This window comes from Adiantum capillus-veneris, chromosome 26, assembly GCF_014529385.1.
Source record: "Adiantum capillus-veneris isolate H3 chromosome 26, ASM1452938v2, whole genome shotgun sequence".
NCBI lineage: Eukaryota > Viridiplantae > Streptophyta > Polypodiopsida > Polypodiales > Pteridaceae > Adiantum > Adiantum capillus-veneris.
The window spans coordinates 35,360,072-35,432,160 of record NC_140956.1 but is presented as its reverse complement, the minus strand read 5'-3'; the positions used below and the strand labels follow the sequence as shown (position 1 = coordinate 35,432,160).

At 41.7% G+C, this 72,089-nt stretch overlaps 2 protein-coding genes across 5 annotated transcripts; both read right to left on the bottom strand.

The window, feature by feature from the left end:
• Positions 1 to 23,151: 23,151 nt before the first annotated feature.
• Positions 23,152 to 26,579, bottom strand: LOC147423254 (putative disease resistance protein At1g15890). 2 transcript variants are annotated; one of them, XM_086502337.1, is made up of 6 exons: positions 26,508 to 26,579; positions 25,215 to 25,851; positions 24,980 to 25,042; positions 24,864 to 24,877; positions 24,703 to 24,719; positions 24,452 to 24,536 (listed from the first exon to the last, which is right to left on the bottom strand). In XM_086502337.1, the coding sequence occupies exons 1-6, from the start codon at positions 26,577 to 26,579 to the stop codon at positions 24,452 to 24,454; spliced, it is 888 nt and encodes a 295-aa protein (XP_086358463.1). The 2 variants fall into 2 exon arrangements, 1 of the variants encoding a protein (XP_086358463.1); XR_015186701.1 differs by lacking the exons at positions 25,215 to 25,851; positions 26,508 to 26,579 and adding exons at positions 23,152 to 24,310; positions 25,132 to 25,206 and having other exon boundaries at positions 24,456 to 24,536; positions 24,642 to 24,877.
• LOC147423253 (uncharacterized) lies at positions 25,752 to 48,434 on the bottom strand. 3 transcript variants are annotated; one of them, XM_086502335.1, is made up of 3 exons: positions 48,045 to 48,434; positions 47,814 to 47,957; positions 25,752 to 26,058 (listed from the first exon to the last, which is right to left on the bottom strand). In XM_086502335.1, exons 1-3 carry the CDS (start codon positions 48,210 to 48,212, stop codon positions 26,026 to 26,028), a joined length of 345 nt encoding a protein of 114 aa, XP_086358461.1. In that variant the 5' UTR covers positions 48,213 to 48,434; the 3' UTR covers positions 25,752 to 26,025. The 3 variants fall into 3 exon arrangements, with proteins under 3 accessions (XP_086358461.1, XP_086358460.1, XP_086358462.1); XM_086502334.1 differs by lacking the exon at positions 25,752 to 26,058 and adding an exon at positions 47,049 to 47,365; XM_086502336.1 differs by lacking the exon at positions 25,752 to 26,058 and adding an exon at positions 47,049 to 47,145.
• Between the last annotated feature and the right edge of the window lie 23,655 nt (positions 48,435 to 72,089).

Sequence of the window (72,089 nt, the reverse complement as noted above, 5' to 3'; positions counted from 1 at the left end):
ATGTGCATTGATCCGCAAAAAATCATAAGCTCTTCTAATTTCCCTCAGTTAATCAGCATTTGACATGGCTTTGTGTAGCTCGATAATAATTTTTCTCACTTGTAGTCTACTCGCTTCAAAATGCTACATATCCTGCTCGACCTCGATCGAGGGACAGGGGTAAGGGTGTTGAGCTTCAACCATCCTGCTATCAATTACTTTTCCTTCGTAGCTTGCAAATTTTCATCTCCCTTATATTTGATGGATGTCCATATTACAACCTCTACGCAAATTGTCCGCGCACGTGGACGGGTTGTAGGCTCATCCATCCCTTATTTCGGTATATGTTGCTCCCTATCGAAGACCGCTTGTCGCAAATGCCTCACCCGGCATGCAACAACTAGAGCACGTAGAGCGTCTGTGCGCGGCAGGCTCATCCCTAAATATTTCATGCAAGCTTCTCTTATTTTTTGTGTAACTCCATCCCAACAAAAATCCAAAAAAACTAGTTTTATTTATGTGTATATTTTTTCACTATTGTGATTTTTCCTTCCTACATCTATTCTCTTTTACTCTCATAAATTAGAACACCAAAAATATTCATCTTTTTATGGTAGACTTATAATGAGAGAGATTTATTTTGACCCCTTTATATTTTTTCCACCTATATTATTTATATTTGACATGTACATATTTTTTTAGACCCCTCAATATTTGATTTTCTTAGTTGTACTATTCACTTATATCATGATCTCAACAATATCTTCAACTATAGACCTACCAAATAAGGTCAAGGGTATGTGGAATGCATGCATGCACCATGGGGAGCTCACCCTTGGAGGTATTCAAAAGAATCATCCAAAGAAGGACCTCACAAGGACCTTGTGCAGTGGAAAAAACAGTCGGTTTTGCTGAATTTTTAAAGATCACATGCTCCCCGAATTTGAAAAGGTGATACAAACAAAAGTTGTAGCTTGTGGGCTGAACTTTCACCTCAAATTTTTTCATATTTTTTTGAGCTACGAGCTGTGAGCTATGATTTTATTGGTGGACCCCAGTTTGCCCATGTTATGCAGCCACACTCCCTCTTCCACTTTACCATTTTCCTCTTTCACACACACCTCATCTATGCACATGCTATGCACAGTTTGCCCATGCTATGCACCCTACTCATCTTCTTCTCAACCTTGAAGAATAAGAGAAACCTTGGTGAACTCATGTCTCCTACACACACTTCCATTCCAAAATTGACCACCTAGTCTCATTTTTTCTCTTCCATATTACCCAAATTTATCAAAAAAACCACAAAATTCAGCCTCTTCTCTTGAAAGACAGCATCATGGTGATTGATTACTCATGTTCACTTACCTTGGCTCCCAAGGAAGGTCAAGAGAGAAGAAAAAACGCACCGTCAAAGCTAGTCGACCGTCAACAAGCATCAAAATTGACCCTACTCAAGACACTTGGAGCATCGACATTGTAAGAAATCCATGTCTATTACCTATTAAGAGTTTTTTCTTCCTTATTTGTATCCTACATGGATACTCCCATTGTAAATATCCAATTCCATTTGTAAATCAATAAAAATACTAACTCTACTAATTTACTAACACTAACTTAGTATGAAAAGTCCTATCACCTCCACTTCTCTCCTCTCTCTCTTCTTCATCTATCCCCACCAACTTCTTGATAATTCCAAGCAAAAGAAATTAGATAAGTGCTGAAAATCTAACCCAACCATGGTTAGAGGAGTAACCCTAGCCCTCAAAATTGCTATAAAAGGAAGGTGTAGCTAGCACAAAAAAGGGGGAGCCATAAGCAAGAGCACTATGCTATAGCTTGAGAAGCCAAGCTCAACCTCTCTAGAAGGAGCTCTTGAGTGGAAGCTCATTGTCGTATGCTTGTGCATGTGTTGTAATAGGGGTGATTAGCACGGGAACTCTATGCCATTGTAAGAGAGAGGGCGATCATTCAATTGAGAGTGGAAAATCTATCATTCCTCCTACTAGTGTAAGCCCAACATTTACTGAATCAAGGAGGGTGGATTTGGACTAAGCTTGGATACTTTGTCTCTCTTCCAACGTGAAGTAATGGACAACAATGATGTGTAAGTGTCTTGGTGATATTTTTAGTTCTTGATAGCTTGTGTCTAGGTGTTGTCATCAATTTAGCCATAAATCCCACATATTGTAAGAGGGCGACAGGGTGGAGAGGACTCCCCTGGCCTTAAGACAGTGATTGGGGTGGCTTTTCTTGTGATGTGTCGTGGTGAAATTTACTCAAGCTATGTTGAACAAATACTAATCTCACTTTGATTGTTCGTGGACAGATTTGTAAGAAGGTATTACTGCAACAAGCATCCCCTCCCCCTTCTCTCTCTTTCTTACATATATAATTGTGTTTGCTTGATCATTGCCGATACATTTCAAAGCAGCCCAAGGACTCTCTCTCTCTCTCTCTCTCTCTCTCTCTCTCTCTCTCTCTCTCTCTCTCTCTCTCTCTCTCTCTCTCTCTCTCTCTCTCTCTCTCTCTACGCGTCCTAGTTGGCATCCAAAACTAGGTGGTGCCCCAAATTTGTGTAGGGTTAGGTTGCGGGTTTGTGTGTGTGTTTGTTGTTTTTTCCAACTCCAACTCAATTGAGCAGCACGGGAGCCTAGAAGGGTGCTTAGAGGCCACTCTTCTTGTTGCCCGCCCCGGACCGCCTCAAATTGGTGCCCCCACGGAGGACGGCTTGTGTATTTTTATGAAGGCTCAACCTTTAGCATAATCAAGTAGCTTGCATGAATCACGAGAATTTGTATGATCCCTCCATTCCCATTGCAAGGCAAAAGGTACACATAATTGTTAGTACTAAGTTGCAATTTCAACGTGTAATTCGTAGAATTTTAGGTTCTCTTAGGTTGGCAGAGATAAATGCATAAGTAAATCCTTTTATTTTGCCTCTCATTAGCTACGACCTTAGTTTGGACGTCTATATTTTTGTTTTGTTTTAAGAATTAGGTCATGCATAGACCATGGATAATGGCCCAAGAATAGAGGTTTTTCCCTTTCATTTCACTCCACACATTAGAATAAACATTGCAATTAGTAGAAAAAACCATTTTCAACAACGTATGGTGTTCATGTTTGGTGCCCAAAGAGTAGGAGAAATTCTCGCATCACCAAACCCTGTCATCCTGCCTCTTATTGATTATCATAGGTCATTTGATGTGAATATTTTTATTTTGTTGTAGAATAGACTGCAATTTAGAAAACATTATTGTGTAAATTTTTTTAAGAAATAAAAACAAAAACGTGTTGTCACTTTGAAACCGATTCAATGGAGGCCCAACGCCAAATGTCCGGATATCCTCTTTTCTTTGGAGAGCTTGGAGAGGATGCAGAATTATTTTTAGCAAATTTCAAGATGTCTTGTCATATCAAGAGGATAGTAACTGATCAAGAACGTGTAAAGATATTTGAGGTGGTCCTTAGGAGAGATGCTAGCACTTGGTTTGACTCTTTGCCTGAGGAAGTTAAAGGGAATTACACAGAAGTTGTGAATCATTTCAAGAGATAGTTCTTTGATCCCCAAAACACTCAAAAGCTATGGCAAGACATTGTTTCTCATAAGCAAAAAGACTTAGATGACTACTACTTGTACAACCAAGAGTTTCTACGTCTTTGGGCTGTATGGGTCAGAAATGTTGCTAACCCTGGTGATGGTGCAGAGTTCCTAAAGAAGGAGAGGTTCATAGCCGCACTCTTTCCTGACCTTAAGATAAAGGTTGAGGCCGGTGCACCTGCTACCTTTGAAGCAGTTGAAACTAGGGCTGCTGAGAAATATAGGAAACTCAAGTGCTTAAGGGGGGAGGTTCCAATAGAAGGTCTTAGACCCAAAGGTAAGTCACAAGCATCAACATCTAGGGAACTTCCTGAGGTAACGGCGGAAGTGATTGAGAAGTTAAATGAATCTTTAAGCAGCTTGTCAATTCACCTTGCACAAGCTGTAGGTCCAAAGGGACAAGCAAAGAAGTCTGAAGAGCGGTATTCACGACCTAGGAGAGTCTTGAAATGTTGGAATTCCAGTGAGTCTGGACATGGGATGTATAATTGTCCTTGGCCCCGTGGGGAGCCAGGGAGACCTAACTTGAATTACTCAGTGATGAATGCAAGAGAAGGAACTAGTCAGTAACCACGGCTTCTACAAAGGCCAAATGGAGCAAGACCACCTCCACAAGGAGTGGAAGGAGTTCCACCTTTGCCAGACCCAAATGTGCATGTAGTAGAGGTGACAAACTCAAATGAGGTTGACATGGAAGCAAATGGCATTAAGCGTGGCCGAGGAAAAGGTAAAGAGAAAGAAGGAGTCACATCACAAAGTGATCATGGACGAGAAAAGAAGGCAAAGGAGACCAAGGAAACTAAGAGGACTCGACGTCGTATCAATCTCCAAGACTTCCCTCTTGGACATGGTATGGCTCCATACAACCTATTGGAAGACATGAGAGGTAAGGGTCCTGATATCTCATGGCCTCAGTTTCTTGCATTAGGCCTACAAGTTAGGAGGGATTTAACGAAGTCAGTTAGCACTAGGAGAAAGATAAAAGAGATTGTGCCTGTTGTAAAAATTGCACATGCTGAAATGAATGAGGATATTACACATGTGCTAGATTGTTACATCAAAGGAAGATTGGTTAGGAAAGGTCTAGTGGATGGGGGTGCACAAATTTGCATCATGACAGAGGGACTCATGCAAAAACTAGGCATGCACATCCATGAGACACCTGAAATTAAAGTCAAGATGGCAAACAATAGCAAAGCTAGGTGTGTAGGCATTTGTAAAAATGTTTTTGTAGATGCCTTTGGCATTAAGAAGGCGGTGGATTTCTATGTCATGTCTACCAAAGGAAATGGTTACCCATTTATCCTAGGGAGACCATGGCTAATGAAAATGCGAGCTTTGCAGGGTTGGGAGAGTGGAAAGCTAATTTGCAGGAATGAAAATCATAAGAAGGTTGTCTTTGACATGAAGGAGCAACGCCAAGAGGAGTTCCATGAAGAATCATCTCAAAGTGAGACGGAGGATGGCTGGACCGATAGCACTTCAGAAGGAGAAAGTAGCGGCAGCATTACTGAAGAGGAGTCTTCCATCGAAGTCATGGGGGTAACGTTTAATCCAAACAACCAAGAGACCTCTTGCCCAGGTTTGGAAGAGGTAGGTTCCCAAGAGAACCAAAATGTCCAAGATGAAGGAATGTTAGAAGGTATGTTGTCTACAACACTTACAAAGGACGAAAGAGAGGAGTTCAAATGTGTGCTAAGGAAATTTCCTAGGCTTTTTGCTAAATACTACACCGATGTGCGTGGAGTAGATGCTGTTCAACACAAAATTGAGTTGAAGCCAGAGGCCACACCTAAGGCTCAAAAGCTACGAAGGCTAGGAGTCATCAAGGAGCAAGCTTTACTCAAGGAGGTAAGAAAGCTTCTAGCAGCAGGTTTCATTTATCCAGTGGAGAATTCAGAGTGGGTCTCTCCCGTTGTTGTCACTCCTAAGAAAAATGGCAAGTGGAGGGTGTGTGTGGATTACCGTCCACTCAATGAGGCAACAAAAAGAGATCACTTTCCCCTCCCATTTCAAGATGAGATACTAAATGAGGTAGCTCGTCATGAGAAGTACACTGTGTGTGATGGCTACTCGGGTTACTTTCAAATAGGATCGCATTGGAAGATCAGTTAAAAACAACCTTCATCACTCCTTGGGGTTGTTATGCTTTTAGAGTCATGCGATTTGGTCTGACAAATGCTCCTGCAACTTTCCAACGCTTCATTAACATGGTGTTTCAAGCATTCTTTGGAAAGTCCATTAGGGTTTTTATTGATGATTTTTGCATTTATAGTTCAAAATCATTGCATCTACAAAGGGTAGAAGAAGGTTTAAAGAAGCTCTACGACATGGGAGGTCAACTCAACCCCGACAAGTGTCACATAGGTGAGAATGAAGTGATCTTGCTTGGTCATAAGGTTTCCTATAAAGGTATTGAGGTGGATCCAGCAAAGACAAAAGATCTCATTGAGCTACCATCACCAAAGAGTCTTAAGGAGGTCATCTCATTCATTCAAAAGGTGAAGTAAATGTGACGCTTTATTCACTTAGCTTCGGAGTTGCTTCATCCTTTTCAAAAGTTGACACAACAAGTAGAATTTGCATGGTCTTATGAGCTTGAAGAGTACTTTTGTAACATTAAATTCATTTTGTCAGAGCTACCAACACTCATGCCTCCTTGTTGTGAGTACACATTCTTTGTTAGCTCTAGTGTTGGGAAGGAAACAATTGGTGCAGTTTTATTACAACAAGATCCCCACAGTACCAGGATGCAACCCATCTACTTTGCTAGTAGGGTCATGAATGCTTTGGAGAGAGGCTACACGGAGGCAGAACTCATGATGCTTTCTCTCATGTTTGCGGTGAGAAAGTTTAGATCCTACTTGCTACCAAAACCTTTTGTAATTCTTACTGCAGAAAATTTGTTTCCTTGGGTGTCATCTCAAATGAATCTTAGCACTAGGATCTCAAAGTGGATTATGGAATTACAAGAGTTTCAATACACTTTCAAGGTAGAAGATAGTGTGCGTGCACAATTGGCAGGGATCCTTACTTATAGGGTACATGAGAAGGAGATTAAGGTGCCTGAAGTGAAGACCCTACCATTGCCACCACCTAAAAGTATTCCTAATTCTTTTACCTTGTTCTTTGATGGAGCTTTTTGATGAGCCACAGGAAAAGCAGGGGGAGGGCTAGTATTGCTCAACCCAAGTGGAGAGGTGGTCATGAAAGAGAAGGTCAATCTACCAGGTTCAACTAGCAACAATGAAGCAGAATATGACACACTACTTCATGGTTTAAAGATATGCATTGGCCAAGGTATACAACGTCTCATGGTAAAAGGGGATGCACTTCTCATCGTGAAGCAAATTTTAGGCATTTGGGCATGCAAGAATGAAAGCCTAAGGACAAAAGTTCATGCCATTCGTAGACTATTTAATCAATTTGAAGAAGTGCAACTATATCATATTCCTAGGAAACAGAATGAAGATGCCGATTTACTTGCACAACAAGCAGTTATATGTGTTGAGAAAGAAGTGCAGGTCATCATGGTGGCAGCAATTGTCAAGCAACCGAGATACCAGGGATTGGAGTCATTGACTCCCATTATTAGCTACATTTTGGAGGGTGAGTTTCCACAAGACTTCACGAAGGCTCAAAAGAGGAGACTCATGAAAAAGGCAAGCGCGTATCTCTTTCTAGAAGGATCCCTTTATCAAAGAGGGAAGTATCAAGTGTGCAGAAGAGTACCAAATATTGAGGAAATCCCAGCCATTCTAAAAGGTTTGCATGAGGAAGCGTGTGGTGGTCATTTTGCATAGGAACTCACTCCAAAAAAGATTTTGCTTGCAAGATATGTTTGGCCAAGCTTGCACATTGATGTTCAACATTGGTGTAAAAGCTGTCACAACTGTCAGATTAATGGAAACAAGCGTCTGTTATATGGTCCACGTCAGTTAGTCCTTGCAAATGGTCCATTTGAAAAATGGGGCATTGATGCTATGGGTCCATTGCCTAGGACTAAAAATGGGAAGTCGTATATCTTGGTGGCCATAGACTATATGACGAGGTGGGTAGAAGCACAAAGTGTGGCAAAGGTAAATGAGAGGACAGTGAGCAAATTTGTCTACACTTACATTTGTTGTAGATGTGGCACACCTTTGGAGATTGTTTCTGATAATGGTCCAGGGTTTAGAAAGGGCTTGCTCACAGAGGTCTGTGAAGAACTTCACATTCTACATCGTCATAGTACACCCTACTATCCCCAATCCAATGGTCTGGTAGAAAACGCTAATGGTGTCATTGCAGGCATCATTAGAAAGATGGTGAGAAACAAGACAAAGTTGTGGGATGACTTCTTGGATGGTGCCTTGTGGGCGTATCGAACCACATATAGGAAGCCACGGAGTTTACACCATTTCACTTGGTTTATGGTCAAGAGGCTTTACTACCAATTGAGCTCAACATCCCAACAATACGACTTCATGGCAAAGCAGCACAAGATAATCAAGAAGCATGGATGGATCGACTTCTTACCTTAGCTGAGCTTGAGTGGAAAAGAGAAGCAACATACGAGTGCTACAAGAGGAAAGTTACGCAGGCGAAGGAGAAGCTCAACAAGAAACTAAAGGACAAAGGCATCAATGAAGGAGATCTTGTGCTAAGGTATGACAATCAACTCGATAATCGTTTTGATGCCAAATTTGAAACTAGATGGCAAGGTCCATACATAGTTAAGAAGGCTTTCAATTCAAGTTACTATCAACTTATGGACTTGAATGGGAAAGAGCACTCCAGGAAGGTAAACGGGTATCGCTTGAAGCCTTATTTGAGTCGCCTTCTACCAAAAGATCTACCAAAGATCTGTCAAAAGGCAGCTCTCTCATGTAAGTATTGTTACATGAAGCATAAGTGTAACTCCAGCCAAAATTCTGAGGGGCCAAACAATGAAGATCTCGTCAAGGACTCTAAAGCACTCTCTTTGGAAAAGATGCTCTATGATGATACATGAATATACCATCATCCTGGGGGAGGGCTAATGATAGCTGTTTTTCGGCTCTCCGTAATTGCCATAGTGAGTTAACCCCCCCTACCAAAATCATCCAAACATTGTAGCTATCCCTACCATTTCACTTTATATAGGTGTGTGTGAGTTAGGGGACTTTTCCCATATCTTCTTAAAAACCCTCAGCTAGCTAATCACTGGGCTAGTTGAGCCAAAAATATAAAAAAATATAAAAAATATAAGTATATTATGGCCCATTTGTGTGTAAATATTTCGTTGTATATAGGGCCTAAATAAAGGATTTTCATAATTATTTTAGTATTTATTTAAATATTTCTACCTATGGTGTGTTATTTATGCTATGTACATTGACTCACCATTACTATATTTTTTCTTACCATCTTGCATACTCTTTATTCCATATAAAAATAATTTCATGCAAGCTTCTCTTATTTTTTGTGTAACTCCATCCCAACAAAAATCCAAAAAAACTAGTTTTATTTATGTGTATATTTTTTCACTATTGTGATTTTTCCTTCCTACATCTATTCTCTTTTACTCTCATAAATTAGAACACCAAAAATATTCATCTTTTTATGGTAGACTTATAATGAGAGATTTATTTTGACCCCTTTATATTTTTTCCACCTATATTATTTATATTTGACATGTACATATTTTTTTAGACCCCTCAATATTTGATTTTCTTAGTTGTACTATTCACTTATATCATGATCTCAACAATATCTTCAACTATAGACCTACCAAATAAGGTCAAGGGTATGTGGAATGCATGCATGCACCATGGGGAGCTCACTCTTGGAGGTATTCAAAAGAATCATCCAAAGAAGGACCTCACAAAGACCTTGTGCAGTGGAAAAAGCAGTCGGTTTTGCTAAATTTTTAAAGATCACATGCTCCCCGAATTTGAAAAGGTGATACAAACAAAAGTTGTAGCTCGTGGGCTGAACTTTCACCTCAAATTTTTTCATATTTTTTTGAGCTACGAGCTGTGAGCTATGATTTTATTGGTGGACCCCAGTTTGCCCATGCTATGCAGCCACACTCCCTCTTCCACTTTACCATTTTCCTCTTTCACACACACCTCATCTATGCACATGCTATGCACAGTTTGCTCATGCTATGCACCCTACTCATCTTCTTCTCAACCTTGAAGAATAAGAGAAACCATGGTGAACTCATGTCTCCTACACACACTTCCATTCCAAAATTGACCACCTAGTCTCATTTTTTCTCTTCCATATTACCCAAATTTATCAAAAAAACCACAAAATTCAGCCTCTTCTGTTGAAAGACAGCATCATGGTGATTGATTACTCATGTTCACTTACCTTGGCTCCCAAGGAAGGTCACGAGTGGAGAAAAAACGCACCGTCAAAGCTAGTGGACCGTCAACAAGCGTCAAAATTGACCCTACTCAAGACACTTGGAGCATCGACATTGTAAGAAATCCATGTTTCTTACCTATTAAGAGTTTTTTCTTCCTTATTTGTATCCTACATGGATACTCCCATTGTAAATATCCAATTCCATTTGTAAATCAATAAAAATACTAACTCTACTAATTTACTAACACTAACTTAGTATGAAAAGTCCTATCACCTCCACTTCTCTCCTCTCTCTCTTCTTCATCTATCCCCACGAACTTCTTGATAATTCTAAGCAAAAGAAATTAGATAAGTGCTGAAAATCTAACCCAACCATGGTTAGAGGAGTAACCCTAGCCCTCAAAATTTCTATAAAAGGAAGGTGTAGCTAGCACAAAAAAGGGGGAGCCATAAGCAAGAGCACTATGCTATAGCTTGAGAAGCCAAGCTCAACCTCTCTAGAAGGAGCTCTTGAGTGGAAGCTCATTGTCGTATGCTTGTGCATGTGTTGTAATAGGGGTGATTAGCACGGGAACTCTATGCCATTGTAAGAGAGAGGGCGATCATTCAATTGAGAGTAGAAAATCTATCATTCCTCCTACTAGTGTAAGCCCAACATTTGCTGAATCAAGGAGAGTGGATTTGGACTAAGCTTGGATACTTTGTCTCTCTTCCAACGTGAAGTAATGGACAACAATGATGTGTAAGTGTCTTGGTGATATTTTTAGTTCTTGATAGCTTGTGTCTGGGTGTTGTCATCAATTTAGCCATAAATCCCACATATTGTAAGAGGGCGACATGGTGGAGAGGACTCCCCTGGCCTTAAGACAGTGATTGGGGTGGCTTTTCTTGTGATGTGTCGTGGTGAAATTTACTCAAGCTATGTTGAACAAATACTAATCTCACTTTGATTGTTCGTGGACAGATTTGTAAGAAGGTATTAATGCAACAAGCATCCCCTCCCCCTTCTCTCTCTTTCTTACATATATAATTGTGTTTGCTTGATCATTGCCGATACATTTCAAAGCAGCCCGAGCACTCTCTCTCTCTCTCTCTCTCTCTCTCTCTCTCTCTCTCTCTCTCTCTCTCTCTCTCTCTCTCTACGCGTCCTAGTTCGCATCCAAAACTAGGTGGTGCCCCAAATTTGTGTAGGGTTAGGTTGCGGGTTTGTGTGTGTGTTTGTTGTTTTTTCCAACCCCAACCCAATTGAGCAGCACGGGAGCCTAGAAGGGTGCTTAGAGGCCACTCTTCTTGTTGCCCGTCCCGGACCGCCTCACTGGTTTGCATTCAAAACGTGGCTGGCACCAGTCGGGGAATTAGTTGGTGGTCAACTTGATGCTGGGCTCACATCAGCAAGCTGCAGGAGGTGCCACCCGCATAAAATTATGTCCTGAAGATGATCACAAGACAGGTGCTGGTGTAGAGAAAAAAACTAGTATAGAGATGTTATTGAGTCTGTTCTGCTACCCAAGGGTACAACTATAAGCAGAATCCTGATCGGTGCCTTGGTTGGAGCTGTTCCAGAATCAAGAATGGAAGAGGAAAATGTTTTATATTTATTTTCGCGTCTAATGTTGCGCCCACCTAAGGAGCCAAACACCATGCACCTTACTCCTGCTACTGTAGCTCGGATGAGGAGCAAAAGGCATTTTTGCAAGCCATGGCGTTAGCAACTTCTAACACAGAGTCTGTAGCTGCAGCTCCAGCGCTCAGGAACTAGATGGAACAATTGTTTGATGTGTGTCGGCGTATCAAGAAGTTACTTGAGCAAGAAGCTACGACCTCATCAGTTGGCACTAACCTCACTCTCAAGGTATCAGGGAAAGGATTTGAGATGATCATTTATTCAAGGGACGGATTTGGTAAATTGTTATAGTGACTCAAAAAATTTAGATCCCAAAAAAGTTAGAATTCATTCTTGAAGCCATAATTACGGGTTTAAACTTACTAAATTAGAAAACCCCCCCCCCCCCCCCCCCCAAAAAAAAAAAAAACAATGCATCAAAACTTTTGAGATGAAAAGTGAAGGGTACATCCATCAAGTATGTTCTACACATTGGAGAAATATTCTGAGATTCTGGACTCTAAAGGCAAATCTTTCAAGATTCTGGAGTCTATTAAAAAAAGGCTTGACACTATTTTGTGTGTTGCATGTTTCAAAGCTATACTATATGATCACAAGACAGGTGTTATAGAGAAAAAAATCTCAATTCACTTGAGAGTCTATTGAGGCACCATTAGCAATGCATCCCATCTCCCAAACTGCTTCATTTTGTCTTTGAATCGTCTTGTGCTCAAAGAGCTTGCTTTTATGTGTCTTTTGGACTTTAAATTTTATTGCTTTCCAAGCAATTGTAGGAGGTCGATGCAAGGTGTTTGACGCATCTTTATCATGTACTCCACAATCCCCACCATGCCCATAGCCTAAAATGGAGAGCCCATGACTCAAGAAGTAGGAGCACATATGACGTTTGTGTCTTAACTCGGAGAAAGTTTCTAAGAACGCACATTTGGACATTCTAAAACTCTTCCCATGTAAACTCGGTTGAGTGAGGAAGTTGATTGGAAAAAGCATTTTGAAAGAGGTAATTAACCAAGAATAGCATGTGACTGTAAAATGAAAGCAAAACTACACAAAACAACATACGTCTTCACAATTTAGGTATTTACAATATTCCCATACAGCCTCAATGCAAGCCTTGAAAACAAAGATCTTGCATGAGCACAACCAATTCTCCACAAAGTACCTTGTTAACATCTCAAAAAGACTCAATGGATATATGTTTGAGCTCAAAATTGAAAGACTTGTAATTATCTCCATTCAATGTAGAGTGTGTGACACGTTTTATTAGGTATTGCACGTCTTATTTCACCTTAATTATTAAGTATATCTCTCTCTCTCATGTCGCCCTTAGCATCCATGGATTTTAAAGCCAAGCTAGTAATCCTCATACACTAGCTCTTTAAATGCACTCGCACTTTAAGTTCTCTTTAAGGCAACTCTTGCCACACTTGCTCACAAATAAATATAAAAAGTACATACATAGTTTACATTAATTTTTCTAGTGAAGATTTGTTGGATATGAAAAAAGCGTTTAGGAGGTATGCGTTTCTTAAATTAAGAGTTTAGCTAACATGGTTGTTGGTAATAACATTATGATTAATTGATATCTACATAACTAATTGGAATTTATCGAATGTGGACGATTCAAATTCTAGAAGGAAAAGATAGATGCAACATGAAGAACGTGCAACAATGTTGTCTCTTAGATTGCAAACAAATGGGAAGAAAGGGCCTCTTTCTAAATATGAACTTTTGTGGTTGCATTTTAAGACATGTCACATTGTGTAAGATGCCAATGTTGGAAAGATAGTTGATGATACAAGACTTGGACCGTTGAAAAATTCTCATTCTTGGGAATTCTCAAAGCATAAAATTTATTGAGGAGAGTTTCATTTGAGATGATTTCCCTTGTGATGTACGATTTCTATACCATGACTCATTCCATTGTCTATCCCTCCTTCACTTTAGCAATGCAACTAGTCCAACATGCTTTGTGAAAGAGAGGACTTTGTACATTGATAAAGAGGATTTGTATACATGTAACATGAAATGATAATTTCATCTTTTAATTATGTAGCATTGCTTCATGCATGGGAGTAATTTGGCATGCAGTAAGCTCACTTGAGCACACAAAAGTAGAAAATCTCTAATCGTGTGACATAAAGCTCTAAACTAGAAGCTTGCAATTTTATTATCCCCAAGGGACACTTGTCAAGCTCCTCCTCATGTTGCCCTCATGGTGTTCCTAAAGCCTATTGTTTGGCCTTCCAAGGGGTCCAATGATAATTTAGTGGATTTAAATACTTGTTTTTGCATTTATCAAGTCCTCTCTCTCAAAGGGGAAAGGGGGACACTTGTCGCAAGACTACCCTTGTTTCTTATAATGCCTCTTGCTTGTGATTGGCTAGGCTTGGAGGGGTCCAATGAGCTTCAAGCATGAGCTACAAGGGGGGGTCGACCAAGGAAGCTAGGGGCATTCTTGGGGAGTATACTCTCCCACACACACTCTCATTGTGGGAAGTGCAAAGTGCAAGAGCTCCATCTCCTTCTCCAAGCTAGTAGAGAAGTTGAGAGCCTACACCAACACTCTTGGCTATGGAATGCAAATCCAACCAAGACCTATGCTTCAATGCTTAAGCTTGACATCTTCTCCATCTTCATTATTATGCTATTATGTATGCTACCAAGAAGAGTGATGATAAGTGAGGAACTTATTCTTTCTCCTATGAAATGTTTCTTCTTCCTCTTCCCTACCCTCATTCCCCGCTGGCTCTCTCCACCATCAAAGGTGTTTGGGGCCTTGGGACTAAGACTTGGGATAGTTAATGATTTTTACAAAGTTTATGTTATGCTCGTGATGCATGAATCTTTCCATCTTCATTGCATCACCTAGGTCACAAGGAACACAAAGATTGTATTGTACCAAGTCTCTCTTAATGGGAGAATCTATAATACAAATGCCTATTGGAGGGGGGACCGGCTCCAAATAAATCCGGTCCTCAACTGTTGTCATGTTCTCTAAACTCTCTCTCTTGAAAAAGTATTGTTTATGTCAAGTTAATTAAGAACTATGTTTATGTTGCTACCATCAATTAAGTTCACCCTCTATGCTCACAAAGTATTCTCGCAAAAGTGCTTTCTTTCTAATTCCGCTAATCCCAAAGTTAATAGGCCATTTCCATTACATTCAAAGTTCATTATCTAGGAGTATTTGAACGTGATGTGTTCATAATTTACGAATGGGAATTTTTGGACGTAGTGTCGTCTTCAATTCAATTTTCTATGAGGCAAAGGTGCTCAAGATGGCATTCTCCTAAGGTACAAAGTTGAGAGTAGTATAACCCTTGTAGTAGACATCACTGGTGGGGTATCCATGGTAGCTTCTTCATCGACTTGGGCTCACTATTTATGTCCACTATGAGCTGCAGAGAGGGTGTTAGAATTTGGGCATCTCAAGTGAATTGACCAATGTGATTCCTTTTTTTTTGGATTTTAGGAATTTATGTTACTTATTTGTCAAAGTTTGGGTAGGGCAATTTACTGAGGTGGCTATATATGTGACCCCTTGCCCCCATTGTACATTGTATCAGTTATTCATTGCTAAAGTTAATTGGTTTAGGAGGACTCTCTCTCTCTCTCTCTCTCTCTCTCGTGCTCACTCTCCTTGGTCTCTATGCTTCCACATTGTTGACTTTGATAGATATCGAGACTCTTCCTCAATGAGCCTAAGAAAATAGAGACACTCAAGAAAAGAGAAATATACAAAGAGATAAGTGGAAAGATTCTTCAAAAGAGTGTTCTACGTGGGAGCGAGTAAGCATTGCCCGAAAAAGATATCCCAACTTTACTGTTGGAATTAGGGTTGCAGAGAAACGCACACAGCTTGGAGAAGACGAAGGAAGCTCAAGGCACACAATGGAGAGTGTGTTACTTAGTGTGCAATGGAAAGATAGATAGCCCTAGAGTGATGGGCGTATATACAATGCTCGGGGAAAAAACCTCCTAAAGAGGGAAAAAATGCCCCGGCGGTCCTAGTGTGTTCACACACATCACTACCACATGTATATGGTAACAAATCCCCCCTGGAGTGATGCGGTGAACAAGAGCTGGCACATGAGTAAAGGGAAGTGCCATGCCCTAAGGAAATGATCAGTCCACAAAGGGGAGTAAGCCCAAAGCTTTGTGGAAAGCTTCAAGCTTCTCACGAGATAATGCCTTTGTGAAAAGATCTGCAAGGTTGTCCTGTGTTGGCACATAAGCCAAGTTGATCTCTCCTCCTGAGAGCCTCTCCTTGACATAGTGGTAATACACCTCAATGTGCTTTGTGCGAGCATGAAAAACTGTGTTCCTTGCAACTGCCAATGCGCTTTGACTGTCAGTGTAGATAGTGTTGGCAGTGTCCTGTCCAACACCCAAATCATCCATAAGGCGTCTGAGCCATACACACTCAACCGTAGCTGTGAAAGACTACCCTGTACTCAACCTCACAACTTGAAGTGTCCAAAGTAGGTTGCTTCTTGCTCAACCATGATATACATGAACTGCCAAGCATGAAACAAAAACCACTTGTGGACACTCGCATGTCAAAACAACTAGCCCAATCTGAGTCCGAAAAAGCATGTAAGTCTGGCGGCAATGATCCCCCCTTGGGATAAAACAAGCCAAGATGTAAAGTGCCACTAAGGTAGCCAAAAATCCTCTTGACAGCCTGCCAATGCTTAGACCCTGGGCTATGCATAAATCTGATGACCTGTGAGACTGCAAACTGAATATCCGGCCTCGTGTTGCATACATAAATGAGGCAGCCAACAACAGTTTGATAAAGAGTGGCATGAGAGGATCGCCAACATCATGTAGACTCAACTTCAAACCTGTTTCCATGGGAGTGGCAATAGGTTTGCAATCCTCAAGTCCAAACTTACATAGTAATGTCTCTATGTAACTTTTCTGACACAAGGCAATACCACCATCACACGGCTTAAACTGTATACCCAAGTAAAGATGCAACAGCCCCAAATCTTTCATCTTGAAAGTAGCATTCAAATCAGCCTTAAATTCAGCAATATGTCTCTCATTTGGTCCACTGATCAGCAAATCATCGACATAAAGAACCACAATGAGAAGTACATCACCCTCACGCTTTACATACAATGTGCTCTCTGTTGGACTATTTACGAAAGCCTCGTTTGACCAAATGAGTGCCAGCTTTCTCATAGCAAGCACGAGGAGATTGCTTCAACCCATACAAAGCTTCTTACATCTACACACTTTTTCCTCTTGTCCTTTTATGACAAAACTGCGAGGCTGCGTTACATAAACTTCCTCAAATATGTCACCATTCAAGAAAGCAATAACAATGTCTGATTGATGTACATCCCAACCAAAATGACCTGCCAATGCACATAGAAAACGCACAGTAGTCATATGACAAGTGGGAGCAAAAGTCTCTTCATAGTCTATGCCTTTTTGTTGTGCATAACCCTTTGCAACAAGTCGAGCCTTATGGCGATCGATCTCACCATCCGGCTTGTGTTTTAACTTGTAAACCCACTCCGTACCAATGGCCTTTTTACTAGGAGGTAAATCACATAAAGTCCATGTGTCATTTTCTATAAGTGCATCATATTCTGATTGCATGGCAGCCATCCAATTTTCTGAATTTTGTGCTTCATCAAAATCCAAAGGCTCTACAACGTCATGTAAGCTAGACACAGCCAAAGCATAACAATCTGATGCATAAGATGCATGGCGAGAGCCTGAACGAGTATGACTAGACAAAGGTGCATCCAATTTACTGTCACGCGAAGTGTGCACTAGCCATTTTGGCATACCTCTAGCCTGCTCATTTTCAGCCCTTTCCTCATCAAGTACATCATGTACATCTGCATGAGTAATAGGCTGATCTGTAACATTTTCAGAAACCCCCATAGGCTGTACATTTGCCTCATTAGAACTTACATTCGTATTTCCACCATTGAAAAGAGGCAACAAAGTGTCATAAATGTCCTGTGAGCTTACATTACTGTCTCTAGTACATGACAGCAAGGGCTGAACAGAATCTTCCACAAACACTACATCCCGTGAAACCGGAATACGTTTTGTTTGCGGACGATACAACCTGTAACCTTTGCTTTCAACACTATAACCAACAAAAATACATTTGACAACCTTATCATCCAATGTTCTGCGTTGTGTTTATGGCACCAAAGCATATGCCAAACAGCCAAAAACATGCATGTGCTCAATAGAAGGCTTTCTATCATGTCATGCTTCATATGGAGTAATAGACTACAAAGCTTTCGTAGGACGCCTATTTAGTACATAAGTGGCACACATGATGGCCTCAAGCCAAAAAGAATGCGGAAAGCTTAACGTTTGACCATACATCATGCCATTTCCATAAGTGACCTGTTTTTTCTCTCAACAACACCATTTTGTTGAGGTGTATAAGGCATTGTACATTGGTGTTTTATCCCACGACTAGCCAGAAATGCATTAAATTCATGAGACATATACTCCCCCCCTCGATCGCAACAGAGGGTGCTCATAATACATTTTGATACATTTTCAACCATAGCCAGAAATTGTTTGAAGCACATAAAAACTTCGGACTTTGCTTTAAGCGGAAATACCCATGCATGCCTAGAGTAGTCATCAATGAAAGTCACGAAGTAAAGGTAATTGCTGCATGTGGCCCGAAATAAACCATCCTTTGGAAACTTAGAACGCTGCATCTTACCCAAAATAAAACCTTCACAAACATGTTTGACGAGTGCTTCAAGAGGCGGCAAAGAAGCAACCATATCAGATTTCTACAAACGCGGCAAACTGGCAAAATTCAGATGACCAAAACGTGCATGCCAAAGTTTTGCATATGAAACAACCCTTGAATTTACAATAGCATTTGCAAAATTTTGTCCACACTTGTCATACAAAGTGAGCTTATACAACCCACATCACAAAGGGCCAGATGCAACAATTTCATCACCAAAACTGAGATCATGAACTGTACATCTGTCATCCACAAATTTGACTACAAGTCCAAGTCTAGCAAGTGCAGATACAGACAAAAGATTCTTCTTGATCCCAAGTACATAAAGTGCATCAACAAGTGTGAAAGAACTACCATTTTCAGCAGTAAGCACAATCTTTCTAACCCCTTGAATCGGATAAGAGACACTGTTGACACAAGTGACTAAATTCCCATGAGGGACAGACTCAAGAGAGGTGAACAATTCACGATGTGAGGTAATGTGCTTCGTAGCACCACTGTCGAAATACCACGTGTGAATCTGCAGCAACTCACATGCATGCATCATGGACAGCAAGATTCTAAGTACACTCTGGACTAAAAGCCCATTGTGCATCAACATCAGCATCACAGTCTCCATCACAAAAGACTCAACAATGGCTGCATTTGTAGTGGAACCAGTATTTGCAATGGAACCACCCTCTTTCTTCTTAGCCTCTTTGGCCTTCAACTTACGACACTGCTTGATCAAGTGATCATTAGCTTTACAACAATGGCAACGCATCTTCTTTTTGCCCTTATCGCCAGAATTGCCAGACGAAGTGCTGCCAGTAGAAGCATTGGGAATAGAATTTTTGCCACTCGCAACAGAACCATAAGAAGTGGATGCATTGCTGTTACCACTCTTTCTTTGAGAAGCAATAAAAGCTTGTTCAATTGCACGCTATCTAGTCCTGTTTTTTCTCGAGAGTGACTCTTACAACAGCAATGTGCATATTGCATCAAACTTGACAACTTCTGGATTTCCTTGGGTCATAAGTCTCCAAGTACTAGCAAAAGTTTGGTAAGAATCTGGTAAGGCATCAAGAACAGTCTACACAAGGGAACTGTTTGAAATGACTTCACCTACAGAAATAAGCTGCTCATTGATGTCCTTGACACTAGCAAGGAAAGTGTCCATATCATCTTCCTCATGCATAATCTTCGACTCCAGCTCTTTACACAACAAAGCAATTTTAGCCTCATTGCGACTTGCATAAAGACCAGCCAATATATCCCAAGCCTGTTTTGCAGATTTTGCTGAATGAATGTGAGAAACAATGGTGCGCTTCACAGACAACGCAATCAATGCATGAACCTGCGCATCCGTTACATCCCAACGAGATTGTTATGCCGCCGTAGGCAAAACAACTCTAATAGCATCAATCCTTGCAGCAAGACCTGCAACATCTTCAGCATCGCCTGCATCTCAGAACCAGGACGTATATCAATGCTTGCACAATATTCCAGACGCCCTTTGGCACAAGAACGTGTTGCATCATATAAACCCACATAGGGTAATTGTCCCCATCCAACCTGTCCTCAGCAACAAACATCTTGAAGACATCTGTGTTGTTGTCAACCATGGTAAATGTTGCACCTGATGTAAAAACTACCCAAAAATAGGAGAAACGGAACAGGAACAACACGTGCTATATAGCACAAACTGTAGAAGACTAAAAGTCACCTGTTATGCAAAAAACGGCACTGTCAAGAATTCTGCACAAAATGACGAAATTGCATGTGCAGACCTGCCTATAGTAAAAACGGAGGCCGAAATGAGCCCGAATCAGAAATCTGAGCAGACTAAGCTCTACGAGTACTCCTGAAATATTTGTCGACCTACGAACGCTCGCCAAACCTCACTGTAATCAGAGAAAGTGAGCAGGCGTGTGCTGGAGCAGCTGGCGACTAAGCCCGAGAGGACGCAACCTGCTCTGATACCAATTGTTGGAATTAGGGTTGCAGAGAAACGCACACAACTTGGAGAAGACGAAGGAAGCTCAAAGCACACAATGGAGAGTGTGTTACTTGATGTGAAATGAAAAGATAGATAGCTCTAATGTGATGGGCATATATACAATGCTCGGAGGGAAAAATCTCCTATAGAGAGAAAAAATGCCCCGACGGTCATAGTGTGTTCACATACATCACTACCACATGTATATGGTAACCTTTAGAACTATTCCTTCCAATAAAATTTTCAAGGACAAAAATTTCATTTTAAAGGGGAAGGAATGTGATGTATCCTATAGTGTAGGCACACAGGCACATACACGTTATACTAAGCAAGGTGTCATGGCCCACAATATGGGAACTTTTTACTCATGCTTAAAAGGTTGTGATAATGATTGTAGGTGCCACCTGTCATGTCAGTGAGAAAATTCCAGTGCTGATGGCGGCATCCACAAGCTTCTGCCATGAGAAGCAGAGAGGTGGTGCTTGGGCAAGATGTGTGTGTATGAGGTTCAAGCTTAAGGGTGTCTTCAATTCTTTACAATATGGATGTCAATTGAAGTGTACTTTTGAAAGCACAAATTGTTCTTCTCTAATTTTTTGTCCAAAATTCGGTCTCTAAGAACCAATTGATTGCACTAGATATTACCTAGGGGTGTGAACATTCTCACATGATATTGAAAATCAAGGGCTCGATGACATATATTTCATGGAGCTTGCGAACACTAGACCTCTTTCAAAGAAGCAAGTAGTGGAATGGAAGAATATGACGATTGTTGATATGGCCCGAGCATTGATAGCTACCTAGGTCATTGTGGTGGAGACGGGTGCCACGTACTTTGGTAAAAAGCCGGATGTGTCATATTTTTATACTTTTGAAAGTGGTGCTTACATCAGTGGAAAGTTTGATTTGAAGTCCCACAATACGATTTATGGTTCTAACAAAGTGAGTTTTGGCGAAAAGGAAGCCCCCTACGGGACTTAAATTACCCTTCCTAGAGTACACTTCGTATATCATTCTGGGGAGTGTTTGGAATAGTTCAATCGCTCTAGACCAAAGAGTGTTAGTCCTTTTTGGGACATTTACCCTTCAGCCTACTACCCCACGGTTTGTCTGCGGCGCTCACCAATTGGGAGGGATATCATTGACGAGAATGCACCTTCAAGGCCTCTCAATTGGGTGTACCCCTCTGTTTCCTGGGCCTGCAGGTTTCCGTTTCATATTCTTATATGCAGGTAGACATTTCCAGTTTGGAAACGTTTCGTGCAACACAGCCTTTTCTCTCATCCAGGTTCTTAAAGCTCTAGGACAGGACTTCACAGTTCCAATGCAGCAGTTCAGCTCCATCGTTACAACGGGGACAAAGAACCTGCTTCTGCTGAAGAGGCTCTTTCAAAGCTGAAATGGAAGGAGGCTTTGCAGGCTGAGGTTGATTCCACCCAGAAGATTATACATAGGAGTTTGTTTCAAGACCAAAGAAGCAAAAGCTCATTGGTATCAAGTGGGTCTATAGGACACAGTATAACTCAAGTGGTTTGTTAGATAAGCACAGCGCTTGACTGATAGCTAAGGGCTTTTCCAAGTGGCATTGCATATACTAAGATAAGACCTTTGCAACCATTTCATGTATATCCATTATTGGGACGTTATTGCTCTTTGAGCTCATCAAATGGATGTCAAATCTGCCTTCTTGAACGGCAATTTGGACGAGGAGATATATGTGGAGCAATCTTTCAGTTTCTTAGTCCTAGGATTCTTCCTACGGCATGGTTTTTATATTCGTCTGCAAATCTAAGGTGGGCTTGTGATGCTCAGTACTCTCTATGTGGATGATCTTGGTTTTACAGATATCCATACTAAAGTATATACATTGGAATATACTGACCTTGGCAAAGAGTTGGAGATGACCAACCTCAGCATACTGCACGATTTTCTTGGATCGCGGATTTTGCAATGACAGAAGGTATGTTTCTCTCAATAGCAACATGTCCAAGAGTTGCTGGAGGCTTTCGGCATGATCAATGCTCTGCTTCTATGGATCCTAATGCAAACCTATCAGGGTAGGATTCTTCAAAAGCAGTAGATGCTCTCAAGTACTACAAATTAGTCCGTTCTCTCATTTGGTTGCTGAACCCACATGGTGACTTCAGTTCATGGGACTTGATAGCCCATCCATGCAAAAGCCAACGAAGTCACATGGTAAAATGTTCTTCAACAGTAAGTCTTTAGGCTTATTCCTGCATTACATCCAGGCTTTTAATCCCACAGACCTTCGGTAAAGCTCTGCGATTTTCCTTGCTGTCAATGAGAGAACACATACTCATTCTCAAATTCCCAACAAGCAAACAGTGAAGGCCTATCAAGCACTGACTACTTCACCGATCCAGGTCGCTGGTCAGCCCCTCCCAGCCATTCATCTAGTGTACTTTCTGAGCAGGAATACTTTCCCTGTACCGTCAGATGCTTGTCACATCAGCGCACGTAAGAATAGAAACCTCCAGCCAATCATTGGATCTGAAATCAGTGCAGCCAACCGGACAGGCTTGAACAACTTGGGAGACTGAGTGGAATCTCAGCCTGAGCGACTGAGCACCTGCCAGATGGTACCTCAAGATTTGCCCCCCCCCCCGACCTTGATGGCCGGGAAAGGACCCTCAGTGTCCTTTCCCATAATCAAGGCTCCCGCCTCCGCCGGTCAGCCTGATTACTGGGAAAGGACCCTTAGGACACTAAGGGTCCTTTCCCTTTCCCGACACCACCCAACATTCACATGCACCATGGATGTCTTTGCAGTATTGCAGTTTAATTCCTACTTGGAGAGCAACCCACAGTGGATGGGCCATCACACCATCTATGCGATGCGCTGTATTGTTTTTGTCATGCCATGCTATTCCATTTGCCTTTCATTAGCTCCTCTTCAACTCTCTCAAAGAGAGATTAAAGTGATCTTGCACTCATTTCAAGTCCAAAGCACCGAGCTCAATTGCTATGCAGCAGTTATGTTCAATTGCTGGTGGAGTCAGATTTTGCGGAGAGAAAACGTGTGCCATTGAGTCCATGAGCACATTGCAAATGAGCTTGTGATCAGTCAAGCGATTCAGTTAGTCGCCTTTCAATCAATGGAGCAATACTCAGGGTAATACAGAGCCTCTACAAGCTCCTTGTATCCCTTTTGGTCCTTGGTCTCAAGTGGAGAGTGTTGTCGGTCAGACATTTGTAGTCAATACATCGTGAGTCTATGGGTTTAGCTGAGCATTGTGCCTATTGTGGTTGACTCTATGGCTCCTTTTCATTGTCCGCTCTGATCGACAAAATATTTATGAAGGACTTTTATGTGTCGTGCGCATACATAATCCCAGGAGGAAACTCTATCAAACGAAAAGACCCTAGTGTGAGATTTTCCAGAGAGTTTAGCAGCATCGCGGGGATTGTCATAAAATCAGGGGAATCACTACTACTAGATATGAGGAGGCTTTCAAGGGATACTAACTGCCCCTTCAATCCAGCTAGGTTTTCCAAGGGAGAGGCTGAAACAAGCTTGAAACTTAGCAGATTATATAATTTTGAAAAAGTAGGCGGGAACGCTTCTAGCATGGGGACCTGCAAATCTAGATATTGCAATTTCTGAAGGTTGCCCATATCTTCAGGAAGTATTGTCGATTGGGTGGATTCAATTCTAAGGTAGCACAGAGCCTTCAAACATGATCCAAATCCTACAGGTAACTTCTGCAACTCAGAGCAAATAAGTATAAGCACCCGCAAACGTGGAAGCTCCACCAGGCTTTGAGGCAAATCTCTTGTGTTTTTTGAGGTTATCTGTAGCGCTTGTAATTTCTTTAGCCTACCCAAATCTTGTGGCAAATTTGGGCACGCATCACCAAAATCTAGAAGGACCAATGACCTCAAGCAAGTCAATCTTTGGAAAAGATGTTCTGGAAATTTCGGGATTGAGAAGCATCGAAGTTTGCGAGTAAAGGCCAAAGTGTCTGGGAAATACTCATTTTGAAAGCCATGAACGATCCGTATCTGCGTGGAACTTACCTGTACCACCATGTTGAGTGCAAAGAACTAGTCAGTGATCATTATATTAAGCATGTAAGACCTTACAACAAATAACTATTATAAGGCTATATTAAATTGTTTCCATATTGTACGTCAGCCTGATTTTGTAAGAGTTGTACTCTACCGGGAAGGTTGAGCAACCTGAATCCACAAAAAGTAGACCATATTTTCAAGACTCTCCAAATCCCATGGCATATCCTCCTCTCTGATAATATGCAATAACATTTAATCCTTAATTTGCTCATTTTGTCCAAAAATAAACCATATTGTTGAGCTTAATGAAATAACGAAGCAAGCGAACAAATATTACGGTTCTAGATTCTATAGCATGAGAGCTCTCATAACTATTCCTCGTCCTGCTAAGAATGTACCTCGACAAAACCAGAACCTTCGAATTAGTCGGAACACTTTCAGCATGACCAATGAGAGTAGCTTTTAGTATATAAGCATTTCCAATCTTTCACACTTATCTAGAAGGTGTGCTGGAAAGCCTCCCTCAATGTCTTCCACGATAAGCCAAAGAATATCACACCATTCTACGGTGCCCTTTAGTCAAAATCAATCACAATCCAATCAATATATCATTTTTCAAATCCAAAATGAGACATTTTTCTTTGAATATTGCGCCTTATTGAAAAAAGAACATACCATTTCTTGAATATCGCCCTTGTCCTACACTGTTTTGCATATAAGATTCTCGTGCTTGGTCATCTGGTGTCCAAGAGATAAGAGCAAGTCATGCATTCGTACTGTCAGGTTATGCCATTGATATAATGATTATACAGTTGAGATGGTTCTACCAAAGCATAGTCCACAAGTGTTTCCAGAGGTATTCCCGCACACAGTGATTCTGTAATGTCGTTTAATATCCACCACTACGTACCTCTACCCAAAGCATCCAAACATAAACTCACAAATACAAAGGCCTTGCGACAATCCACATCCAAGGCATCATAGCAGTATTCTAAAACCCTGAAAACTTGGTCCTCTAAAAATGGTGGACCTGTTGTTCTATTGAGCTTCCCTAAAGCTCTTTCCCAGCCTCTATCATCAACACCATACAATTGTTTTGCCAATACAGTTATTGCTAGTGGCAATCCACCACAAGTTTCCACTATCTTCTCTACCAAATCCTCAGAAATCTCCTCACTAACTCCACTATGATCTAAACCATCGTTTGATGGAATGCCAAAGGCAAGTACTTTCAACAACTCCTTACCCTTGGTTGGATTCAAACATTCCACTTGATATGTACAGATAACTATGCTCTTGTTTCTGCCTAACACCTTAGAACACACATTGAAATCCCTTGTGGTAAGCATCAATCTACTTCCTTTGGGCAGTTTAATTTCCTCCATTAAAGTTGGAAGGAAATCTTCTAATTTTTTTATCTCAAGGATGTTGTCTATGTAGATGAAGATACGCTGATCAAGGCTTGACAGAACTTGCCAAAGCTCCTCTTTTACACTAGAACAATTTTCTTCAAAATCCTCACCAATCTTAAGATCCTTGATTATTTTCTGTTGCAATTCTACCAAGCTAAAGCCTTGCCTTAACCTAATGCATTAACAAGTCACCAATCCATGTAACCTCATGGTCATATACACTATCTGCAAGTGTGGACTTTCCAACTCCTCCCATTCCATGCAATACAACTGCCCGTATGGTGTCTCTCTCCTCCAACTTCAACAAGCTCATAACTTTTTTCGTTCGTTGGTCAAGTCCAACTGCAACAAAAGTTCACTCTCAAAAATAATAGATTCATCCATCAATAATAACATCCACAGGTATTATAAGTACACATACAATCGAAGTTGTGTTGATGACAATGTTTCTTCTCTTTAGAAAAATGTTATGATCCATCAACTTCAAGGGCATGCTTGTTATGTGCTTGAAGTTAAAACAAGACAACATAATTTCATTAATAATAATACAAATTACCTCTATTGTTGGTTTAAATGATGTGTTGTGTGTGTGTGTGTGTGCATGCGTGCGTGCGCGTGCGCGTGCGTGTGCGTGTGCGTGTGTGTGTGTGTGCGTGTGTGTGTGTGTGTGTGTGTGTGTGTGTGTGTGTGAGAGAGAGAGAGAGAGAGAGAGAATGAAATGTAATATTCACGTCTTCAAAAGGTCAAAATGACCTATGAGACCCAAATGTTACATGTGGTGAATCTAATACCAGAGCCTTTTGTGGGTTGTTGCATAGATGATAGGACATGCTGTCTCCCCTGCCCATGTGGGTGGCCACCATAGCTGCGCCTACCCTGGCCCTTCACAATTGCGATTTGCCGCTGCCGCTGCTCCTCGTCGCCTCTCCTGTTTCGACACCCCTTCCCTTTGTTGCTGTGTTAAAATTGCTCATGCTATTGGAGGTGCCCTTGCCTTGCACGCAACCTAATACACTATCACATTGAGCGAGCTGTTGAGAATAAGACCCCATCTAATGAAACATCTCAACAAGAGCTTGGAGAAAATGGGAATCAAGGGTCTTACTCCAGAACACATAAACGGAATCAAGGGCGACGGCATGTCCTATGCAACAAGCCCACAGAGGGCTCTCTCTCTCTCTCTCTCTCTCTCTCTCTCTCTCTCTCTCTCTCTCTCTCTCTCTCTCTCTCTCACACACACACACACACAATCAATCAATCAATTAATCAATCCATAAAAGTGGGTCTTTGACCCTTGCATTACATAAAATTGACCATAGGTCCATACACAAGAGATATGGGAAAACCCCCAAAAGATATACAATGAGATCATGGGGAAAAATCCCAAAACAAACCAGGATACATCTATGGATGAAGATACTCTAATCATGTAGTGAAATGTAGCTATCTGGATTGTGATAAGCCCACACAAATCTGCCCAAACCTCTATCCACCTCAGGCAATGTAGCGAAACCACAAATTCCATTGTTGTGTATCTAATTGATATAAAGCATCTACTACAAAAGCCTCCTGTGGCAGCTCACAAGAGCCAAGGGATTGTGAAACCCCTAGGCTGTGCCTCCAAATCATCAGCATCCACTTTAACATTTTCTAATGATGTACCCCAAAAAAGGATGCAGACCTATGGCACAGCCAACTGTAAGAGAGGTAGGAGGGACCCACTCATCGCCCACCACAAAAGCAACGTAACCGCGAAACGTTTCACCCCGAAACGGGTGCATTTCACCCAAGAGAGAAGCCTCGGTGAAACATATGACCGAAACACCAACTTTGCGTATATATAGTATTATATATATATACACAATAGGTGTGCACAGTGCAATACACATTTGCACACATTTACGCCAAATCTAGACTCTTGAAAGAGTCTATATTTGGCATAAATCTAGAAATTTACCCCAAAAAATTTTAGGCGTTTCACCTGCATGCTAAAACGTTTCGGGCGTATCGTGTTTCACCTTGGCCGAAACGCATTTCGCGGTTTCGCTGCACAAAAGCCAAGCGAAATACCAAGAAGCACATCCTTTTGATCAAAACAACTTCCCCAAGGCCCTCTACTAGACTGACTCTCAAACAAATCTGCAAACTGTATGATATCTATAAAGTACTTCGTCTCAACCATTGTTTGCTCCTGTAGGGTATCATAAACAACGTCCCTAGTCCAAAAGGAACCCTCATGTAAAACCTGCCATTTGAATCTCAATATGGGACCTCTCTTTGGACCAAGGGAGATGTGACATCTTCCTCAAAATTACAGGAAAAACATGTCGATGCATGCATAGGGTGAAACGGAAACGCCCGAAACATTTCAGCGTGCAGGTGAAGCGCCTCTGCTGAAACACCTAAAAACTCTTGGGGTGAAATGTCTAGAATTATGCCAAATCTAGACTCTCTCAAGTGTCTAGATTTGGCATATATGTGTATTGCACTATGCACACCTATTATGTATATATATATACCCAAAGTTGGCGTTTCGGTCATACGTTTCACCAAGGCTTCTCTATTGGGTGAAACGTTTCGGGGGTGAAACACACCCGATTCGGGGTGAAACATTTCGCGGTTACGCTATGCACAGTGGCCCACTCCCCACTGCAAAGACCTGTGCAGGCTAGATCTCAGATAACGAGACATCTGCTCGTTATGCAAAGCTTGCTAAATAGTCAAATTCCTCTGCAAACTGAGGAGACTCATGCTCTCGTTCACCTCACTAAGACCTACCGTACGAGGCACTTTCGACTGAATCTCCAAGGGATCCAAACAGTGTAACAGGGAATGGGGGGAACACAGCCCAAACATTCCGAAACGGCGTTCCGGACGAGTCCCGTTCCCGAAACGGAGATGGGAACGAAACGCCGCGTTCCGAAACAGGGTGTAACCGGAACGGTGTTCCGGAATGGGGGGAACGAAGCGGAACATGAGGCGGAATGGCGAAACGCGGGGCGAAACGGGAAAAAGTAGGCATTTGGGGGAAAAAAAGTGTGCTTTTGGACGCAGATTTGGGGCTGTTCGGGAAACATATTTGGTGCAGTTTGAGGGCAGGTTAGGGGACAGTTTGGGGTTGTTTAGGAGTTTATTTGGGACTAAGCTGAATAGAGGTAATTCAAGCCTTACTCTAGGTGGACAGTTCCGGCCCCGTTCCCGTTCCCGCTCCCATTCAGGCCTCCCCTCCTCCTCCCCGTTCCCGTCCCGTTTCGGACCCTCCCGTTCCCGTTCCGGGTAACTATGGATCATCCAAAGCCTATTCAACTTGCCTACCCTTGGGCAACTCGGGCTACTCCTAAACTACCACTGACTCTTGGCTCTCATGCTCTATCCCTCTTTTCCAAATGCTCTTGGACCTCCTCACATTCCTCAAGAGGTCTATCTAGGGGCTACTCTACCTCATCCAACCTCTGTCTCACAGCCCATCTATAAACAAGGACAGGTTTTATTTGTCCTTGTCTACCTATTTGTCTTTGTGTCTGATCAGAACTGTGCTGCTGTTGATTCTGATCCTCTGACCTCTATAGTGTTGGCATGCATGATCCCGCTGCTATGCAGATATTAGATGCAGCGGAATGATTGTTTGCGCTTTGCTCAAGATGAGTGCTCCGAACTGTGCTCAAGGTTCCTTTTAGTTCTTATGGAAGGGAGAGCCTTCCGTTCTTAATGAAAAGTGCTATGATCACAAACAAAGTGATTGGACATTGTACGTGCAAGTGTATGAGACTGAGAGATAGAGAGAGAAGAGAGATACGACACCAGAAACGTTGTAAAACCCTCCTCCGAAGGCCCCACTCTCGTCGGCGAGAGTGGTCTACTTATGATTGCACAAAGTGGTACAATGACGATACAATGGACTGATGCAATCTGGGACTATGCCGATGACGACGACGGTGATGACGACGACGACTTTAGGGCTGAAATCTGTGGTCTTCTAATTGCTGAAATTCGGGACTGCTTCGGTGGCTGAAAATGACTGTTTTGGCTGCGTTTTCCAGGGCTGGAAATAGGGGTATCTGCAATGCTTCAAGGGCTGAATCTGCTACTGGGTCTAATGCTGAAAACGCTGCTACTGGGTCTAATGCTGAATCTGCTACTGGGTCTAATGCTGAAAAAGCTGTTGTTCTACTGTCGCTTAGGCTGAAAACCAAAAACGCTGCTGCTTCTGCTGAGCGTTAGTAAAAACGCTGGCTATCCGGGGAAAAACTGGCGATCTTGGGAAAAACGCCAGGCAAAGTATGGCGATGACACAAGGGCTGGAAACGCCAAGGGGAATCGGGTACTGCTGATGCGGGAAACTGCTAGGACAGAAAACGCTAAGTGCTTGAGGGTGTGGCGAGGATGAGGGAATCAAAAACGACAAGGGTTCTTGCTGGGGTTTCTGTTGAGAAGGTGCCTGTTGAGCATGTGCTCCTGCTGCCTCTTCTGCCATTTAGCGCTAACTTGGGTTTGCTTATATATTAACTTAGCAAAATTGCCCTACCTACTTTTGTTGGAAAGTCACTTAAAAATAATAAATGAAAAATACCAAAAATAGGAAAAATAGGCTAAATGAACTGGAAAATTCCCCTAACTGATTCTGATGGATTCTGAAGCGAATATTGATGATCATGTTGTGTGCAAACAGAGGATATGCATCTACACTCAGTGATTGGGCATGCACGGTCTACGAATAGACTCACAAAAGTACCACATCACTTCTAATCTAGACTTGACTGGACTGACTGAACCCTGATCATGCTGTAGCTTGTCCACGGACACATAGGGTTGGATGTGTCACGTGACATCCCCTCCTTTTCGAAGTGAGGTACTGGTACCGAACTGTATGGCATCGAGGGAGATCGCCAATAGCATCCGGAATCCTGGAAGGGACTCTTCGCCGGCCCACTCTGATGTGTGGGTCGTGCAGTACTTGAACTTCATAAAGGTCTACAACGCTTCTTCTTTGGGCCGCGCCGAAAGCGACACAGAATCTTTTGAATCTCCTTCCTTGCTTCAACTTCGTCTAGAGTCGTGCTTCCTTCGTCTTCAAGAATCTCCATGGCTGAAAATTCTTGAAACCATTTCCAACACAAAACCATAAACATACCCATTCCATGTAAAGTGAAGGAAAAAAATATTGTCTTCTCTAAAGATTGTGTATGCAATGTAGATGAACATAGAGACGGAGTGACAATCCGTTCATCAGACACATGCAAACAATGAGATCGAATCTTTTCTGTTTGATCGAAATCAATCAAATCACAATGGAAATGCCCATGCTTGGTGCTCATACTTTCATGTGCTCGTTCGGAAACTGTGTCATGCCAAGGAAGAGACATGGAATGTGACTTCCTTACATACATACTTTTCAGCTTTTCACGAAAAATCCGCATACATTCGTGCTCATTCATGAGAGAAACGTGCTCAACATACAATATGTCATGCCTAGGAAAAGGGATCACATAAAGATGCTGACTAAAATACAGGAAACGATCACGAATGAAACACTCGAACAATGCGTGTGTATCAATCTTTGGACCTAGGCGCGAGAGCCAAGATCGGTTCTTCATGAATGATCGAATCGTCCTGTGGGGGTTCTTTGGACCTCGACTCGAAAGCCAAGATCGAGTCTTCGTGATTGATCGAATCTGCAACGAGGTTAGCTTCGCTAGAAAAAGCATCCACTAACACATCATCCTTGTGAACAATCACATCATCTTCATGCAACTCATTATGCTTGTGAGAAATCACATCTTGATTATGCAAATCATCATGCTTGTCATTGTCATCCAAATCATCATGCTCATCATTATCATTCAAATCATCATGCTTCTCATAATCATGCAAATCCTTGTCAAGCAAATCATCATCATGCTTCACACAATCATGCAAATCCGGTGTGTCATGCTTTGGAGAAGAAGAGACTGAGAGAGTCTCCTTTCCCCAAATCTCTTGCATCTGTGCCCGAACTTGAGAATAGAGTCGCCAGAACTCTTTGTTTTGTCGGTCGCTTTGTTCTCTGTTTGTCTTGCTTTGTTCTCGCGATGTATGGCTATCATTCTTTCTGTGTATTGATGCTCTATGGCTGTCATCTTTTCTTCGTGTTCACGCTCTATTTCTGCTTTTCGGTCTAACTTCTTGTCCATAAACAACTGCGGCAACTCCTTCATAGGAGTTAGTGCAATCCTTGACGTAGATGGGAAAGGGGGAGGGTCGGAAAAACCTCCTGGTCGGGAAAATTCTTCTGCGCCTCTCTCATGCTCATCACCTCCAAGCGAAGTATCCATTCCGCTTCGAGTGATGACCATCTACTGAAGTCTTGGGTTCTTGTGGTCTGGGTTCTTAAGTTCACAAGGAACTTGGGTTCTTGAGGGTCTGGGGTTCTTAAGTTCACAAGGAACTTGGGTTCTTGAGGGTCTTGAGGTTCTTGAGGTTTTCTTTCGCTTGCAAACCGTGTTTGAGAAGGATCTTCTCTTCACCCGAGTTCTACTCCTTTCCGCGGGTGCACCCCTTGGCGGCCTTGCACTCACACCAAGGTTGCTTTTTCCCACCTCACATCGATTGGCCGGCCGCTAAGTGCACGGTCCGCTCTCAATGAGTGAAAAGAGACATAAGGGGAGGATGGACAAGCCCTTCTTTCTTGGGATTCCTGTCACTCTTCAACAAAACACGATTAGGAATCGACACGTCCAAGCGAACTTGGGTTCGTGCGACCTCAACAAGCAAAAACAATTTCTTGTGGTTCTTGTGGTTCTTTCCGTAAGTGATACAGAACACTGCCAAAGCTCTGATACCAATGTTACATGTAGCGGAATGATTGTTTGCGCTTTGCTCAAAATGAGTGCTCCGAACTGTGCTCAAGGTTTCTTTTAGTTCTTCTGGAAGGGAGAGCCTTCCGTTCTTAATGGAAAGAGCTATGATCACAAACAAAGCGAATGGACACTGTGCGTGCAAGTGAATGAGACTGAGAGATAGAGAGAGAAGAGAGATACGACACTAGAAACGTTGTAAAACCCTCCTCCGAATGCCCCACTCTCGTCGGCGAGAGTGGTCTACTTATGATTGTACAAAGTGGTACAATGACGATGCAATGGACTGATGCAATCTGGGACTATGCCGATGACGACGACAGTGATGACGACGACGACTTTAGGGCTGAAATCTGTGGTCTTCTAACTGCTGAAATTCGGGACTGCTTCGGTGGCTGAAAATGACTGTTTTGGCTGCATTTTCCAGGGCTGGAAATAGGGGTATCTGCAATGCTTCAAGGGCTGAATCTGCTACTGGGTCTAATGCTGAAAACGCTATGTTCTGCTGTCGCTAAGGCTGAAAACCAAAAATGCTGCTGCTTCTGCTGAGCGTTAGTAAAAACGTTGGCTATCCGGGGAAAAACTGGCGATCTTGGAAAAAACGCCACGCAGAGTATGGCGATGACACAAGGGCTGGAAACGCCAAGGGGAATCGGGTACTGCTGATGCGGGAAACTGCTAGGACAGAAAACGCTAGGTGCTTGAGGGTGTGGGATGAGGGAATCAAAAACGCCAAGGGTTCTTGCTGGGGTTTCTGCTGAGAAGGTGCCTGTTGAGCATGTGCTCCTGCTGCCTCTTCTGCCATTTAGTGCTAACTTGGGTTTGCTTATATATTAACTTAGAAAAATTGCCCTACCTACTTTTGTTGGAAAGTCACTTAAAAATAATAAATAAAAAATACCAAAAATAGGAAAAATAGGCTAAATGCACTGAAAAATTTCCCTAACTGATTCTGATGGATTCTGAAGGGAATACTGATTATCATGTTGTGTGCAACCAGAGGATATGCATCTACACTCAGTGACTGGGCATGCACGGTCTACGAATAGACTCACAAAAGTGCCACATCACCTCTAATCTAGACTTGACTGGACTGACTGAACCCTGATCATGCTGTAGCTGTTTGGTTAAAGGCCTAAATAACCCCTTTTTGTACATTTTTAATATTTATACTTTGTCCAGGTTCATATTCAATATGAACCTGGACACATTTTTTAAAGGTCACTTATAATAAAAGTGAGAAAACCCAAAACTCACTTATTGATTTTCCCCAAAAACGTGAGCCCTCTCTCTTCTGCTAGCGCTTCCTCTCCTGCTGGCCTTCGCCTCCCCTCTCTACACACACTGCATTTCCTCGCGTACTCTTTCACTTGCACACACCGCCGCGCGCTCATCAACTGGTATCAGAGCCTCGATTAGGGTTTGCCCCAAACCTGCAAACGCTGAATTTCAGCCAAGAAGGTCAACTTTCACGCAAGATTTTGCAATTTCGTCGCCAAAGGACTCGTCCCCGGACACTAGAGAGCTCCCGGCAACCCAAATTGACCCAAAACAGGCTGAAATTAGGTCAAAAACAGGAAATTACAGGTTACAACAACAAAATACAAGTTTTGCAAATGATGTATTAAGGTGTGGGAATACTTTTGCTAAGTCCCCGCTACCCGAAAACATTGAAATTGCCGAAAAACAAGCCCTAAAGTGACCATTTGGAGCTGTAGTGTACATCTCTGTGAGGCTATACTCCGATTTTTGCGCATTTTGCCCAAAAATTCAGTGTATTATCCCTCTTATTTCGTGCAACTATGGCCTCATCTTCTTCGGATGTGAAGAACCTCTTCGAGATTAGGAGGTTCGATGGTACAGGTTTTGATGTTTGGAAAGACGGGATTCAAGGAATCCTATTTCTTAAGAATTGCGAAGGGACACTTGAACAGGTGAAGCTACAAAATATGACGGATGAAGCATGGGTTAGCATGAACAGGAAGGCCGTTACATACATTAAAATGGCCATGACCGATGAGACCGTCATTGATGTGAAAGGTCTCACGACTGCTTTTGATGTGTGGGAGAAGTTAAAGGAAATGTATGAAAATACAACGCCTGTCAACTAGGTGCACTTGATGCGAAAACTTGTTGGCATGCAACTAGATGAGTCCAAGTGCGCGGCAGAGCACTTGTCATTGTTCGCAGGTACTTTGTCGAAGTTACAAGATTCTGGCTTGCCCCCTTTTGATGATAAGCTGAAAGCTATCTTCTTGCTTATGACCTTACCTGAGTCATGGGAAACTTTGGTGGTTTCGTTGTCCAATAACCCCAATTTGACCTTTGATGGTGTTAGGGGTTCTATCTTGAATGAAGAAATCAGGAGGAAAGCGAGTGGAGAGGGAGGCAGAGCTGCCAACATGGTTAGAGGCAGGACAGAAAAGAAGAATGCTTATGCACAAAGGAGTAAGAGTAAGAGTAAAGAAAGGAGAAATGCAAGCAAAAGCAAGGGTGATGTGACTTGCTATCAATGTGGAAGGAAAGGTCACAAGAAACCTGATTGCAGGTACTATAAAGCTGAGTTAGAAAGGAAAAAGAATGGTGGAAACAAAAAGAAAGAGAAGAAGGAAGTCAAGGCAGTGCACAGGATAGCTCAAAGGACAAAGAGAAGGCCAATGTGGCTTCTAGTGTCGTGATTGAGGAGCTGTCAGATATAGAGGACATCTTGTGTGCCACTTTGTCAGATGATGATGCTTATGACTTTGATGCCTCTCTAAATGTTCATTCACAAGACATGCAGATCACCAAGAGTGATCTTATTGATGCTTTGTTGACTGTCAATGATGCATTGTCCCAGACTTGGATTGTTGATTCCGGTGCTTCATTTCATGTGACTTCTATCAAGGACTGTTTCTCTACTTTTGATGTAGGCAAGCGTGGCCATGTATACCTTGGAAACAATCATGCATGTTCCATTGAGGGTATTGGCATTGTGCATCTCTCCATAGATGGCACAAATGAGCTTGTCTTGCATGATGTTAGATATGTGCCGGGAATCAAGAAGAGTCTGCTTTCTGTTGGTCAGATGGATATGCATGGTTACAGCATCTTGTTTGAGAGAGGATCATGGAAAATGACCAAAGGCTCAAGGCTAATTATAAAGGGCACAAAGAAAGGGACACTTTACTGCATGCATGGAAAGGCCGTGTTGGGCAAGTTTATTGCATTGGCTGAAATTAACTCTCACATGGAGTTGTGGCACAAGAGGCTTGGCCGTATGAGCCAAAAGGGCCTTTCTAAGCTTTGTACTTTGAACAAGCTTGATGCTAAAGGCACAAAGCTTGACTTTTGTAATGAATGTCAATATGGCAAGCAAGTAAAGCGTTCTTATTACTCTGGTGTCTGTCATAAATCTTGTGTGCTTGATCTTGTACATTCCGATGTATGTAGCATGCCTACTAAGTCTATGGGTGGTGCATGTTATTTTGTCTCCTTTGTTGATGATCATTCTAGGAAAATTTGGGTTTATTTGCTTAAGTCTAAGGATGAAGCCTTTGCTGCATTTAAGAGATTTCATGCATTTGTGACCACCCAAACAGGTAGAAAGCTAAAATGCTTGCATACAAACAATGGGGGGGAGTACACAAGTGCTGAATTTAACAAGTTTTGTGAAAATTTGGGCATTAAGAGGGAGCTTAGAGGGAGCTTACTGTACCATGCAGCCCCTCTTCTAATGGTGTGGCTGAAAGATTCAATAGGACACTTTGTGAAAGGGTGAGATGCATGCTGTCCACAGCTAATCTCTCTCATGGATTTTGGGGAGAAGCTTTGAAAACTACAGTGCATATATGCAATCGATCCCGTCACATGTCTTTGAAAGGTGACATCCCTCAAGAGGTTTGGTCTGGCAAGCCTGCTTCATATAATCACTTAACGCATTTTTGGTTGCGAAGCTTTTGTGCATGTAAGACCGGAGTTGAGGAGTAAACTAGATGCGAAGTCCATTAAAGGCCTCTTCATGGGATATGGTGAAGAAGGCGAAATGGGTTACAGGATTTGGTTACCTCAGCTCAAAAGGGTTGTACGCAGCCGGGATGTTGTTTTTAATGAGGCAAGGCTGCTTCAAAACAATTGTGCCTCAAAGCATGACCATAAAAGGGTGAAATTTCAGCATGACCAGCCACCTGTTAGGCCTATTTTTGACCCTCGGGATGCACTACAAATGGCTGAAAATGTAGATGATCCAGTGGTGTTTGAGCCGGATGATGTTGGACAGCAAATTGAGGCTCCTGAAGGGCATTTTCAGCCAAGAAACAATGCTGAAAATGGTGCTAAAAATGATGTACAGCAGCCCATTGTTGATGATTTTGTCGTGCCACCTAATGTAAACCCATTGCCGGATAATGTGGATCATTGGGTGAGGCGGTCTACTCATCAAAGACGGCCTGTGAGTCGATATGACCCCTCTTTGCATTACATTATGTTGACAGAAGAGGGAGAGCCTCTTATGTATAAAGAGGCAAAGACATGTGAGCACAGCGACAAGTGGAAGCTTGCTATGCAGGAAGAGATTAAAGCTTTGCATGCTAATCATACTTGGGATTTGGTTGAATTGCCCAAAGGAAGGAAGGCTATTCCTAATAAATGGGTGTATAAAATCAAAATTGTTGATGCAAAACCCAAGTATAAGGCAAGGCTTGTGGAAAAGGGATATGTTCAAACCAAGGGCATAGACTTTCAGGAGGGGTTCTCTCCTGTTGTGAGGATGACCACTTTGCGTGTACTGTTTGCCATAGTGGCTGCTCTTGATTTGGAAATGGACCAAATGGATGTACATACCGCTTTCTTGCATGGTGATGTGGAAGAAGAGCTTTACATGAAGCAACCCGAGGGTTTTGTCATCCCTGGCAAGGAACATTTGGTATGTATGCTCAATAGAAGCTTGTATGGGCTGAAACAATCATATAGACAATGGTACAAGAAGTTTGATCGCTTCATGCTTAAACATGGTTACAAAAGAAACCATGCAGACCATTGTTTGTATACCAAATGTGATGAGGATGGCAGCTCGATCATTCTTGTGCTCTATGTAGACGATATGTTGATAGCTGCAAAGAAAAGAAGCATTGTAGATGCTCTTAAAGGGCAGCTGAAATCTGCGTTTTCAATGAAAGACCTTGGGGCAATTGAACATATACTTGGAGTGCGTGTTACACGGCAAAGAGACAAGCGCCTATTGTATTTGTCGCAAGAAAAGTAGATTTAACATGGCTTAAGCAAAGCCTCTTGGTGTGCCATTACAGCCATATGTTAAAATCTCCAAGGATGATTGTCCCAAGTCAAAGGAAGAAGCCAATGACATGCAAAGTGTGCCTTATGCTTCAGCTTGTGGTTCACTTATGTATGCTATGGTTACTACTAGGCCTGACATAGCCCATGCAGTGGGAGTTGTGAGCCGGTTTATGGCTAATCCAGGCAGGTTGCATTGGGATGCAGTGAAGTCCATTGTGAGGTACTTGAAAGGGACTAAAAACAAATGCCTCTGCTATGGTAAAGGACCAATGGAGTTGAAGGGATTTTGTGACTCTGACATTGCTGGTGATGTGGATACACAGAAATCCACAAGTGGCTATGTATTTACTCTTGCGGGGGGTGTTGTTTCATGGTGTTCTAGATTGCAAAAGATTGTTGCATTGTCTACTACAGAGGCTGAATATATTTCAGCCACTGAGGCTTCCAAAGAAGCTATTTGGTTAGCACGCCTATGCAGTGAGTTTGGCTTGCCTGCCAAGACAAGCCAAACTCACTGCCAAGGCACCTATGCTTGATTGTGATAGCCAGAGTGCTATATGTCTGGCAAAGAACGCCATGTTTCATGCACCCACAAAGCATATTGATGTGCGGTATCACTTCATACGAGAGGTGCTTGAGGATGGCCTTATTACATTGGTTAAGGTCCATACATCACAAAATCCAGCCGATGCTCTCACTAAGTGCTTACCCAAAGCACATCATCATCTATGCATAGAGATGGTGGGAGTCACATAGCTTAAAGGCGCCATTTATGCCTTTAAGTGGGAGGTTGTTGGGTTAAAGGCCTAAATAACCCCTTTTTGTACATTTTTGTACTTTGTCCAGGTTCAATAGACACATTTTTTAAAGGTCGCTTATAATAAAAGTGGGAAAACCCAAAACTCACTTATTGAGTTTTCCCCAAAAACGTGAGCCCTCTCTCTTCTGCTAGCGCTTCCTCTCCTGCTGGCCTTCGCCTCCCCTCTCTACACACACTGCACTTCCTCACGTGCTCTTTCACTTGCACACACCGCCGCGCGCTCATCAGTAGCTTGTCCACGGACACATAGGGTTGGATGTGTCACGTGACAACAGAACTCTGCTCGGTCTATTGTAGTTTCGAGGGCCGTCCTCTGCTACAACCAATCTATCTCTACTCTCCCCCTCTAGGACAATCCCTCACCAAATGCCCCATCTCATGACATCTAAGGAACTGGTTCGGTGTGCCTCATCCAACCTCTGTCTCACAGCCCATCTATAAACAAGGACAGGTGTTATTTGTCCTTGTCTACCTATCTATCTTTGTGTCTGATCAAAACTGTGTTGCTGCTGATTCTGATCCCTCTGACCTCTATAATGTTGTCAAGCATGATCCTGCTGCTATGCAGAAATTTGCTCGGTCTATTGTAGTTGTGAGGGCCGTCCTCTGCTGCGACCAGTCTATCTCTACTCTCCCCCTCTAGGACAATCCCTCACCAAATGCCCCATGACATCTAAGGAACTGGTTAGGTCTGCCCGCAACTACAAATCTCTACGCATGTGTCACCCCATTCCACTCTAAAGTGATGGTATCTCAAAAATCAATGGAAGGGGTGATAGCCACCTTTCTCGGTGGCACAAATGTCTACATCTGTACAACACATGAATGCTATGCCAAAGTTCAACATGTCTGGCATCCAAAACTATACAAGTAACTCTAGAAAAACTATTTTTACAAGAAAATTCGGGACATGACATCTGTCCTCAAAAGTAGCTTATGTGAAATCCGTCCTCAAGCATGTTGAAGTCCCCCCAAATTCCAATGCACCATTGCTCTGCATCAGGCAGGGACTCCACAATATGTGACCAGAACGCAGCCCATGCACTCGCATGGTTGGGCGCATAGATGTTCACGAAGCCCACAAGTCTATCTTGAGACTGCATGGTGACCCACTAGGCCCTGCTTGGCACAATAATACCTCTGTCCACAATGGCCTTCTGCCATGAGTCTGCAATAGTCATACATACACCTCCTTGAATGCCTCCAAGCCCAAAAGCATCTTACCAAAATGTCTCATAGCCACCATGCAAGATTTGTTCACAAAGCTGAATACGGCTCTCACAAAGATGATGCTCCTGAAGCATATCTATCACGCCACCCACACGGCATCTCTGAAGCTCCTATCTCAATGGACCCCTATAGCATAGAAACTCGGGTCCACCCAACCCTTGCACATTCCATGAGACGATCCTCATGGGGTCAATGAGAGAAAATCGATGCTGCCGCAACAACCAACTGTGCAATCTTCGAGGCCGGTTTGGATCGGGAGTAATTCGCATGTGAACGACCCCAAGATAGGCCACTTGTATGTATTAAGGCTCTGGGTCAGGTTTGTGTGGTCAAATTTTGTTCCAAGTAAAGTTAGCCCAGTTGCAGATGCGTTAAGTCCCAACGGACAGGTCTCCACCCTTGAGTCAAGGTCTACAAACTCCATTCAGGGAATATCTTTTGATAGCATGAAAAATCCGTATGCAGATTCCGAGTTTGGTAAGCAATGGTTGCAGGCTCTTATTGCACAAGGGTGATGGTCTTGTATTTTCGTCATCGTTTTTGTGTTACCTTCTCTTAGGGATGCCATATTGCACGAAGCACATGATGCACTCATGGTCGAGGATTCTGAGTGTTGGTCACTTGCGCTTTGGTAACAAATTCCAATTTTCCTTTCATAAGTTTGTAACCAACTGCAGCATGGTCCATTGAGTTCTTTCATAGTAGATACTTGTTTAGAGAGACAATATTCCTGTAACTGAGATGGCATTCCAATTGTATAGAGCTCGCATTGGTCCTCCAAGGGAATCATCTTGAAGAAAGACACCGGAAGGTAAACATCAACGAACCTTTGGTTGTAGTCTTCCATGGTTTCCGTGGCAAGCATTTTCAAGTTGCTCCATTCTGACAAAATCTATACCTTAAACAAGGAGGTCATGTAGCTTCGTGCAAAAAATAGTCTTGAAAGCCTGCCAAGTCCTCGGAGCATGCTTCTGGGTAGCAAATGAACTCCATCATTGCATAGCATTATCTTTGAGGCATCCCGCGACTCGAGAGATATTTGATTCTTTTGTGTAGTTTCCCAAGGCATAGACGTTAAACTATTGCAGGAACTGCAAGGCTTTTCTCCTATCTTTCACTCCAGAAAAAGTAAAAAGTTTGGGAAGTCCACAGCAAAACCGCTCGATTGACCGGTCTTCTTCAAGGATGAAGCCGATCGAAAAACATCCCAAAATCTCTCACAGTAAGTATCCAAGGGTTCTGCCTTGACCATCCGAAGATGATTCCAACCAGTAATCATGTTTCGATCGTATTCTTGAGTGAGCCACGAAGAAATAAAGAGTCTCTTAAACTTCAGCCACTTTGTTGGTGCTGCTTTTCTTAACAAAAGAGTGGACCACTATGTCCGTGCATAGCCTTTCAAAAAGGATGTTGCCCGTCTAATTTTGAAGTGCTCTGTATAGCGGCCTCCAGAAATGCTATGTCAAACTGTTGGATAAAGGCTAAAGCTTTAGGAGCATCTCGAAACCCTGAAAAGGTTTCCAACTTTATTGCCCATCCTCCCTCTTTAAATTCCTTGGTCTTTTGCCCTTGACTTCGAGAAAATCATATTGGTTGGCTCTATAAAGACGCTTCCTTTTTTAGTAAAACGTAAGGTCATCGTAGTCGGAACTCTTAGAGAGTAAATCCTCATCAAAACTGTCAGAAAAGTGTCGAGATCCGCTTTTCTTGGCCTTCTTCTTTACCTTTCCCAGTCTCTAATTCTTTCGTCGTTTCTTGCCCAATATGTCCTCATCACTCAAGTCAGAAGAGGATGAGTTGTCCGAGCTGTCAAAAGAAGATGATGACAAACTGGACAATCCTTCGAAACGTACATGCTTCTTCTGTTTTCTTGCATTCACAAAAGAGGATTTTCGGCCCAAGTAACAAGAGAAGTCAGATCCCTTGTTATGTTTCTTCAGTTGCTTCTCCTTTGACCCCAACAATTGGTTGACTCGTCTTTCAACAACGTCCTCGACTTCATCTTCAATAAACATCCGTGGGACAAGAGGTTTCTTGAGGGCCGACTTTATCGAGGAATCGATGGCTTTCTGCCAATGGGAATGCACCTCATTGGTCGAGTGCTGAGTCAAAAATTTAGCATACTAGGAACACTTTGCAAACTGAAGCATCTGCTTTGCACAATCATCAACCTATTGTTGATGCTGCATCTCCATCAACTAATATCCCGTAGGCGGAGGTGGCCCGTACTCTAGATCTGCTGATTCATTCGAATTTCCCGTGCTCCCTTCCGTTTTAGAAAGTGTCAGGAGGGTTCGTTTGATTCTTGCGGGATTCGTCGTTTGAATCCATGTGTGTCACGATAAGAAGATCGGATTTCCCGGTAGAAGAGAAATCGGTCATGCTCTGATACCACTGTCACAATGTCCCCATACAACAATTGATGGGACATGCTAAGCGGGGATTTGCTATGCATTCCGATAACTTGACTTATCCACCAAATGAACCTTCACAGGTCATAACAAAAGCAGACGACAGAGAGATACACGATCTCAATTGATAGAAGAACAGAAAGACGAATATTTCAAAGCAGGAAAGTGTTTTGAATGTGGAGAACAAGTACATATCACTGCATGGTGCCCGAAAAAGGCACAAGAATGAGAATAACTGACAAATTGAAGATAAATAGATACTAGATAGAAAATTATGGATGAACTAGCATTATTTTGCTTTATGAATTTATGAATGAAATAGGACTTTTTGAGATAACTTTGATTCAAGTATGAAACTAATGTTTTATGGAAGATCCTGCTATTTGTGAACAGATAACAGGGTCGAGAATGAGATGATGATGAATTCGAATCAATGACAGCTCCATTATGAACCCAATAATGATAAGAATCATGAATTTTAAATCATGATGAATGATTGAATGGAACTGTCCTGAGAGCATCAAGAGTTCCCGCGGGATGAGATGGCCACACAGCTAGAATTGGATGATTGAAACGCTGTTCAGTATGAACTCGGTGTCTGATTGATGGATTGGATACCCGGAAATGATTACTCGCACATGACAGTGTTTGAGTGCAGAGTGATTGGCCAAATGACTGCAGCATTTCGGTATCGAGAAATCTATGGACATGATCGCAATATGGAATTAGATAATCCGACATCAATGAGATCCGGTGCGGATTTAGATGCGATTACTAAATACATCGCCAGGAATCATGGTCCTAGATCAAAATCGAATCTCTCGACATGATCGCAATATGGGTGTCACAAAGTGATGACGTAGCATGACCACTCGAGCAAACTGTCACAAACTGCTGACGAGTCAAAGCCATAAAGAATGGAGCCAACTTGCAAATCCTCGGCCAGGACCTAAACCCTAAGAAGAACAAGTAACAAAAGAACAAGTCCTACCAACTTATGGGGACCCCGTCCGATGGGGCCCCAGTGACATAAAGGAAGTGAAATAAAGCAGGACCCACACACACACATGCAAAAAAATTGATGACGTGGGAACTGTACGGACGCTCCGCGTTTTGCGCTGACCATTGACGTGGCAGTTGTACAGAATTCCGCAAAACGCGCTAGCAACTTTTTGGCATTGCTTTTGGACCAAAAGCTTTTGAGTTTTGAAGGCTTTTCACTATAACTGCTTTTCAAGCCAAGGGCCTTTAAATATGAGATTAGGGCTCATTCTGTGGCATGCTTCCTAAAGATGTGCTTTTCTGAAAGCACACCGGTCCTACAAAAAGAGAAAACAGAGACTATTGCAATTTTATTTGAAGTAGCTTCGTGCTCCGACCCCGGACTTATTAGCCACTCCACCCTTACTTCATCGTGCATCCGGCGCGCTCCCGTCTTCATCACATCATGCGTGTGCTTTTCTGAAAGCACACCGGTCCTACAAAAGAGGAGACAGAGACTATTGCAATTTTATTTGAAGTAGCTTCATGCTCCGACCCCGGACTTATTAGCCACTCCAACCCTTACTTCATCGCGCATCGGGCGTGCTCCCGTCTTCATCGCATCACGCGTGTGCTTTTTTGAAAGCACACCGGTCCTACAAAAGAGCAGACAAAGACTATTGGAATTTTATTTGAAGTAGCTTCATACTCTGACCCCAAACTTATTAGCCACTCCCACCCTTACTTCATCGCGCATCGAGCACGTTCCCGTCTTCATCGCATCAGGCATGTGCTTTTCTGAAAGCACACTAGTCCTACAAAAGAGCAGACAGAGAATATTGGAATTTTATTTGAAGTAGCTTCGTGCTATGACCCCGGACTTATTAGCCACTCCCACCCTTACTTCATCGCGCATTGAGCATCGGACGCACTCCCGTCTTCATCGCATCAGGTGTGTGCTTTTCTGAATGCACACCAGCCTTACAAAAGAGCAGACAGAGACTATTGGGATTTTATTTGAAGTAGCTTCGTGCTCTGACCTCAGACTTATTAGCCACTCCCACCCTTATTTCATCGCGCATCGCGCACCGGGCGCGCTCCCGTCTTCATCGCATCATGCGTGTGCTTTTTTGAAAGCACACCGGTCCTACAAAAGAGCAGACAGAGACTATTAGAATTTTATTTGAAGTAGCTTCGTGCTCCGACCCTAGACTTATTAGCCACTCCCACCCTTACTTCATCGCGCATCCGCATCGGGCGTGCTCTCGTCTTCATCGCTCTTTCTTACAGGGCATAAGCCATAAAGAACCCAAGACAGGATTCAGCAGAATATTTGCAGTTTCTGCTCAACGAGCTTCACCACATTCTTTCGCGGCATCCTCAACAGAATCTTCTGATACTGCAAAGTTTTCAACAATTTTTGTAACTACATGTTACCCCCTCTGATGCCCGAGATGGTACCTCCTCCGGCATCAAAAAGTATGTGAGCTTCCAACCGGCAACCTTCTCAGCCGTCTATTCCGATCGGGGGAGTCTTCAGGAATATGGTGCAACCATCGAACCCTGATCCAGTGCAACCGCCTTTGCCACCACCGTCGCCACCAAGCTACAATGGTTGGAGCCCACATGGATACCCTTATTATCCATACCCGGGATATTCGCCTAACCAACCCAAAGATTTCAAAGATGGTGGCACCACAGTCAAATTTTTCACTTTTCCCGGAGTGAAAGATCACAACAAAGCATTGCAGTTCCTACAGCAATTCGACAACATCTATGCTTTGGGAAACTATACAAAAGAATCCAAGATTTCTCGAGCAGCGGGATTTCTTAGAGATAATGCTATGCAATGGTGGAGTTCAATCGCGACACAAGGACCTGGCAAGCTTTCAAGACAGTTTTTGCACGTAGTTACATGACTTCGATCTTTGAAGTCCGGATTTTAGCAGAGTGGGGCAACTTGAAAATGCTTGCCACCGAAACCATGGACGACTATAACCAAAGATTTCTCGGCATGAGACCTTCCGGGGTGTCCTTTTTTAAGTTCATTTCCTTGGAGGATCAGTGCGAGCGCTACACCATTGGACTACCATCACCATTGCAGGAATATTGTCTCTCCAAGCAAGTCTCTACCATGCAAGAGCTTATTGACCATGCCGCGGTCAGCTACAAGCTCATGAAAGGAAAGTTCGAGTTTACCACAGAAGAACCTCCGACCACTAACCAGAACTCTAGACAACAACGAACAATTCTCAAGAATCCCGTGAAAACCAATCTCAACGGCCTCGTCTGACACAACGTCAACGAGACGCCTTGTTACAAGAAGGCCGATGCTTCGAATGTTTCCAAACAGGACATACGTTCAATACATGTCCTGAGCGAGCCTCGACGTCCTCAGTGCAACCTTCTGCTCCCACGTCAGACAGATGCTCGGGGCCACCTCCGACCAAGAAGGCTAGACTTGCTATTGGACTAGTACCCGATATTTATGGTATACACCTAGAGAGTTTTAATGAATTATGCACAGCTTATGGAAAAGTCAATGGCTTGAAAGCCCTTACTTTCTTTGATCCCGGAGCTATGGAGAACTTCATCCATCCAGAATTCTTGAAGCAGATGCACTTTGATTATGATGCAAAGGGTGGAGAAATTGAAGCTGAGCTAGCCACGAGACGAACTCAAAAAGAGGTACCGCTCATTGGTGCACTTCCAGTGACTATACAAGATTATCATGGAAAAGCCGATTTCTACATTATGAAGTTGGACAATTGTGGCGTTCTCTTGGGCATGCCCTAGTACGACAAGAATGATGCAACTCTCCAGGTTCGGAACGGATCCATCACCATGACGCAAAAGGGCAAGCCAGTTGTCCTCAAAGTTCGGTTGTCCAAACAAAGCCCTGAATGACCTCTCTAGTCGTTTTCTAGTTAGATACTTTTGAACATTGTTTGAGAAAGTATTGTTTGAAATTTGCTTGAAATGGATGCTATCTGCGTCGATGCTTAACAAAAGGTTTGTTCAATTTTGCATAAAGTTCAAAAAACAAAACATCTTTTATGTCATCTCGTGCCTCCTTGATTTTCTCTTTCAGCTCAATAAGAGTACTCTTGTGGCTATCAGCAAATGTGAGGCTGTTAAGAAAAGTAAAGATAACAATGCCTGAATAGGGTATCACCACAAATGAAAAGTTTGAATGCAGCGTCCCTAAGTATGGAATAGATCTTAGAAAAATGATGACAAATAAAGTCGCCAGATGGTAGAGAAATTAATCACCAGCAAGGAGGCATGGTAATGGTGTAGAACAAGCATATGTCTACAAAAAGCCAAAATGCAGCCGAGTGTGTTTCACGCACATGTTTGCATATATGTACGTGCACAAATACAAACATTTGCGTGCACATCCAAGTATGCCCATTTGCACGTGTGTGCACACCCAAACACATATGGACATACACACACACATAATTCCACGCATACACGTGAATACATGCCTACATAAATAAACATGTAAACAAAGTTATTTACTTGAAAATGTTTATGGCACATTACCTTTGTGTCCATATATGTATGTGTGCCCCTTCAGGTGTTTATGCAAGTATGCACGTGTGCGCATTGCTATAATCAATGTTCCTTTTTCTAGAAAAATGTAATGAAAAGAAAGAGAAGAAAGTTTAGTCTTCTTGTTTAAGTTTCCATAATACAATCTCAATTAATCATTTGTCTAAAGCTAAATTGCACATTTCTAGCATGCGTAAGTCAAAAAAGAATGGGTTTGTGTGATACCGTGATAATATGCCTTTCTGTAAAAATTGGCCACAAAATAGCACACTTTCTGTTATGACATTGGTTCCGTTGTCAATGTATTTTTGAACTAATTCATCTGCATGATTGAGAAGAGGTCAGACAGCAATTTCCCAGAATTGAACCAACTTTAGTAGAAGGTCGCAACATTGTTGATGATTTTTGTTCTTCTGATCAACTTGGTTGATGGCAAATGTTATAAACGCTAAACCAACACAAGCCCAATGCAAGGAACCAACGTAACTCAACACACTAGCTAGATCCTTGCTTATGCTGTTGATAACCTCAGTTTGTGCCACCTATTCCATGTTCAAACAACTAGCAGGGTTATTTTTTAGTATAAAGTGACAGAAGAAGAATGTGCATACATACATATAAATGAATAATTAAAATGTGTGTGTAACATGGGGGTGGGTGGGTGCGTGTGTGTGTGTGTGTGTATACATATATGTATATACATTTATGTCTACGTGTGTGTGTGTGTGTGTGTGTGTGAATATACATTTATGTCTACATGTGTGTGTATGTGCATGTGTTATACATGAAATCATCTCTCCAACTGGTGTCAAACGAAACTATTTCTTGTTTTGTGAGATGCCCACAAAAGAGGGCTTGAAACAACCATGAGGAGGTACTCATAGGTTTTGAACTCAGCACGTACGTCCACCCACGTATACAAACACCCCAAAGCGTTATTATACATGGACAGGAAACCTCTGGTTATACAAGCAAAGGTCCAAAACACACCTCTTTTGCAGGAGCAACAAGGCATTCTTCAAATTGATGACTCCAAGTAGCAACAACTTGAATACGGTAATTAAGCTTCTCTGAGAAAGGAGCTGTTGCGGACATGGTTGTTTCCACATCATCAATGACTCTCAAGTTCTTGACCTAGAAAATATAACTAGCAGAAAAACATGTCACCAAAGCGATCAAAATATGCATGTCAGAAGTATTTTTTGAAGAAACAACCACTACCTTCGACAGTTTCTTGACTTCCTGGATCATCTCATCAAGCTCGTTCTTGTTGCTAATCGAAAAGGCCGAGCGGATAGCTCTGTTGGGATGCCCATTATCGGGAGCCCCATACGTTTCCTCTTGTTTGAAACAAGAAGGGCATAAAGATTTTGAGCATGCATTTCCCATCTCTCTCTCTCTCTCTCTCTCTCTCTCTCTCTCTCTCTCTCTCTCTCTCACACACACACACGCACGCTCTCACAGACCCACACACACACACAGTACAATCTCCCTTCAAAGGGGTAATGCCCATCTCCATTTACACGCAATGCTCTCTCTCTCACACACACACCCGCGCGCGCGCGCGCACTTGACTAATCTTCGCTTCAGCTAGTGTTCTATCCGCAGACGTACTTGGCTACACTCTTCAAATGGCTCCAGTATGTGCCCTCGATTCTAAAAAATTCCTAGAATCTAAGTGAGGCCTCACGAGCACTGTAGCATGAAGACCACGAACACGGGATTGTAAAGCAAGAGGGAGATGATTATTTTTGTATATCATAACTTAAGTGATATCGACAAGCTGGAGCTGCGGCTTGTTAGCTACGCGAGCATGGTTGAGAATTGTTCTTACTCTTGGATGAGATCGATCCCTGATTTGAGTCAATCTTCTGGCGTTTTACATAGTAAGCCCCTCATTAAGGGGAGCAATGATCTCATTCCTACGAATCTGTGTAGGAATGAATAAAATTACGAAGCCACCAGTATGGCTCCATTCTCGTAGTGTATTTGGTCAGTGTTTAAAATTGAGAGTCGAGCAAAACTGGGATGATTGGTTTAGGGCTACCCATGCAACAGACGACAAGTAAAGCCTAGAACTTTTGATTCACATGTTGTGGTGTTAGGCCTCCATAAGAGGTGGAAAGCATCCAGCTTGTAATCTTAAGCACCTCAAGGTTTGATCTGAGCTTGAGGTTGGTTCTGTAATTTTATGTTAAGCTTTATACAATTCACTCACGAATTGTGAGTTTTGCTATAAATAAACAAGTGATAAAATCACGAGGTCTGCCCTCAGAAGCTTAAAGGGGTTTGGAGTTAAACACTCAAAAGAGAGAGAGAGAGAGAGAGAGAGAGAGAGAGCATAAAACGAGCCAGAAGAGGTGGATAGTACAAGATTTAGACCAAGTATTAGGTGTGGTTAATTTTTGCAAAGGGATTAATAGCAGGAATCTATCAAGATCTACCCAATAGGGGCTCATGCAATGAGGCGTTATGGCATACGGCCATGGCACACAGTGGTAGGTGGGGGTTGTTTAGGAGGGAATGTGAAGCAGAAAGGACATTCAGAAGTAGCAGGCAAGGATGAGACAATTGCGTTCAGTATGGTTGTCAACCAGCAAGCAAAGACATAACAAAAATCATAGGCAACATTTCAAGTTGGTCTTCCAAACTACATGCATCAACACAATGCTCACGACGTCCTAATCCTCCTCTCTACATCGTATAACCATTGGTGCATCAGCAGCATGTGGACCTTGCACTGGCTAAGAGCGGGCAAGGACATAATTTTCTCAAGATCTCAATCCTCCTCTCGTATAACCATTGATGCATCAGCAACATGTGGACCCCACATTGGCTATAAAAAGCAGGTAGTGAGTTATATTTGCAACATACCAGTAGAGATGGCTCCCACCTACCACCTAATCTGAGTAGCTACGTGCTGCACTTGCCTCCTCGTGGGGAGCTATTGCCTTTGCCTAGTGACCTAGTGATTCCACATTATTGGCACACCAAGGACTCATGCATCAGCAGCATGTGGAACTTCCAATGGCTAAGAGTAGGCAAGGAGTTATATTTGCAACCTACCAATAGTGCTGGCTCTCATGTATCACCTAGTGAGCAGCTGCATGATGCACTTGTCTCATCGTGGGGAGATGCTTGCCTTTGGCCAGTGAGCTAGGGACTTCGAATTGTACTAATGATGCCCAGTGCATCGGCTAGATACAAATTATGTTCCAGGGAAAAGCCTACATGTGGTGGGGAGGATTACCCCTCAAAGCTAGAACCATGCCATACAATAATCATTGATGTAAGACACAAAACATGAAGCAAAAAAACTTTTCGTCCTGGTTTTGGGAAGCACCCAAGAGAACACCCATCTCTTTTCTATCATGCTTGCACAAGGCTTTGCTCATTGTAGCTATTGCTCCTTGGGGGGGGGGGAGAGAGAGAGAGAGAGAGAGAGAGAGAGAGAGAGAGAGAGAGAGAGAGAGCTTGTACCAAATCTGCAGCGAAGAGCCAAAGGACTGCTCCCTTGTAAAAATTTCCAACTCAAATCTCGAATCCTCAACTTATGCAAAGAATCCGACTTTTTGGGAACACCTCATGTGAGAGGCTCTTGTGACAAAGCAACAACTATTACATCATCCTACAAAAGCATTGTTTACAACCAGAAGGAAGTGCAAGCTATGGTATGTCCTCTGGCAAGCTGGCCATGAGTAGGCCACATAGATGATTTTGCGCACGAAATGACTCCTCCAAGGAGGATTCTAGATCTTCCGAAGGAAGCAAGGCAGCATCAACTAGGCAACAACATGTTTGAAACAATATTTGTGAGAGAGGATCTTGTGCAAGCAAGGAATCCGAGGATGGTGGGGTAGAATCTGGCACTATGATCACATTGCAGATCACTGCTAGCAGAATTTGAGAGCCATTCCAGGGCATGGGCGTTGAGCTCCACTATTATATCTCGTGGTCAGGGCAGTGTTGATAGGCTAGGGTGTGCATGACATTGATGAGATTAGATGCAGCAAATAGCTGCCACAAGGTGGTAGCATTGGTGATGGCAGCAGGCAGCAATTGAAGACCAAGCTAAGCAAGAATAGCATGTGGGTAACATGTTCTTGTTCAAAGTTGTGGGCGGCAGAGATATGGCATTGGTAGCATGAGACTTTAGGTTGTTAATACAAGGTGGTAGAGGCGGACAAGTCAAGTGAAGATCAATGTGAGTGCACCACTATCTCCAATCAAGGTCAAAGCAAAGGTCTTTGCAAGATGGTGGGAGTGGAACGCATATCAGAGACCCTCTTGTAACCTCTGTCGACCTGTGCTGCTGTTTGTTGGGCATGTTGTTGCCTCCTCATGGACATCGGGTTCTTCACAGATTCCCTGAAAAGAACATTAAAAACAATTTGGGGAGTCCTCCTCTCTCTCTCTCTCTCTCTCTCTCTCTCTCTCTCTCTCTCTCTCTCTCTAAACCACTTCTTTCTCTCCGAGACGATTGCAGATGTGTATTCTTCTACCTGAGATCGATCAGAGAGCCGGGAGTTCGATGTTAATGAAGTCTCCAAGAAGGAACTCCCGGCTCTTTGATCGATCTCAAGTAGAAGAATACACATCTGCAATCGTCTTGGAGAGAAAGAGGTGGTTTAGCGAGAGAGAGAGAGAGAGAGAGAGAGAGAGAGAGAGAGAGAGAGGAGAGAGAGAGAGAGAGAGAGAGAGAGAGAGAGAGAGAGAGAGAGAGAGAGAGAGAGAGAGAGAGAGAGAGGGAGGGGGAGGGGGGGGGGGGGGGGGGGGGGGGGGGGGGGGGGGGGGGGGGGGGGGCAATTGGCCCATTCAGATATTATGACTCGCTTCCAAAAGAGTAGGGATTATTTTTTTTCAATGGGAATGGATTGACAGCCTTGAATCCTACAAGCTACAGCAAGCTGCACTGTGTGCTAAATCAGTGACCACATCACAACTCTCTCTCTCTCTCTCTCTCTCTCTCTCTCTCTCTCTCTCTCTCTCTCTCTCTCTCTCTCTCTCTCTATGTGTGTGTGTGTGTGTGTGTGTGCAGTGAAAGCTAGGGCAGGACGATTTGGTAATTTCAAAAAATGTGAATTTTTTAGTGAGAATGCAATGATGCAAGGATCATTTTTCGTGATTCAAAGAAGATGTGAATATATCAGGTTGTCTTGGTAATGAGTATCTTGTATCTCTTCCACAGCCTCACCCCTTTGGGGCAGGCCAAAAAACATCTAAAATTAAAATGCTATATTTAAAAAATAATTATCTTCTCTTTTTCATTAACAAAAAGGGAAACCATCACTAGGGCCTCCCCCTTTTGGGGCAGGCCAATAAAAATGAGAGTCAAGCAGTCATGAAATGTAGATGCCCATAATTAGTTTGCATTACCCTGTTCCAACTTATTGGCATTCACACAATGCTGACCATCAAGGAAGCGGCAACGACCATTGAGCTCATATGGTTTACGCATTGGATGCTCAACAATGCCGCCCGCGACCTTGGTAGGTTCAAAAACTACGACATATGTTTTCAACCAATGATTTTTTGCCAATGCACAGTCCCACCCCACTCAGCTAGGCTTGTTCCAAGCAGTCTGAGTCGCACCTAAGATGCACTTTCAAGTCTCATAACCAATGATATTCCTCACATACCTAAACTTGAAGAAAGCAAAAGCATACGAAAGGATAAGGCATCATAATAACTATGCCCTTAAAGTGAGCCCAAATGTGCCTTGAAGAGATTTGTGTGTGTCTTACACACACACACACTGCTTTGAGATGTTGGTGGATAATTATCCTGTACTATGACATGATGTTATGTGTGGAAGAGCAATGGGGGAGATGTGTGTGTGTGTGTGTGTGTGTGTGTGTGTGTGTGTGTGTGTGTGTGTGTGTGTGTGTGTGTGTGTGTGTGTGTGAGAGAGAGAGAGAGAGAGAGAGAGAGAGCATGATTAGTATGCACTCAAACCTTGTGGAGATCACATGGATACTCTTCCAACAAAATGCCTTGTTGGCTTAGTGTGGTGTGTGTCATACCCTTGCCTCAAATGAAATCTAGATAGGTCTATAGATCCCTAAGCTTATTGAACAAAAAAGGGAGTGATAATGGGAAAAGAGCTCCTAATGGAACATGAGAATTATCAAAAACTTCTTGTCATTAAAGCTTACGGGCTAATTGAAAGCCATTTTTCAAGAGGGCTATTTCTTGAACAAGGTTTCGTTGAGGAAAAATAGCTTGCACAATGTGAAGATTGATCGAAACAACTTAGAATAATAAGTATGATGATGATCAAAACCTAAAGTGCAACACTAAGTGAGGACTAAGTGTATTGTGTTTGCGAGAGGGCAAAGAACGAGAGGAGACTCTAGGAGACATACTATGAAGGTAAAGAAGAAAATTAAGCTATATTGCCCATATTGTAGAATGATAGATTGGGCTCGGTGCTAGTAAATGCAATGGACATTGTTGCATACAAAAGAACCTTTCCTAAAACATGAAGAATAGGAACATAAAATGGCTACACTAACTCAAGGACTTAAAACGAACTAGGGTAGAGGAGATAGTATAGAGACGATAAAATCTTGAGCATTTATTTACAATTATACTATGAGATTTTGTGCAATGCTTGTGGAAACAAAAGCTAGAAACCAGTAAAATATGCAGACAAAGCTACTTCGCAAATAGCTCAGCAGAGGGACAATGGACTCCACTTCACAACAAGGGACTCCACTTTGCCATGTTAGAAAATGAAGCACCAATAAGCAAGAATGAAGGTGGCCCAACTCTTGTGTGTAGGGTTTCGAACCTACAATCCCACCCTAGGGTCACAGACGAATCTTTTTTTTAACGAGGAGTAGAACGTCTTTGTTGTTGAGCCACATCAACTTGTTTAATCGTGGGGTATAAGATGCTGATTAGAGACCAACTTTTCTTGAGTCTCCCAAGTCCCCCCCTCAAGTTCATCATCTCTCTCCAATATACACATGAGGAGGAAGGCCATAATGACGAGGTCACCACAATCAGCATCAGCATCTACAACATAGCATGAGGAGGGGCAAGCAATTGCACATGCAACAGAGTATGTGTGCCATAAGTGAAGAGCAAGGTAGGGTTTGAGCAGTTGTGGGGAATCCACGCTTGAATTTGGGGTACCTCTCCATAGTAGAGGATCCCCAAAAGGCATGGAGGGCTTGCTGCAGGGTAGCCATGAGAATGATGATGAGGTTCTTTGCCCATAATATGGGATGCACAGGAGGCATGGTGGGGTTCTTCACAGGTGAGGCAAGATCAACATGATGATGCAATGATACCATGTAGGAGAGAAGGTACCTAAGAGCGGGGGGAGAGAGAGAGAGAGAGAGAGAGAGAGAGAGAGAGAGAGAGAGAGAGAGAAGAGAGGCGTGCAAACGCATAGGCAAGAACACAATAGACAATGCTATGCGTATATTGATATACATGTGTGTAGTTATATGCAGGACATGTGGAGATGTTACAAAGTGGTTACAAGGCAACATGAGGTTCTTGGGATGTGGGCAGTGTGCTTATTGGGATGATGATTGGTGGATGATTTTGATTATAACTCCCACATCTAGATGGACGGGTGTCCACAATCAAGTAAGCTTAGTTCCATATTAGCCTCCACCAAGTGCTACCCAATGATTGTGTCTACGTTTGTATAAACAAAATGTGTGTAGGTTCCCTCTATTGTGGTTTTTTGCCCATCTCCTCCTACCCTTTGTTGTGGTCTCTAAATTATGCCCCCTTTGTCGTTGCTAGGGCAATCCGCCTTCATTGTGGTCTCTAAATTCTTCCCTCTTTGTCGTTGCTAGGGCAACTCCCCCTGCTTGCTTATAAGCGCTTTACATCCTTAGTACTGCATTCTTACTCAGATTGTGTGGAGGTCATGCCTACCCTTATCCAATCTACACTCAGCACTTGCCTTATCCACTAATTACTCATCAATACCTGGCTACATAGACAAGCAGGTTATATTAAGTCTACACAAGCACGCACAGGAGAAGCCAATAGAAAGAGATGTAGTGCTAATACCCTTGCATGGACTGCTCCGTTTTCGAGCAGGTCACTAAAAAATATGTAAGATAGCAAATGAGCTCAACATAGGGGTTAATTGTTTCTTAAAGAGTTACAAAAAATATACATAATGGGATTTTTATTCAAAATACTAAAAAAGTTGATGCATAAGGGCACTTTTATATAAAAAAATTGCTACAAAGGGGCTTTTTAAAACAAAAAAACCTACAAGTAGGGGTTTTTTTAATACCCCTTGAGCACACGTGATATGTTGGAAAATAGGGTTCCAAGGAAACACACATAGCTTGGAGAAGATGAAGAAGCTCAAGGCACACAACAAAGAGTATGTTGCTTAGTGCACAGTGGAAAGATAAGTTAGCCCTAAAATGATGAGCATATATACAATGCACGGGGGAAAACCTCCTAGTGAGGTAAAAATGCCCCGACGGTCCTAACTGTGTTCACACACATCACTACCTTATATATGGTAACAAATCCCCCGTGGGAGTGATGTGGTGAACGAGAGTTGGCACATAGTGTATAGGGAAGTGCCATGCCCTAAGGACATGATCATCCACAAAGGGAAGCAAGCCCGAAGCTTTGCAGAAAGCTTCGAACTTATCACGAGGCAATGCCTTTGTGAGAAGATCTGCAAGGTTGTCATGTGTTAGCACATAAGCCAAGCTGATCTCTCCTGTTGTAAGTCTCTTTCTGACATAGTGATAATGCACCTCAATGTTCTTTATGCAAGCATGAAAATTGGGTTCTTCGTAATTGCCAATGCGCTCGGACTATCAATATAGATGATGCTGGCAGTGTCTTATCTAACACCCAAATCAACCATAAGGCACCTGAGCCATACACACTCAACCGTAGCTGCATGAAGACTGCCCTTACTCAGCTTCACAACTGGAAGTGGTCACAGTAGGTTGCTTCTTGCTCAACCATGATATGCATAAACTACCAAGCATGAAACAAAACTCGTGGACACTTGTGTGTCATAACAACCAACCCAAACAGAGTCCGAAGAAGCATTCTGGGTTGCATGATTCATTATTCGACATTCGTTTTATTCGTGAATAATGGTCGATTAATACGTTCTAAAGATTTATTCGTGCGTATTATTCGCTGCCACGTCAGCTTTTTTCAAAAAAATGTTTTATTGCTTACATATCGATTGATAGACTTTTGATCGATAGGTTAAATCAATCTATATGTTTTCGATCGATATAGTAGTAGTATATAAAGCCCAAATTTGCGTGTTTTAGCTACAATTCCCTTCACCAAAGTGTCAGGTTACCTCCGACATGGAAAGGTTGAGTTGTCAACTTAAAAAATCTTTGATTTTTTTTAAAAAAATTATTTTTAATGTTTTATACATTAAAAATAACATAATTATATAGATTTGAATCACCTATAGTTCTTAACAATAGAAGTTATTCTTCAACTCTATTGCTAAGTTTAAATAAATTACTCTAAACAATAGAAACTATACTTTTAGGTCTACTTGTTTAAGAATAGATAAATAAATAATTGTACGCATTAGAGGCTACTTTTCTAGCTATAGTGCGAATGTATAATTCTAAACATTACAAGCTATACTCTTAGCTCTATTTGTTTTAGAATAGATACTAAAAGTGATATTTGATGATTAAAATCTATCATAGCTATAATATGTGCACAAATAATAGTGTTAGTTCATACATTTTGGAACATATACACATCATGTAGGGTCTTTTGGTTGTCATGAACAAATGTTCTTACCTCCATATAGACATAAAATAGGTTCTCTTGGTTGTTATGAGATGATTCTCTTACTTCCAAGTGAGGTTTAAGGTATGAAGTAGGATTCACTTGGTTGTATAGAATAGGTCCACTTAGTGCCTCTTGGTTGTTATGAGATGATTCTTTTACTTCCAAGTGAGGTGTAAGGTATGAAGTAGGATTCACTTGGTTGTTATCGAGTTTATGCTCTTACCTCTAAGTGAATATGGTGGATTACCTATAGAATTCACTAGGATGTTATCAAGATTCCAAGAGACATAGATAGTGGAATGTGAGATGACTCCATCACTCATTTAGGTTGTCTTTAGCAAACGCCTAGTAGCCAAGAATGATATATCCATTGGTGATCTTCCCTAAAATATTATCTTAACACTATTCATTCATCATTTTAATTTAGCAAATCATATCTATAACCTTTTATCTTTCTCATTGCGCTATTATGATGAAAAATTATAATCATAGTGTATCTATTGATTGTAGGATATATTTTGTTGAAGTCAGAAAGCATGGTGCGAGGAAAAGAGTGGTCGTATGTGGAGGAAAAAGAGAGGGGTAAGACAGTTTCATTTTTGGAATGCAAACATTGTGGGCATAACATGCCACGCAATGCAACTCGCATCAAATAACATTTATTCGGCACTAATCCCAATATGAAAGAATGTGGAGCACCACCTAACGACATATGGGTCCATTTTACAGGGTATGTAAAGAAATGCAAACAGGCAGGACTTCTTCCTAAGAGACAGAAGGGTATGACAGGTGCGTCATACGTCAACATAGAAGAAGTGAGTGTAGATCAAGAAGACTGTGGACCTTCAATGTGATAGGTGGCAAAATGTAAACATCTTTTCATGATAATGTATCTCACTTTTTCTCACTGTAGCTCCCTATTGAGCTATATATCTCACTTTTTTTTATTTAGTAGCAACAAATTCAAGTATTGAAGAGAATTCGCATAGACATAAGTATTGAGGACATTGCTTGGCAATCAAATAAAAAGACATTGCTTGACTCTCAACAAAGTCATCAATTAGCAACTCCAAAACAAATTCATTGCCATAAACATAGAGAGAATACAATGCGTCTCAAAAAAAGACGGGATAAATTGCCATTAAAATGTTCAACTACAGTCTACAATGTCTTTAAGAAAATTGTGATATCCACCGCTTCTTCAAGATCTGCGTTCAATGCTGCCTCAAGTATATCCACCGTTTCTTGAATATCTGCCTTGTGACTTGGTCGTGCCTCCTCAGGCAAGGGAGAGAGAGGACCGTACCGTGCTTCGTATTTGGCAAGTTTTCTCTTTAAAACAACTACTTCTTCTTCTTTGGCTGCCAACTTCTCTTGTAGAGAGAAAATGCTCTCTCCTTGGCTGGCTAGCATATACACAATATTAACAATTTTTTTATGCTCATCTAGTAGGAGCACAACTGGCCTCTTTCATGCAGGTGGATCTGTCTCCCCACGATGCGCTTGTACACTTTCTTTAGCTCTTCCAAGTCCGACACCAGCATTGAAAGGACGGTCTATCCAAAGGACGCGCTTCTTCATTATATCTTGCACGAAGATTTGCTGGATGAAGTACTTGGCAACTTGATTATTATTAGGTAGACTGCGCTCCTTTTGGATGAAGTGTAGGAGCAACACATGCGCGAGCCCTTTGTGTTGCAAATGTGAGATTTTCAATGGTGCCGTTGCCTTGGCACGACGTGACTTCCTGAACAGTACATCTTTCACAAAAAAGAGGGACAACGTTTGCGTACGTCTTCCAATTTCATTGGTTCGCCCTCCAAACCTTCGGGCTCCGCGGCCTCAACAAAGAATGCGGAGAGGTCTTGAGCCCCGTAATGCATGCTCTCCTCTCTGAGGATGCGTTGAGACTCTTCGTGATCGAGCTCACATTGATTAAAAAACTACAATCAATGGTACAATCAATGGTAACATTCACACAATTTTAAAATTCACATCTCTCTCATCAATTTGACAACAGCAATGTAATAAAATAACATGAAATTTCAAATCAATGGACATGAGACAAGACAAAACTGTATCATTGCAAAGTATAGACACGTTTTCAAATTACAAGGTATGATTTCAAATTTCAATCATTGGATGGCCTCAAGCCTGCACTATCTGGGAGTGTGCGACCAACACGCTTAATGCCTTGTAACATGCTGAGGAGATCATGTGAGGACTTGCGCTGGGTGGGATTGGTAGATACACAAGTGCGCATGACTTCCTGAAAGCATCTGAGGAAAGCAATATAATTAGTGTCATCATCCTTAAGTAAATATTTAAGGAGTTCTTGAATGTATTTACAAAGGGAGTAGATATCTTGGCTGCACGTGAAGACTGGAGGATTTGTCAATATACATTCGGGAGCCACCCACCAATATCGCTTGCTCCAGGCTTCCCCTGTCGATGGGAGAAGATCTGGAAACTTTGGAAATGTGTTCTCTCTGGGGAACAAGGTTGCAATACCCCAATCACATACGCCTACATATACTCCAGCCCATCCAAAATACAGCAAGATATTACTCCCATGAACATCATTGTGAGTGATGTTACTCGCGTGCAAAAAGATGAAGGTTCGGAGCAATCCATTAATGATAGGCCATATATTCTTCTTGACGCCTTCAACGGTCCCCTCGATGTCTCTGAAACCCTTGCTCATGGCCACATTCTTCCCCTCCTTTTGGAGTCTCTCTAGATAGTGGTCGAGGTTTCCACCATTCCACCTCTTGAAGATGAGGGTGGGCGCTCGCGTGGCGTGTCTTGCCAATCCCAAAGCAGCAATGATTTCACTATGAGTGATATTCGTAATTGTGGCTTCATGCAGCGCTATGTCATTGGCACTCTTCTGGCCATCACCCTTGATTAGCTTGCCATCGTAAAATTCATCTGTGAAGGTTTGATGGTTGACTTTCACCTTCGTGACCATGCTGTATCTACCTTCTCCAATGCTTTCCATTTGTGGAAATTCAATGCAAGCTATGCGCATGATGACGAGGTTGCATTGGTCTAAACTTCCGATGTTGGGCGGCATTGGATCATTGCTAAAGATTGGTACTTTCAAAGCGGCAAGCACTTCGGGTACATCCTTGGGCTCTTCTTCGATCCTTGGTCTCTTTCCCTGTTGCTTCATGCCTCTGTAGAGGACCTCTACTTCCTTCATGTGGTCCATGAAGCCAGACTTCCCTTTAATTTGCTTGTCAAGGGTTTCTGCAACTTTGCAAACTTGCCCTATGATTCGACTCACGTCGTGGCCCAACTGACCACCTGTAAGGACTTCAATCCCACCTGAAGCACCACAAAACTTTGCAACTAGTGCTGCATATGTAGCACTACATAAATCATCCAAAAATGATTTGTATGACTCTTGCAAGACTTCCTGGAGGCGATCACTTCGTAATCCATAAAGATGAGTGCATACGAATTCTTCGACATATTTGCGCTCAACTTTTGTTATCTTGCCTGTAGTACCCATGATGTGCGTAGAAGCTAAAACAAAAAAACAAAAAATCAAAACTTCTCAGCAGTATAAGTGACATGTAATACAACACATTCTAGTTATTCTTTACAACACAACCATTGGGCAATCACCCTAAACCCTAAACCACAGGTTTACATGAATGTAATTTATGATTAATATACACAAGAACATGCACACGATTATGCATGATGTTAATTATGATTTTTCATATCATAAAGAAATATGTTATGATTTTTTGAATCAAAAACCTTGCATGTATGAGACATTATCAATAGGAATGTGACGAAGTCATAGAAATACGCATTATTTTACAAATTACAAAGATTAATGTAAAATATGGTGTCACGTGTGTGTCCTTCTCATTGTAAGGATCTAAGAAAGTCCTAAGCACCAGACACATGGGTTTTATTCCTGTTGTAAGAGCAAAGGATAAACATTCGATCCAGGCGCCAAGAATGATTACACTATAAAAATCAGTAGCTCATCAGATATTGTTTTTTTTTCCACAAATTGTGTCTGAAAGAAACTCCTCCGGTTGTAAGAACCGAAGATCGTGACACGGGGAGTAGTTTAAAGATTACACTTCTCATTATACAGATCTACAATGTAGATCTACAAATCATGTGGTCCATGACTACGCATATTGAAAATTGTATAGCTTAAAGACTCAGTAGATAAAAAATTTATTCACACGGATCGTGTCTAGGAGTATCTTCTTCCGTTGTAGGAACCAAGTCTCAGACGCAGGAAGAAGATGTTTTTTGTAAGCTCACATTTCATTGGAACTTATTTTACCTAAAGCATTGTACAAAGTAAGAGTGTCGTGAGACATATCAAACAAATGCACATGCTATCTAATGGTCTCCTTAAACATCGTACAAAGTATGAGTGCCGACAAGCATATCAAAACAATGTACGGTGTTATCTAAATTCCTAAAACATTGACTCAAGTAAGAGTGCTGCAAAGCATATTAGAACAAGAGTCAATGTTTTTTTTTAATTACTATGGAAGTAAGATATAAAATTAGACAAGCCATAGTAATTTCTATATCCTAAATTTTATATTGTTATGTGACTAAGAGGGCCCGAAGGCGTATCAGAGACACATACAGTAATATAATCACATGAAAGTAAAATTTAAATTATTCATGTATAAGAAAACAAATTTGAAGAGAAAAGCTGCTTATCAGTACGCGAAGCTAACCTACTTGAGAGTATGAGGTAGAGAGTGTAAGCTGTAGACAACTAGAAAGCTCGAAAATCAGTATCGATCGAAAACGTATCGAAGTACGATGCATGTTTTTTTAATATAAATCTAGCATATCGATCGATACTCTATCGACCGATACAATATCAATCGATACTCTATCGAGATCAATAGAGTATCGATTGATAGATTACAAATTATTCAAAAATACCTCGTATTTTACGATAATACACGAATAATGACGAGTTATTCGATATAAATTACATTATTCGATCGAATAAATGCAACGCAAGAAGCATCTAATGTGGAGGCAATGATCCCCTTCAACCAGCTCAAATAGAGTCCGAAGAAGCATTTAAATGTGGAGGCAATGATCCCCCTTGAGATTAAACAACCCAAGATGTAAAGTGCCACTCAAGTAGTGAAAGATACCCTTAACAGCTTGTCAATGCTTAGACCCTTGGATATGCATAACTCTGCTAACCTGTGAGACTGTAAACTGAAGAATATGAGACCCCTTATTGCATAGAAGTAGTCGCATGTAGAAAGGGATGGAGTTGTGTGAAGTTTGGGAAGAAGGAAGATTTATAATGTCTGATCTTGTTTGGTTTCCAGTTCTTGTTAAGTCTGAAATGTGTACTCAACTTCTACAGTATTTCTGATTATGAATTGGGTGTTCTTCTATCTGTGTGCTAGTATGTGTGAGAATGAAATTCTTGTGTTGTTGAACCCCAATACATTTGATGATCCTGCTATATCTGATTCTATTTGAGATAGCATTTGGGGTCATTTGTGATCTTCTTGAATGATGATGTATGTCGGAGGGACAAAGACGGACATCTCGAGTGTATTACACAAGGGCACAGGCCCGAGCAGGAAATATTGATCCTTTTCAATATGGCCCAATCATAGAAGATCCGGGTGAAACAGATGAGTCTGAATTACAGCCATAAATCCAGGTAGGAGAGAGTTTAGGAGCACCAGAGGGCAGGCAGGTGGGGCAATTTGTTGGAGCTTTACTCTTGACAGCAAGATCTGCAAGAAGTAGAAGAAGACTCCACTTTGACCCATTACAAGTATCTACCAGGCAAAGACCTAGGAGAGTACCTCAGCCCCCTCGTATGGCTCAACCACCTCCTAACCCCAAGGTTAAGGCAGCAAAGTTCAGAGGAAAGTCTGGTGAGGATGCTGATTGTCATGTGGCCCAATTTGAAAGTGGGCATCAGGCTGTATATGGAGATGATATAAAGCTGCATCAATTTGCCTCCGAGTAGCATTCTTGCAAAGATTTCGAAAGGAAAAAACTTCGACTGATATTTTAAAGAAAATTAGAGATAGCAAACAAGGGAATATATTGGTAGAAGATTATGCTCAGAAATTCAAAATTTTGGTGGACAGATTACAGGGCAATGAAAGACCCACATATGAGATGTTGTCAGGTTATTTTCTGAAAGGTATAAGAAAGGGATTAAAAAATGCTATGGCCAACATTGACATTGTCGGTGGTTTCGATAATTTGGTCACAGCTGCAACTAGAGTTGAAAAACGACTTGGTATGACCAAGACAAAAAACAGGAGCAGGGTTAGTTCTGAATCTGAGAATGAGTCTGATTCTGAATCTGAAGATAATTTAGAGAGTGATTCCGAGGTGTCATCAGAAGGTGAGGCTGAAAGTAGCAAATTAAAACATAAGAAGAAGAACCAGGGTAGTAAGCAAAAAAAGGAAAAGAAGAAGAAAGGGGAGGAGTTGATCAATCGGTTGAAGAAAATTGGGTATTCCATTGTGGCCCCCAAAGAAAAGCAATAATGTGAGATTTGTGAAAGGGAAGGACATAAAATAGCTCAGTGTTGGTATAATCCCCACAATAGAGGTAGACCTACTCCTAATCCAGGAAGAGGGAGAAATGATGCTGAAACCAATCAAGTTGCTCCTTTCAGGGGGAGACCACCATTTCAAAGACCTCCTTGACCTCCACGACCACCTTGGAGAAATCAGGAAAATAATCAAAGAAGACCACCAGTTATTATGCCATGTGTGTATTGTGGTGCACCAGATCATAGGGTTGGTCTGAATTGTCCTTATGGGTGAAACATCGAGAGGAGAGGGGAATACCAGTGGTACTCTATAATCACGATAATCAGCAAGTTAACCCATAGCCTCAACATCAAAATCAACCACCCGCTCAAGCCAATGTCATTATCATTGATATTGTTGAACAACAACCAGCAGAAGATTTATTGGAAGAAAATCAGAAGCAGCAAATTCAAGAGCATTGTGATGAATGGGCTGGTGATTGTAATCAAGCTAGGGAACATCAGGAGATAGATGTTATGGCAGTTACTAGGTCAAAGGGAAAAGGTCCTATTGACTGGAAAGAGCAAAAAGGAATCCGGAATCGGAATCGGAAGGTGGATGACATTCCTTCCGATATTGAAGACGATCTACTATAGCAGCATTATGAGAAACCTTTAGTATCCAAGGATGATAAGGATTGGTTTCAGGTATTAATAAACTCTCCCTTATAGATTTATCTGGATAAGTTATTGTGTTTGGTTCCAACTTTCAAAGACAAGTTGTTGAATAGATTGTTAGCCAAAGAATCTTCAGATCCAACAAAACATATACTAGAGACTGTTGTCAATAATGTTGATCCAGCAAATGTGGATTTTGTGGTTCCAGTGATTAAGTTGGTATTTTAGAGTACTTTGTTTGAAGAAGCATTACTAGATGGAGGATCTAGAGTCAACATATTAGCTGAGTCTATTTATCATAAGATGAAGTTAGGTAAATTGGAGCCAGCACCCTTTCAGGTAAAGATGGCAGATCAGAGGAGAGTTCAACCCTTGGGGATTTTGAGGCAGTAAGTTATTTACATATCAAGAATTAAATTTCAGGTGAACTTTGTTGTGTTGAAGATGGAGAAGGGTAATACCTCCTATGATATGTTATTGGGAAGGCCTTGGTTCAGATTGGCTAAAGTTAAGCAGGATTGGGGAGAGAATGAAGTTGTTATCAAAAAGGGAAAACAGGCAATTGCAATCCCTATGTTGGGGAGAAAGAATATTCCTTTCAAGGAACGACCATTGCATGCTCAGTCAATCAACTTGGCAGAAGAAGTGGTAGATGATGAAGAAGAAGAATTCCTAAGAGCCAATCCAACCATTGTACCAGTCTTTGAAGTTGATGTTGATGGCATCTTATGGAAAGAAGAAGAGGAAGAGTTCGCAGATTGTGATTTAGTACCTGGACAGACAATTCAGGGATCCGACTTGGTGCAGTTGGTGGATCGGACTTTGGTTCCTATTTCCAGGGAGATCCTGCAGGTAGCAGGAGGAAAAGGAAGCAAGGGATTTGGCTGAGAAGATTTATAATAAAAGATTTGGAGCATCAGCTAGAGTTAAGCAAGATGAATTGAAGGATCTTAATTTGGGTACTAAAGAGGATCCTAAGATTGTCAAGGTCAGTATTCATGTGGATGGTTTTTGCATGAGTTGTTTCAGCTATTAAAGGAGTATAAAGATGTTTTTGCCTGGGATTATTCTAAAGTGAAAGGTATAGATCCTGGTTTGCATCAACATCATATTAATCTGAAGGAGAATGCAATTCCGATTTTGCAACAGAGGTACACAATGAATCCAAATTTTGCAGCACAGGTTAAATAGGAGATTGATAAGTTGTTAGTTGTTGGCTTCATTAAACCCATTCATGAGGTTACATGGTTGTCACCAATCATTGTGGTTCCCAAGAAGAATGGAAAAATCCGAGTTTGTGTTGATTACAGAAAGTTGAATGCAGCCACTAATACCGATTCTTTCCCAATGCCATTTTGTGATGCTATATTGGATGTTGTAGCAGGGAAGGAAATGTATAGCTTTTTGGATGGATTTTCAGGGTATAATCAGATTACGGTGCCTGAAGAGGATCAACACAAAGCAACTTTTATAACCGAGTGGGGTGCGGAGTGCTTTTGCATCAACAGTGATGAATTTTGGCCTAAAAAATGGACCGCCATCATTCAAATTCACAACATATAAAACATTTGAACCATATTTGCAGGATTTCATGAGAGTCTTTGTGGATGACTTTTTTGTCTTTGGAAAGAAAGACCTTCATTTGCAGCATCTGAAGTTGTGTTTTGAAAGGTGTTGACAATTCAAAATGTTGAAGTGATCAAAGCAGCAAAAGCTCCAGAGAATATTAAGGAAGTTAGCAGGTTTGTTGGTCAGGTGAAATGGCATGCTAGATATGTCGTATGCCTCTCACTCATTTAACAAAGAAGAATGTACCTTTTGTGTGGGCTGAACCTCAAGAGAATTCATTCCAGATGTTAAAGAAGATGCTTTTTATAGCACCAATATTACAACCTCCAGATTGGTCATTACCTTTTCATGTTTTTGTTGATGCATCGGATATGGCCATTGGTGCTGTCCTTATGCAAGAAAAAGTTAGGGATGGTTTCGACCTGTTTATTATGCTAGCAGGATATTAACATTAACTGAGAGAAACTATGTTGTACAAAAAGGGAAGCTCTTGGTACGGTCTATGCTTTAAATAAACTCAGGCATTACTTGTTGAGCAACAGAGTTATTTTTCATGTGGACCATCAGGCATTGCTTTACTTGATTAAGAAGCCATTGCTAACAGGCAGATTAGCAAGATGGATGTTGTTGTTGCAAGAGTTTGATTTTGTAATTGTGCACACTCCTGGCAAAGAGCATGCCATAGCTGATTATTTAAGTAGAATTGATACAGGAGAGGAACCAACAGGGGTTTTCGATGATTTACCAGATGTTGATTTGTTTGAAGTTCAGAATCCAGTTTCTGAATCATGGTATGATCAAATGCTCATATTTTTGACAGATGGTACAATGCCAATCGGATTTTCAAGAGATCAGAGAAGGAAGTTTGCTTTAAAGAGTCGACCATTTTTGGTAATAGCAAGAGAATTGTATAGAAAAGGGATTGATTAGGTAATCCAAAGGTGCATTCCAGACTTTGAAAAAAGAGCTGTTTTACAAGAAGCTCATTCAGGAATAGTTGGATGGCATTTTTTTGGTGACACTACAGGAAAAAAAGTTTTGCAAGCTGGATAATTATGGCCCATTGTCTTAAAAGATGCTCATGAGTATGCTAAAAGCTGTGTGATTTGTCAGAAGTTAGGTCAACCAGATGCCAGAGATAGAATGACAGATCATCCTATTTTGCTCTGGAACCTTTTCAAAAGTGGTGTATGGACTTTGTGGGACCTATGAAGCCTACCACTAGTAGGGGATGTAGGTGCATCTTGGTAGCTACTGATTATGGCACCAAGTGGGTTGAAGCAGTGGCTCCAAAATACAATAAAACTGACATTGTTGCTAGGTTTCTCTATCACAACATTATGACTCGATTTGGATGTCCTGTGGAGCTGGTTAGTGATAGAGGCAATCATTTTCTAATGAGGTGATTGCTGAGTTAACCAAAACTCACATGATAATGCACAAGAAGTCCACAGCTTATCATCCTCAAGCTAATGGACATGCTGAAAGTACAAACAAGACCCTGGTGAGGATATTAAATAAAATTGTTCAGGACAATAAGAAGGATTGGGATCAAAAGCTTGATTTAGCATTATGGTCTTTTAGGACAGCTTTCAAGGTCACAACAGGAATGACTCCTTTTAAATTGGTTTATGAGTTGGAAGCTGTGGTTCCTATGGAATTTGTAGTTCCGAGTCTTCAAATCAGTGATGATAAAATGAGTCCTAAGTTGTCAGTCAAGTATAGGAGCAAGTATTTGATGCAGCTGGAAGAAGACAGATTGATTAGTTCATATATCTCTGAGGTGATTCAAAGAAGGAGAAAGGCTTGGGTAAGCATGGATGTTAAGTTTAAAGCTTTTCAGGTGGGAGATTGGGTTATGTTGTATAACTCCAGATTGGGACCACATCCAGGCAAGCTCACTTTGAGATATATTGGTTCTTATAAAATTGTTCATGACATGGGCCAGGGAACATTTATAGTTGCTAATGTTTTTGGCACAAGAGTTGAAAAACTTGTTAATGGGTTCAGACTGAAAAAATTTCAAGGGAAACCACCTCAATTGGATTGGCCTTTAGCAGGATTGATTCTACCTGAACAGTTTTCAGACTATAGTGTAAATAATGGTATGGGACTTCTCAAATTTTTCCAAAGAATGTGCTTCTAAAGAACGTTGATTCTCACTATGTCATCCAGAGTGGTGCATCAACAAGTTACAAGGGTCAGAGTGTAAGGTTCCACAATTGGTTGAGTGCAGCATCTGTAGTCAGATTTTCTCACATCGGATGTGTCTGCCATATCGGATTTTCTTGGATCGGAGTTTTTTGTGTCGAAATTTTTCAACTCGGATGTTCTTGGATCGGAATTTTGAAGGAGGGTAATTTGAAAAGGATTTTGAATTGAGGGATGATTTTTCCTTAAGTGAATCCCTTGTGCAGTGGGTATTCTTAGTGGAGGGTGCGCTAATCTAAGGCACCATCAATCACTTCTGTCGCTCTCATACTTACCTTATGTGGATGCCTGATTTTTTCAAGTACACACCACCTCTGCGTTCACTTGCAGTGATGGTACACGGGAAGCAAAGTAGCGCCATGCAACCCGAGTTGGAGCAAGACGAGCCACCATGGCGTTTGCGACGCAAGGGGCAAGCTGTGGCTGTGGATGTAAGCAGCCCGGAGGAAGAAGAAGTTTCTAGAGATGAGGATACACCCGTGGGTACTCCTCAAAGTGTGGCCAAGCTCCAGCAATCTCTGATGGAGCCTTTCACAGATTTTAAGGTGCAATTGGATTTGACAATTGAAGCAAATCTTGCATGGTTGCAGACCATCGGATTGCAGGACTTTGCTATGCTACCATGGGATGATTGGAGGAATAACTACTATGCCAAGGCTTAGCTTGACATCATCAGGAAAACAAAGGGTATGATTTCCAGTACTGTCTCTCTTACCCCTGATTTGGTAGCGCAGGTGTTTAAGTTACCATCAAAAGGGAGTACCACCATCCCTAAGTGTTCTGAATTTTTTTTGAAAAAAGAGTTTGGTCCCACTGAAGGTAACAAAAAATACTACATGCTTAGGAACGTTCATTATATCAGAAGGAAGCAACTAAAGTGGTACCTTGAAAGGTTGTGCTTTTTGATTAAGTTTGACTACATGTCAAAAGAGAATTAGGGACCACTGTGCTTTGCAAAACAGGGGGCAAAGTTAATTGGGCTAATTGGCTGTTTGATAAGATTTCTGCTGAGGTGTATATGTCAGACAAAAGGAGAGCTCAAAACTGTACTAGACTTTTTGCATTTTTGGCAGCAATGTTTAGTTTTCCTTACAAAGCCCCTAGTGCATTCAAGGATGCAGGTGATGAGCATTTTACTAGTGACTTGGATAGAATGTCGGATATGCAGGAAAATTAGACTGCAGGTCTGAGGTTGGACTTGCCAGTAGATATGTTGGAAAACAAGCAGCAGATGGATTCTTTTAAGTTCTTGGTCAAAGCTAGATATTCAGAGGATGAGGCTCTAAAGGCTGTGTAGAATTCAGATATGGTTACTTCCATGCCAGATTTGGATATGCCTATCATGAGTACTAAGGATAAAGTGTAGACAACCACTAAGTTGGGAAAGTTGTTCACTTTCTCAAAGAAAAGGAAAGTGGACAATGACATGTTCAAGGCAGTTAGGCAGTTAGATTTTGATCTTGGTTCTGGTGTTAAGGCTAAGGAAGTGATGGACATTGATGATGTTGACATGGATGTGCAGATGTTGGCACAGGTTAAGAAGTTTGTTCAAAAATAGCAATTACAGGTGGATAATCAAGTGAAGGCAATGACCAAAACAGGGGCAGCTCAGGTGTTATTACAGGAGCAGGTTGATATGGTAAAAAATATAGATGGACAATTTGAAGATTCAACATAAAGTGGCAATGCAAATTGTTGTGGGGAAACATCAAGATGAAGTGGCCAAGGTCAAATTGTCCTTAGGGCTGTTCAAAGAGTGGACCATGATCGACTCTGGAAGGTAAAGTCAGCAATGAGTTAGAGCAGTTGGCTAACACAAATGTGGAATTGTAGGTTCAAAATTTGGTGCTTGAGCAAAGACTTCAGCCTTTGTTCGATTTAGAGAAACAAGTGTTGTCTCATGAGGATTTAGATGTTACTGGAGTGCTGATGTCAGAGGGAGATGTGCTTAGGCAGTAGCTCAAGCACACATGGAGGAAGTCTGGCAATCCATGAGAGCTGGATTGAATAATGTTTTGAAGCATCCATAGGAAGTGGTGAAGACAGGCTTTGTTAGTGCACATGAAGCAAATTTGCTGGTGGAGGTAGCTCAACTGAAAAAGGAGAGAGAGTTTTGGATTAAGCAGGTGCAAGAGCTTAAAGTAAAGCACAAAGAGAAGCTAGTCATTGAAGAACAGTCACAGGGTGTAGAGCAGGCTGAGTGTCCAAAGAGACTAGGTCATAACATGGAATCAGAACTAGAACAACAGCCAGAATTGCAGATTGATGAAGATATTTTAGCAGGATTTACAGTTCCAGCTGGGGAGACTTCTGACCGAGAAGAAGTTTCAATTTTTGAAGTTGAAGTTATTAGTGTTTCTGAGATTATGGAGAAGTGATGCAGCATTTAGAATTTTTAGGCTGAACAGTAATTGTAGTTTTTGGAATTTATTTTGTCATGATGTTTTGATCAAGAGATATGTGGATCCGAGTCGGATTTCTACAAAATCCACCACCGGGGCGTGCCATGTGTTTACAGGGTACTTATTTACTTGAAGTAATGCTCAGTCGGAGTATCGGATTTTGACTGAAAATCGGATCTGAATCGGATTTTGCTCGATCGGATATTCGGACTTGTTAAGTCGGATGTTCATGTCAGTTAGATCAGTTAGATCAGTTATAACTGGTTCGGACTTGTTAAGTCGGATGTTCATGTCAGTTAGATCAGTTATAACTGGTTGGGGATATAGAAGTAGTTGCATGTAGAAAGGGATGGAGTTGTATGAAGTTTGGGAAGAAGGAAGATTTATGATGTCTGATCTTGTTTGGTTTCCAGTTCTAGTTAAGTCTGAAATGTGTACTCAACTTCTACAGCATTTCTGATTATGAATTGGGTGTTCTTCTATCTGTGTGCTAGTATGTGTGAGAATGAAATTCTTGTGTTGTTAAACCCCAACACTTTATCTTCTTGTCCTTTCTTGAGAAAATTGTGAGGCTTCATTACATAAACTTCCTCAAATATATCACCATTCAAAAAAGCAGTAACATTGTTTGATTGATGTACATCCCAACCAAAGTGAGCTGCCAATGCACATAAAAGACGAATATTAGTCATACAACAAGTGGGAGCAAAAGTCTCTTCATAATCTATGCCTTTTTGTTATGCATATCCTTTTGCAAAAAGTCGATCCTTGTAGTGATCAATCTCACCATCTGGATTACCTTTTAACTTGTAAACCCAATTCATATCAATGGCCTTTTTGCCAGGAGGCAAATCACATAAAGTCCATGTGTCATTTTCTATAAGTGCATCATATTTTGTTTGCATGACAGCCATCCATTTTTTTGAATTCTACGCTTCATTAAAAAAAGAGGTTCCTCCACATCACATAAACTAGAAACAGCCAAAGCATAACAATATGACGCATAAGATGCATGGCAAGACTTGAACGAGTGTGGCTAGACATAGGTGCATCTAATTTACTGGCATGCAAAGTATGCACCAACCATTTTGACATACCTCTAGCCTCTTTATTCTCATCCATTTTTACATCAAGTACATCATGTACATCTACATCAGTAATAGGCTTATCTGTAATATTTTCAAAAATCCCCATAGGCTATACATTTGCCTCATTCAAATTTACATTCAAATTTTTACCATTAAAAAAAGGCAACAAAGTGTCATAAATGTCATGTGAGCTTACATTACTATCTTTGGAACATGATAACAAAGGCTGAAAGGAATCTTTCACAAACACAACATCTTGCGAAACCAAGATACGTTTTGTTAGTGTATGGTATAACTTATAACCTTTTCTTTCAATATTGTAACAAAAAAAAAAAACATTTAACAGCCTTATCATCCAATTTTTTGCGTTGCATTTGTGGCACTAAAGCATAAGCTAAACAACAAAAAATGTGCATGTGATCAATAGATGGCTTCTTATCATGCCATGCTTCATAAGGAGTCATAAAATGCAACTTTTGTTGAGCACATGTTAAGTACATAAGTAGCACACATGATAGCCTCAAACCAAAACGAATGTGGCAAAGCTTGACTCTTTACCATAAATCGTGCCATCTCCAAAGATGGCCTGTTTTTTGTTTTAGCAAAACCATTTTGTCGAGGTGTATATGGCACTATACATTGGTGTTTTATCCCACTATTAGCTAGAAAGGCATTAAACTCATGAGACATATACTCCCCCCCTCGATCTAAACAGAGGGTGCCCATAGTACATTTAGAGACATTTTCAGCTATAGCCAGAAATTGCTTGAAGCACATGAACACTTTGGATTTAGCTTTAAGCGGATACACAAATGCATGCCTGAAGTAATCATCAATGAAATTCAGAAGTATAGGTAATTGCCTAAGAACAGAGTTTTGTATAGGCCCACAAACATCATAATGCACAAGTTGCAATCTACATGTAGCCCCCTACTAAACCATCCTTTGGAAGCTTTGAATGCTACATCTTACCCAAAATTCAACATTCAAATAGATAATGAAATCAATGCATGAGCTTGC

Excerpts from the sequence above, each read along its gene's own strand:
- LOC147423254 (XM_086502337.1), bottom strand. The coding sequence starts at position 26,579 with ATGGTGGCCACCCACATGGGCAGGGGAGACAGCATGTCCTATCATCTA. Across the intron at positions 25,852-26,507 it reads ACAACCCACAAAAGGCTCTG|AAAATAATCAAGGATCTTAA; the intron begins GTATTAGATTCA and ends GAATTGCAACAG. Across the intron at positions 25,043-25,214 it reads TTTGGATGCTTTGGGTAGAG|ATGACCAAGCACGAGAATCT; the intron begins GTACGTAGTGGT and ends CTTGGACACCAG.
- LOC147423253 (XM_086502334.1), bottom strand. The coding sequence starts at position 48,212 with ATGGGAAATGCATGCTCAAAATCTTTATGCCCTTCTTGTTTCAAACAA. Across the intron at positions 47,958-48,044 it reads AAGTCAAGAAACTGTCGAAG|GTCAAGAACTTGAGAGTCAT; the intron begins GTAGTGGTTGTT and ends TATATTTTCTAG. Across the intron at positions 47,366-47,813 it reads TTGTTGCTCCTGCAAAAGAG|GTGGCACAAACTGAGGTTAT; the intron begins GTGTGTTTTGGA and ends AACATGGAATAG.